Source organism: Humulus lupulus, chromosome 1 (assembly GCF_963169125.1).
Source record: "Humulus lupulus chromosome 1, drHumLupu1.1, whole genome shotgun sequence".
NCBI classification, from domain to species: domain Eukaryota; kingdom Viridiplantae; phylum Streptophyta; class Magnoliopsida; order Rosales; family Cannabaceae; genus Humulus; species Humulus lupulus.
In genome coordinates, this window is record NC_084793.1 from 13,698,486 (window position 1) to 13,770,574 (window position 72,089).

Below are 72,089 nucleotides of genomic sequence, written 5' to 3' on the forward strand. Positions count from 1 at the left end.
ATTCATGTGATCTTAATTCTCCCGTACTAATACAAGATCACATCCTCAATAATGAATATGGAATTTTTCTGATATTTACAAAATTATTCAAACAATAATTTAACAATCTAAATATGACAATAATAATAAACCATTGTATTTATTTATTCACAGAAAAAACAAATGTCTTTACATGCTTTTAGGACACACTCCTAACAGTGGCCTGTGATACTTGTCTCATACAACTTGCATCGTGGAAGTGCATGAAACCGCAGTCATTAATGCGAGTTGAAGGAGTTATGGGTGAATGGTGTCGAGACACGAGATGCATACAATAGTACCTTGTTCAATATGCGTGCAACAATCTTGTGGACCATTAACGACTACCCAGCTTATGCTATGATGTCTGGCTGGAGCACTAAAGGGTACAAGGCGTGCCCCACATATAATGAAGAAACTCCCTCTGTAGGGATTAGAATTAAAATTGCATACATTGGTCATAGAAGGTTTCATGATATGGATCATGAATGGAGGATTAAACGAGCACTATTCGTGTAATGCCTTACTACCCAGGGATCGTTACGATGTGCATTTAAACAGTGCTATACTCGCTAATTGGTCATTTGTCCATAATCGTGTAACTAATTATGATTAGCGGTTTAGGGTTAAATTTTTTGGTTAAGATACAACGTTTCACTAAAATGTTTACCATATACATTGGGATCCAAAAAATATAATTTAAAGGTTAGTTACAATAAAATATTTACAACCAGCCGACCTAAGCGACAAAATAAGGTTTGACCCTAGTTCCTCTCTAAACCTCGGCTGTGGTGGTCGAGCAGCCGCATATGTACACACCGTTACCTAAGCTCTCCAACTCAAGGATGATCTAGCTTTATTTTACCTTTACCTACACCACATAGCACCCGTGAGCCGAAGCTCAACAAGAAAACTCAATATGCTCATGAACAAGTAATAACATGTTACTGATTAGTGGTGAAAAATGCACATTTGTTGATTTTAATTGTCAAAATAAATTAAGTTTTAATTAATATTTTCATGAAATTAATATGATTTATTTTATAAATGAAAATATTTGATTATGATTTAATTTATTGTTATTTTGTAGGAATTAAAGTTGTATTTTGGCACTTAAAAATGAAAAGAGAAAGAAAGAATTAAATCTGAAACAAATAAAAGAAAATTGGCAAAACTGAAAAGAAAAGGCCCAAGAATTCGGCCCAAAGACTCAGGCCCGCTGGCTTCCTCTCTCCCCAGTGTTAGGTGGCGCGCTCCTGCCAGCCAACCCAAGGCCGCCACGTTGCCCAACCATCCAGCCTTGTCTCCTAGCCGACCCGCGTGACCCGCCTGCCGACCTGCGTGACCCGGTTCGGGTCCCCTTTTCCTTCACCCAGCCTACCCACGTGGCGCCTCCCCATTGGATGGGAATGGGTCAATGGACCAGCTGCCACCAACCACCTTTGGCCCAATTTTTTGTGCACTTTGGGCCTTGCACCTTTCCTTTTTGAGCTTTAAAGCTCATATTTTGTGGTATTTTAGAAAAAGACATATTGACCATTCACTAAAATAGCTAGATTAATATTAATAATAAGATTTGATTTTTTAAAATCATATTTTATTATTAATATTTCAGATTTATTTTGTAAACCCCATTTTGTTGTTTAATTTATTTTTAGTCATTTTCTCTCTCTATAATTAGGGACTCTTTCTTCACATTTTCTATGTAATTTTTAGATAGCAAAACTCTACCAACTTTTAGTCTCATTTCTCATATTTTCTCTCTAGAATTTTATGAGAATGTCTAGCATAATAGGCTAACCTTCTTAGGAAGGTTAGGATGATCCTATATGCACTATGACTTTGTTTGATATTTTTGATTCACCATGTGCTTAAAGTTTATATATTTGAGTGATTTATTTATTTCATCTCTATTTCTTCATCTTGTTACCTATATTTATGTTTACTAATAGTATATAGATTTTGTCAAGCACTTTCTATGTATTATCAAATTACTGAAAATAATATAGATAATATTTTTATCATTTTCTCCATCTCATTCATATATATTTACTTTTGCTAAAATCTATATAGAGTTAGTCATGCTCTTTCTATGTATTTTATAAATAGTAAAAGTAATATTTGTGTTAGGTTGTATGTCCAATCTTTTATTACATTATTGCCAATGGTATAATGTCATTTTTAGATTTCTCATAAGATTTATCTCATCTTTCCATGGTAAAGAATAATAATCACTTGAATACATTTTTATGAAACATATTTGTGCTTCAATTTTAAATCTTCCAAATGAATAGTTGGGATGTGAACTACTCATTTGTGTAATTTTTATGAATGAAAGATCCAAGTAAATAAGTATGCATATTGGTGACTCTTGATTTTTCCTACTTGTTACCTATTGTTACATCACACTTTAGTCTATCTTTATTTCTAATATTTAAATCTCAAAAACAACAAAAATATCACTTGTTTTATTTTCCTCATATTATTTATCTCTAAACTTTATTTATTGATTAACTTTAATTCCTTGCCTCTTTGTGGAATCGACCGCTCGATCTATACTACAAACATCGCTTAGTGGATGCACGTTTTGGGCGTTAAGCAAATTTTGGCGCCGTTGCCGGAGAGGTAATAGTAAAAAAAAAGTTTTTCAATAAATTTTGCAAAAGAGGTAAGTAATTCTATAATTTTCGTATTGTGTATATTTCTCCAGGATTTTTTTTAGATTTATCTTATTTACTTTAAAAAAAAAAAAAGAAGTTAAACGAAATCACTATCATTTTTTTTTTGTCATTGTTGTGCTAAGAAAAAAAAATTGTTATCCTTTCTTTTTCTTCGTTTATTTTGTTGTTATTTTTCTTAGTTTATTTTGTTGTTATTTTGTTAGTTTTCTTTTTCTCTCTTTTTATTTATTATTGTTGTAAATTTTTTTTTAAAAAAAGCTTGTTGTGTGTGTATTTAGTTTTTTTTCTTGCTAATTTATTTTGGTAGCTTTTTTTTTATTTGTAGTAAAAAAAAACTAAAAAAATAAAATAAATTGTTTGCTTATCTTTTGCTAGTTTAGTTTCATTTATTTTAATTATTTGTGTTTAGGATTTGTTACATTTTTTTTTTCTCTATCATACTTTTGTGCTATTTTTTTTATGTGTTTGTAGGTTACTCAAGTTTTTTTTTTGTTTACTAACTTTTTCCTCATCTTTGAAAAAAAATGTTACTTTCTTAGGATTTTTTTAGCCCTTTTTATTTATTTGTGTTTTTCTTTTCCTATATTTGTTTTTAGGCTTTGTGAGCATCTTATTTCTTTTGTTTTGATAATTTTTTTTCGTTGTTATTAGTTTTTTTTTTAATTTTTAGGTTTTAAATCTTAAACAAAATTCATAAAATACAAAAAAAAAAAACAATAATAAAAAAAACAAAGCTTGTTTTGTCAACATAACAATTTTTGCTAAAATGCCAATTTGAGTGAAGTTCCATCCATGCTTACTTAGTAACCTCGGGGAGTTCTAGTAAGTGTTGGTTGTAAGAGGACTATTTTTGTGAATTGTGACCCCTCCACAATTATCTAGTAACCTCGGAGAGTTCTAGATAAAGTGTGGGTCTTAAGTGGGACCGTTCTAAAATCTCCAATCGACCTGGAAACATGTAAAGCAACAAAATCAAAAACATCAAAAATCAAAAATAAAAAAATCACAAAAGCAAAATAAAAAAAATAATATGAATGAAGAAGAAAAGAAATGTTTCGAGATGCATTTTCCAATGTATTATTCTTCATTCGGAAACAACCATAATATTAGTGCTACCGAGGGTGCTAGCCATTTTAGAGGTGCATACAAACTTAGTGTCAGAGATTATCGCGAACTTGAGGTCTTAGAAACTAAGTTTGAAAGAGGAAGTTACGAGGTTCCCGAGGTAGATTATGATGAACGTTATTGTGACTTTGAAAGATTCAACCATAGGAATCATAATTCTAGTTGGACCAATCCCGTAGATTTTAGTTGGAAGCCTGAGTACAACAACCATACAACACCCTACATGAATTTTGAGCAAAATTTTCCTAACTTCCCACATGAACCTCCATATAATGTCTGCACTAATGCAAATTCCTTAGAGGATACTTTACACACATTTATAGAGGAGCAAAGAGAATTCAATAGAAAATTTGTGGAAGATTTTAGGGAAACTAGTACTCAACTTTCAGAATTGACCAATGCTATTATTTCACATAATTTAAGACAATTCCCGTCCCAACTTAAGGCCATACCACCATCCCCTACTCCCAGTTCTAAACCCGATGAGGATGATGCTATTACCATTTGTAGTGAAGCTTTTTCCCATACCGAAATTCTTCCAACCACTCCAAAGAAAAATGGAAGCTATCATATTGATGTGATAGACTTAATCGTTGAGGAAATCATAAACATATTTGCAATGAAACATTCACTCAATTTCCTCCACGATTTTGAAACCAAACATTTTCTTTATCCTGAAAATGTTACTAACGCTTTGATTTTTAAGACACAAGATAAAAGAAAATTCATTTTCGATACAGGATAGCACGCAAACATGCAGTTGGTAGACTTACCTGAGAGTGATGCTTTTGTCTGCCAAAGACTGATAAGGTTTTATCTTTCTTTTTAGTGTGCTTTATCTTACTTTGTGTCTTTATTTTATGTTGAGAAGTTTACTTTTTGGGGTTTTGTTGTTTTTTTGTTGGTTATCATATTCCTTTTTTCTCCTACAATGGGCTTAACGTTAGACATTGAGGACAATATCTCAATTAAAGTTGGGGGTGGTAGGCATATTCATATGTTGACATATACTTTGATTACCATTTTGAAATTTTGAGTTAAATGTTTGCAAAACTCATGACAACATAATTTTTGTGAGATAGTTTTTGCTATTTTTACTATTAGGAAGTAATTTTTGAGAGTAATTTTAGGTACAAACAAACATTGAAAAAAATTTCACACATTCAATTGAGAAAAATCCTTAAGTTTAAAGCTTTTAATTTTTGTGAGATGTGAGAATGAGAAAACAACTTTGAAAACTTCTATTGATCATTTGAGTTGGTAAAATTAATTTTTGGGATTTAAAACATGACATTTACTAGAGGGATACTCTTTGTTTTAAAGAGCCTTTGTTGTATTTTATTGTAATTTTTCTTTTAATTTCTTATAATTTTTTTTATTCTTATGTTGTCTCTTGTCAAAAAAAAAAAAAGAAAAAAAAGAAAAAGAAGAAATATATTTAAAAAAATGAATGAAAAAGAAGAAGAAGAAAAATAGAACAAGAGCAACATTTTTCATCAACATTTTCTGTAGTTTTGTTGAAAAAAAATTGTCAAATAAAAAAAAAATATCAACATTACTACATTTGTTTTCAATTTATGTCATAAAAAAAAGTTTGTGTATTTTATTTTTGTTTTGTTATTTTTTTTTGCTCATAATATTATGTTGTAAATTCCCGAAGGTTTTTATGTCATTTAGATTCCAATTAATTGATTAGCCTATCTTTTGATCAATATTCGTTAACATTGTTTGTCCTAAAATGATAACATTCATTTTTTTAGTGTTAATTGATAAATTTCCAACTTCAAGAGTGTCAACCATCTCCCATATAAATACTTTCAATATCTTTGTGAGGATTTGGAGTTGAGACTTTATTCTTTGGTGATTTTTCAATATTGTTTGTGTTAATTTTGGAAAGAACGATATGGTTTGGTGCACACACATAAAACTTTTGAATTACAACTTTGATAGTTTTAAATAACATTTTCTAAATTTTCACTAAACATTTTGTTAAATGATTTTGCATAATTTAGTTCACTAATTCATCTTGGTAATAATTTTTATCCGCTTGAATTGCTAGGGACTAGCAATAAGCTAGTTGGGAGTTGTGATTAGTGGTGAAAAATGCACATTTGTTGATTTTAATTGTCAAAATAAATTAAGTTTTAATTAATATTTTTATGGAATTAATATGATTTTTATTATAAATGAAAATATTTGATTATGATTTAATTTATTGTTATTTTGTAGGAATTTCCTTCAGCCAGCCTGCCCACATGGCACCTCCCCATTGGCTGGGAATGGGTCAATGGACCAGCTGCCACCAGCCACCTTTGGCCTAATTTTTTGTGCACTTTGGGCCTTGCACCTTTCCTTTTTTAGCTTTAAAGCTCATATTTTGTGGTATTTTAGAAAAAGACATATTGACCATTCACCAAAATAGTTAGATTAATATTAATAATAAGATTTGATTTTTTAAAATCATATTTTATTATTAATATTTCAGATTTATTTTGTAAACCCCATTTTGTTGTTTAATTTCTTTTTAGTCATTTTCCCCCTCTATAAATAGGGATTCTTCTTTCACATTTACAATGTAATTTTTAGTTAGCAAAACTCTACCAAACTTTAGTCTCATTTCTCATATTTTCTCTCTAGAATTTCATGAGAATGTCTAGAAGGTTAGGATGATCCTATATGCACTATGCCTTTGTTTGGTATTTTTGATTCACCATGTACTTAAAGTTTATATATTTGAGTGATTTATTTTCTTTCATCTCTACTTCTTCATCTTGTTATCTATATTTATGTTTACTAATAGTATATAGATTTTGTCAAGCACTTTTTATGTATTATCAAATTAGTGAAAATAATATAGATAATATCTTTATCATTTTCTCCATCTCATTCATAAATATTTACTTTTGCTAAAATCTATATAGAATTAGTCATGCTCTTTCTATGTATTTTATAAATAGTAAAAGTAATATTTGTGTTAAGTTTTATGTCCAATCTTTTATTGCATTATTGCCAATGGTATAATGTCATTTTTAGATTTCTCATAAGATTTATCTCATATTTTCATGGTAAAGAATAATAATCACTTGAATACATTTTTGTTAAACATATTTGTGCTTCAATGTTAAATCTTCCAAATGAATAGTTGGAATATGAACTACTCATTTGTGTAAATTTTGTGAATCAAAGATCCAAATAAATAAGTATACATATTGGTGACTCTTGATCCTTCCTACTTGTTACCTATTGTTACATCACACTTTAGTCTATCTTTATTTCTAATCTTTAAATCTAAAAAAAAAACAAAATATCACTTGTTCTATTTTCCTCATATTATTTATCTCTAAACTTTATTTATTGATTAACTTTAATTCCTTGCCTCCTTGTGGAATCGACCGTGTAACGCCCCACGTCACTATGGTTGCTTCCAAGAATGACGACTGGCCCTACAAACCAACACGAGTCTTTTCAACATGCTTTGTCCTCACTTGCACGCTTCCTGGGAAAACTTCCCAGGAGGTCACCCATCTTGAGATTACTCCAAGTCAAGCACGCTTAACTTTGGAGTTCTCAAGTGATGGGCTACCGAAAAGAAGATGCATCTTGTTTTCGGTAGCCCATCACTTGAGAACTCCAAAGTTAAGCGTGCTTGACCTGGAGTAGTCTCAAGATGGGTGACCTCCTGGGAAGTTTTCCCAAGAAGCGTGTGAGGGAGGACAAAACACGCTGGAAAGACTCGTGTTGGTTTGTAGGGCCAATCGTCATTCTAGGAAGTGGCCATAGTGATGCGGGACATTACAAATGGTATCAGAGCCTTGACCTAGCCGGAAGTGTGGCTGACGGGGACGTCAGGCTCGTAAGGGGGGGTGATTGTGACAGTCAGAATCTCGTGATCCGTAAGGGGAAAGATCGGGTAAAGCTGTGCAATCCCACACCGCCTGGGGAAGGTCAAGTGTGATGATTCTAAGACTCTGTAGGTATGGGACTACATAGTTGAAGATTTCTTAAATGGATTGATGGGTACTACCTATATCAACAAGATGCATCTTCTTTTCGGTAGCCCATCACTTGAGAACTCCAAAGTTAAGCGTGCTTGACCTGAGGTAATCTAGGGATGGGTGACCTCCTGGGAAGTTTTCCTAGGAAGCATGTGAGTGAGGACAAAGCACGCTGAAAAGACTCGTGTTGGTTTGTAGGGCCAGTCGTCATTCCAGAAAGCAGCCATAGTGACGTGGGGCGTCACAAATGGTATCAGAGCCTTGACCCAGCTGGAAGTGTGGCCGACGGGAACGTCGGGCCTGTAAAGGGGGGTAATTGTGACAGTCAGAATCCCGTGATCCGTAAGGGGAAAGACCGGGTAAGCTGTGCAATCCCACACCGCATGGGGAATGTCAAGTGTGATGATTCTAAGACTGTGTAGGTATGAGACTACACAGTTGAAGATGACTTAAATGGATTGATGGGTACTACCTATATCAACAAGATGCATCTTCTTTTCGGTAGCCCATCACTTGAGAACTCCAAAGTTAAGCGTGCTTGACCTGGGGTAATCTAGGGATGGGTGACCTCCTGGGAAGTTTTCCTAGGAAGTATGTGAGTGAGGACAAAGCATGCTGAAAAGACTCGTGTTGGTTTGTAGGGCCAGTCGTCATTCCAGAAAGCAGCCATAGTGACGTGGGGCGTCACAAAGCCCTATCTATACTACAACCACCGCTTAGTAGATGCACATTTTGAGCGTTAAACACTTACTAAGTCATAATAGGCATGCCTAGCAGTAATAACCCTACTCATGCATGAAAGTAGGTACAAATAAATGTTTGTGGAATCCTGCGCTCTGAGTAGTCACTCTCTGTATAGATGAGTAATAAGTCTATCTCTGTATGGATGACTGATAAGTCTATCTCGATTAGATGACTGATAAGTCTATCTCGGTTAGATATATGATAAGTCTATGTACTGGACCGAATTTCCTAATAAGGTTTAAGACCTTGATTAGGAGGCCGGGAGGGCCATAATTGATTTATCATGGTATTAAATGATTATATGCATGTTAATGTGGATTATATTATTATATGATGATAAATGCAAGCATATGGGGGTATTTATAATTATAAGGGTATTTTGGTAATTTGGCCTGTTGAGGGCATATGTGTAAATTGGGTGCATATTGTAATTTGTGAATGAGATTTCATTAATATGGAGATATATTCGAGCTATTCGGCATGAGACAATCTTATATTTTGAGTTAGCAGTTTTGTCATAACGGGGTCGATTATTGGGTAATAAGAATGTTTATTTGATGATAAATTGGGAGTATTTGAGGTCAGGAGGAAAATCTGGAAGTTTTGACTATAATGTCCCCAGGGGTGTTTTTGGGACCCCGAGCACTAGGTTTTATTTGAGGTTTACTTAAGCGTGAAGTAGCTTGTCAGATAAGAACGTACGTTAGAAAATCTCTCTCTCCCTTCCCGATAGCTTATTTTACTGTTCGAAGCTTTCTTGAAGGAATTTCGAGTTCTAGGAGTCGGAATCAAGCGAGGGTCGAGGCATAGCGATCCTAGGAAATATTAGGAGCTTCTTAACCGAAGGATTTGACAGAAAATAACCCAATCGAAGGTAATCGAAGTTTGAGTTTTGAGTTTTTCGAGTTTCTAAGCTTTGAATTAGATTTTGTAAATTGTTGAGTTTTTGGTTGGTTTAAACCTTGGGTTTTGAGGGTTTTGGAACTTTGGGAAGCTTGGGAACTTTGATTTGATGATTGGGGAATGTTTAGGTATGATTTTGGAGGCTTTGAAGTGTTAAAAACACGTTTGGGAATGGCCCAGAGTTGGGGGCCGCGGCCCTGTTCTTGGGGTGTTGCGGCCCTGCTTTGAAGAAGCAGGTGGGAGTGTTGTACCTGCTGGGTGCCGCGGCCCTTGATGAAGGGCGCCGCGGCCCTTGCTTCAGGAAATTCTGGGGGCTGCGGCCCAAGGTGCTAGGGCCGCAGCCCTTGCCCGGTTTTCACCACGTTTGCATGTTTTGACCCCGGGAGCATAGTTTTAGGCCTCGGGAGTGTTCCTACCACTTGGATTAGTTTGGATTGATGTCCCGGAGGCTATATATTGGTTTGGAAACCTATGTTTATCATTATTATTAATGATATCCCCTGTTTGGTTATGACTAGGTGATCGCTAAGGGCTTAAAGGTTGATCGTTCTCAAGGGTCGTTCATATATTGATTCTAGCTCGAATCTGAGGTAAGAAAACTGCACCCTGTGTATATGTGACATGCATGACTATTCTTGATGCATGTTGGTTGATTATTAAAGGTGACATGCATGGCTATTCTTGATGCATGTTGGTTGATTATTAAATGTGACATGCATGGCTATTGTCGATGCATGTTGGATTGTTAAATATAATGCATATGCTTCACGAGAAACATGTGATTAGGACATGCTTTATATACTGAGTATGACATCGTTCAGGGCTTGAGCCTCTGTGTTTATGCATGATCCTAATTGTACTAGTACTTATTAAGTAAGAATGCTGAATACCTTGTATATGGATATTGGACATGTGATATATGTTTGGTGGCATGGCTTACTTGTGTATGGCACTGGCTTATTAGTCAGAATCGGCAATGGTGTTAGATCCACCTGTGAAGCTGTGATTTATTAGTCAAGTTCACAATGAGTTGAACACTGGTCGTGTTTTACTGACCTAAGAGTCAAAAATGGCATAGCGTCATGAACGCCGAGCCAAATGAAGATTAGATCTAATTGATATCAGCGTTGAATGACTCATATGGGGTATTAATGCTGGACCGACCGGAGGGTCGATGAAAATTATAAGCGCTTGACTAGTCTAAGACTAGTTATTCAGAGCCAGGGCACACGGCCTCGGTGACTGTTTGTCACATGGCTAGGGAACGCTGTTCCATAGTTATGACTCTAGAGTCAGGAGGAATGTTATGTTGGTGACTAATCACCATACACCTATCCTGTTAATCCTAGTGAGATGCTCACTTATTTGTTAAGCCCTGGTGATCCTATCGTCACATGGCTAAAGGGTGCTGTCCCCATATTTGTGACTTTTGTGATAGTCACCTATTTGTTTGGACTGTTGGTCCTGAATAATTAATACGATCAATGTTGATATTATATCATGTTATATTGTGTTTTCTTGCTGGGCCTCGGCTCACGGGTGTTATGTGGTGCAGGCACATGGTGAGGTCTTATGGGAGATTGATGACGTGGCAATAGAAGTGACAAATGGCAGTACATGGTCCATAAAAGACACATTAAATAGTCAATAAATACATTGACTCCTCAGAGTTGTGATATAGTGACCCGGTAGACTGATGAAGAGTTTTGACTGCTTGAGAGTGTCACGTCCAAGCCAAGTACATCCGAGGAGCAGTCCAAGTGCCCGGTCGGACCTTGGTCCGATGAAAGGCCAAGGTGAGGTCGGGCCTTGGTCCGAGGAGAGCCAAAGGGACCTTGGTCCAAGGAGAACCCAAGAGAGTGGTCCGAGGAGAGCCCAAGGGACCTTGGTCCGAGGAGACCCCAAGGGACCTTGGTCCGAGGAGAACCCAAGAGACTAGTCCGAGGAGAGCCCAAGGGACCTTGGTCCGAGGAGACCCCAAGAATGTGGTCTTTATACATATGTCCAGCAAGTGCATGGTTGTCCAAATAAAGAGTGCCATGTTAGAGGAGAGATATGGCATGCTAGAGGAGAGTGCCTTGTTAGAGGAGAGGAGTGCATGTCCTACCACCATGCACTTGTCCGACCAACAAAAACATGTCCGACCAGCAAATGCTTGTCCTACCAGCACTTGCATGAGTGGTCAGTAAGAGATATGGGTCGACCAGATAGAGAGGACTAAGTCAAGATTCCGAGAAACGACTTCAACAAGAACCGGTCTTGGCACACGCGGGAATCTCTCATTCTTCCCACAAATTGGGGGGTTTTGTTACATTTTGAATGTTTTTTGTAATTTAAATATAATAAATATAATGAAATATCCCGATTCTAGGGGATATCAGATGTATGATCCTAAGCCTATAAATATAGGGCTTATGGGATCAGAAGGGGGCTTCGGCTGCTCCTTCTTTTTTGGAGAAATTTTGGGTCTGAGTTTTCTAGAGAGAGAAAGTGCTGGTATCATAAAGAATTCTTGTATTTTTGCAATCTGTATTGAAGAAACTCAGTTGGCTCAGTACATCTGATCTTGAGTACAGATCTATAATCACAACTCTAAGTGGATTAGGTTATTACCAACATATTGGGGCTGAACCACTATAAAAATCTTGTGTGTTCTTTATTTTCTTTATTAAACCGTCTGTGTCGTTTAAATTCTCTTGAAGGTTTGTCGTTTTTGACGTTCTCACGTCATTGGCCAAAAACTTGGTCAACAGGGTGTTGTCCCCATATTTGTGACTTTTGCGATAGTCACCTATTTTTTTGGACTGTTGGTCCCGAATAATTAATATGATAAATGTTGATATTATATCATGTTATATTGTGTTTTCTTGCTGGGCTTCGGCTCACGGGTGCTATGTGGTGCAGGTAAAGGCAAACGAAAGTTGGACCATCCTTGAGTTGGAGAGCTTAGGTGATGATGTGTACATATGCAATTGCTCGTCCACCACGGCCGAGGTTTGAAGGGAAAATAGGGTTAAACCCTGTTTTGCTGCTTAGATCAGCTGGTTGTAAATATTTTCTTATAGTAGACTCTGAAATTATAATTTTGGGATCCCAATATATATATATTAAACGTTCTAATGAAACGTTATATCTTATCCAAAAATTTCAATCCCCAAACCGCTAATCATACTTAGTTACACAATTTTGGTCAAATGACTCAATTAGCGAGTTTAGGACTATTTAGAAGGCACACCGTAACGGTCCCTGGAGTTTAGGACGTTACAGTCTATCTCTTAGCTAGATGACTAATAAGTCTCTCTATATAGATAACTAAAAAGTCTCTCTGTATAGATGACTAATAAGTCTCTCTGTATAGATAACTAATAAGTCTATCTTTATGTAGATGACTGATAAGTCTATCTCTGTATAGATGACTGACAAGTCTATCTCTGTATAGACAACTGATAAGTCTATCTCTGTGTAGATGACTGATAAGTCTACCCATATGTAGATGACTGATAAGTCTATCTCTGTATAGATGACTGATAAATCTATCTCTGAGGTCCCATACCCTCCTAGCCATGTGACATGTAGGTCACTGTTTAACGCCCAAATCGTGACAACTACTAAGCGGTGGTTGTAGTATAGATCGGGCGGTCGATCCACAAGGAGGTAACCTAAAACCAAAAGATTAGTAGAAAATAACACAAAAAGTTAGTAACACGAAATAAATAAAAATAAAAATAGAAATGAAAAGAGATTTGAGATTTTGGTGTTGTCTTTTTGATGAAATGATAAAATGAGATAAGTGAAATAAAAGTAAGGTGTAATCAAGAATTTGAGAAATAGAAAGGTTTTAAGAATCATCCATATGCTTGTTTGGTTACTTAGTTACTTGATTTACAAAAATACACAAGTAAATAGTTCACATCCCAACATTTACTTGGAAAATCTAACATTAAAGTCCATATTCTTTTCTAACAAAAGTTCATTTGAGTTATAAAGTTCTTTACTTTAAAAGCACAATGTTATTCTTATCAAAAATCTAAAAATGACAAAATACCCAAGGGCAATAATGCAATAGAAGATTAGACATAAAATTATGTATCAATATTACTTTTACTAATTAGAAGCACATAGAAAGAGCATGACTAATCCTATATACTATTAGTGCAAGTAAATAAAGATAACAAAATAGAGATGAGGATGAAAGAACATAAATAACTCAAATACATTATATTAAGAAAACAGTAAATCAAAGTTGCAAAATAACATCACTAGCATCTGGATCCCTAACCTTCCTAGGAAAATTAGGCCATTATGCTCATGATTCTCACAAAATTCTAAGAAGAAAATATGAGAACAAAATGAGTAGAAATTTTGCTATAGTTTCTTTACTCTAAAAATTATATCCCATAAGTGAAGGAAAGAGTACCTATTTATAGAGAAAAAAAGGACTAAAAGGAAATTAAACAACAAATGGGGGTTACACAATAAATCTAAAATATTAATAATAAAATATGATTTTAAAAAAATCAAATCTTATTATTAATATTATCCTAGCTATTTTGGTGTATGGTCATTTTTTCATTTTCTAAAATACCACAAAAACATGAGCTTTAAAGCTCAAAATAGTAATGTGCAAAGCCCAATATCCACAAAACATGGGTTGAAGGTGGCTGGTGGCACAAGAGGGTTTTGACCCATTCCCAGCCAATGGGGAGGCGCCACGTGGGCGCTGGCTGGTGGCAGAAGTGCAAGAGGAGGCTGGGTCTGCTGGGCTTGTTGGGTTGGGCATTGTCTTGGAGTGCTGGGCTGTTGGGGAGCCAGATGGGCCGTGCGTTGGGCCTGGTCTTGGAGTGTTGGGTTGCTGGGGAGCCATATGGGGCGCGGGTCGTCGGGTCGAGGATCTGGGTCATAGGCGGGTCTGCTGTGAAGGGTTGGGTTGCGTGGCACATTGTGAGCACGCCACTTGGCGCGGGGAGAGAGGAGGAGAGGGGACTGGGCCTTCGGTTTTGGGCCTTCAGGACTGGGCCAAACTTCTTCAAAAATGTCATTTTCTTTTTTCAATTTTAACTATTTCTTTCTTCTATCTTTTTATTATTGTCCAAATGTAAATTATTTCATGAAAATTAAACATAAATTAAATTAAAAATTAATATTTTCAATTTAAAAAATATTACAATAAATTCATGAAAATATTAATTAAAACTTAATTTATTTTACACTTTAAATCTAATAAATTGACATTTTTGAGCACTAATTAGTTACATTAGTTTTTTTGGCTCTGGCTCTAAATAACTAGCCTTTAGACTAGACAAGCGCTTTTAGTTTTCATCGAACTTAAGGTCGGTCAAGCATTTCATGCTTATGATGATAATGCTTATGTAGATTAGATCTAATCTTTTTGGCTTGCGTTAAACACGCTAATACCGTTCTTGACTCATAAGCCAATACCATACGACCAATGCTCAATACTATTGCCGAACTTGACTAATAAGTCATAGCTTCACAATTAAATCTGACACCATTGTAGACTCTGTCTAATAAGTCAGTACCATTCATAGATAAGCAAATTTCCAAGCATTTGATATGCATTCCAGATATATAAATAGAGCACCCAACATGCTACATCAAAAACCATGCATGTCACATACTGGGTGCAGTTTTCTTACCTCTGGTTCGAGCGAGAAATAATAAATGAACGATCCTTGAGAACGATCGATCCTTTGATCCCTTAGCGGTCACCTCAAGCTCATAATTACACCCTCTTCAATGATATAACACAACCTTAGACCCTCAAGGCTTGATTCCCTAGCTTGAATCTTCAATTGGGGCTTCAAAAATTCAAAGGAAAAAGGAGAAGGAAATGATCGGGAGAAGAAGAAGTAACGTGCTCTGTTTTTTCTTAAGCTTTCTATAGCCTTCTATGGTTGATATAATCCCTTGGTCAAATGACCATATTGCCCCTAGGTTAAGTAAAGTCCTTTAAAGTCTAGCAAGGGCAAAATCGTCCTTTCCCGTGAATCTCATTAATTATAATTAACGTCCTCCAATTCCTGTTATTCCCAATATTCTCAAATGCTAATAAATCATATCCCATTATCCATTAATTCCTGGTAATGCACTAATCATCAAATTGCCCCGAGCCCCAAAATTAACCCCGTTATGATCAAACCGCTAACTTGCATTCAAAGATTGTCTTATGCCGAGTAGCTCGAAAAAATCCACATTATATTGTGGCCTTATTCATAATTTACCAACATGCATGAAAATATACAAATATGCCCTCAATGGGCCAAATTACCAAAATTCCCTTATAATGAAAAGTGGATCCATATGCATGCATTTATCATCATATAATAATATAATTCACATAAGCATGCATATAATCATTTAGTTGCATAATAAATCAATTATGACCCTCTCGGCCTCCTAATCAATGTCATAAACCTTATTAGGAAATTTGGGTCATTACAATTCGACGGTAACATGGAACTCAGGTCACCACCGAAAGATTACTCCGGTGATGATGTGTTGAAGCAATTAGAGAATTTTCATATTAGACAACCTAGGAAACACAAAGAATTTGGTGGTGTGAAACGCAAAATGGCTCTGACTGAACTTAATTGGTCGAAGAATAGCATATTTTTCGAGCTTGATTATTGGAAGGAATTATTGCTGAGGAATAACTTGGACGTAATGCACATTGAGAAGAATGTTTGCGATACTGTCTTGGGAACTTTGTTGAACTTAGAGGAAAAATCTAAAGACACTAACAAGGCAAGACTTGATCTAGCAGACATGAAAATTAGGGAAAAACTCCACCTCCACAAAGAGGGAAACAAGTGGAAGAAACCGCACGCCAGTTACACCCTTAGTGTCCCGGAGCGACGAGTTTTTTGTGAATTTGTGAAGTCAGTTGAATTCCTTGACGGTTTTGCTGCAAACCTTTCGAAGAATGTCAATGTCAATGATGGCAAGATAATTGGGCTGAAATCACACGATTGCCACGTGTTGTTTCAGCAGTTTTTGCCCGCCGCAATTAGATTGTATTTGAGTTGTGTGGTTTTTTTCAAAAAACTTTGTTCATGGACTTTGAATGCGAAAGACTTGAGAAGATGGAGACAGACATTATCACCATTTTATGCAAGTTGGAAATGATTTTTCCTCCTGCATTTTTTGACATTATGGTGCATTTGGTTTTGCATCTTCCGAAAGAGGAAATTCTTGGCGGTCCCGTGACATTAGATTGTATTTGAGTTGTGTGGTTTTTTTCAAAAAACTTTGTTCATGGACTTTGAATGCGAAAGACTTGAGAAGATGGAGACAGACATTATCACCATTTTATGCAAGTTGGAAATGATTTTTCCTCCTGCATTTTTTGACATTATGGTGCATTTGGTTTTGCATCTTCCGAAAGAGGAAATTCTTGGCGGTCCCGGGCACTTTAGGTGGATGTATCCCATTGAATGTTCAATGGCGGTTTATAAACAGTATGTAAGAAATCGTGCACGTCCGGAAGGTTCAATTGCAGAAGCTTACTTGGTGAACGAGGCCTTAACCTTTTACTCAATGTACCTCCGGGGGGTTGAGACTCGATTCAATCAACCTGAGAGGAATGACGATCGTGTTGAATCCCAACTAAATCAGGAATATTCTATTTATAAGGCTGTTGGTCGTCCATTTGGTAAGAAATCAAGTATGCTCCTCAATCCGCAGTTAAAGCAAAAGGCTGAGTGGTATTTCTTGAACAATTGTGCCGAAATTAAGGAGTACCTTAGGTGTGTTTTCTAGTATTTTTCAATAAATCTGTTTGGTTTATATACCGAGTAAAGGCAAAAATCATAACATTGTTGTCCGTTTGTAGTGAGCATCTGGATGAATTAAGAAGACGGGGGGGTGGGGGGTGGGGGGGCTCGAATCTTGAGATTCGACAAGAAGTTGAGTTTCCTCAGTGGTTCAAAGAACGAGTATGTATATTAGTCAATTCTTTTCTGAAACCCCACTTAATCAATCCAAAACTAACTTTCAATGTTAATGTTGATAGGTGAACGGTTTGCATGAGTCAACACCTACTGAAGTTAATAATGAATTGTATGCTCTCGCAAACAAATCCAGTGGCACCGTGTTCTCTTATCCAGGGATGATAGTGAATGGTGTTAAATTTGTGATTCATGGTCGTGATATGAAGCTTAAAACACAAAATTACGGTGTAATGGATCCACTAGGTCAGAATAGGGTAGGTTGGGAAATACCATAAGTAATAAATGTTAATTTTATAACAAGAAACAATAGACATGCACCTAGTGGATTCCTTGGGGATAACCAATGTATTCATGTACTACTCCTCATTTTTTCAAGATGTTTGAGAAACATCTTGAAAAAACGTGGAGAAGTACATGACTGCTTACTATCTCCAAGAGATCCACTAGGTCGGAATAGGGTAGGTTGGGGAAGACCATAAGTAATAAAATGTTAATTTTATAACAAAAAGCAATAGACATACATAATTTGAATTAGTTAATTAATGAATATTTTAATGTAGATGGCCAAACCAAGTAATGACACCGGTGGTGGCTCCAAGAGGGGCAGGGGAACTTATTATAGTGCCAATATCGAGAAGGAGCTGGCCACCAAAAAAGTTAGCCATCTGAAAGTAGAGTTTGATGCATAAACTGGAAATGCTATTCAAATGTACGGCAAGTGGGTCAACAATTCCATTGCTCGTTATATGCGTGACACTGTACCCCCAACTACACTAGCTTGGGAACAAGTAACAGCAGCTGGTATCCAAGTTATTCGACATATGTTATCTGTAAGCATTTTTTAAATCTTTAATAACTCACCATTAAAGATATGGTCTATGTTCATAATATTTTAACAAATTTCGAATTTAATTGTGATTTTAGGACAAATTCATTTATCCACAAGACAATCCAGTAATCAACGATGCCATGATAAGACAAATGCAAAAGCATATGAGTGATTGGTGCCACACGATGAAGAAACACTTGGTAGAGGTTGGAGGAGAGGTGGATAACGAGAGAGTGAAGTCGAAACCTTTTGGGTCGATTAGATCTTCTGATTAGGCAATTCTATGCGATTTTTGGGCTTCTGATTCTCAGTAGGCATGCCTTAGTTTTTACATTAATGTTTAATTATAAAATTATAATCTAGATTAATGAGTATTATTTTCTGTTTGAAGCATATATCGAAGAGAAATAAAGAATCTCGAGCAAAAATGACCATACCAGGAGGACACAGTTCCAAATCCATCGTTGCCCATGTTTATGATCACGTAAATTATAATAACGTATATCTTTATAGTTACGAAAATATTATAAAGGTAACAATGTTTAAATATTTTGTTTTTTTAGATGGACCCGTCTACTGGCCAGCTTCCGAGCATGATCGACACATTCGAGCACCTCCACAAGAAGGATAAGTGGATTAGTGATGAAGCGGCGACAAAACATGTAAGTTGCCTAACCTTAATTAATTTATAATCATTTAACTTTAAAAAAGTTTAGTAAATAATTAATAAATATTAATTATTAATTGGTTGGTGTCAATTAGTAATTATTTATTAAATTTATAATCTATGTGCCAATATTTTTATGATTAATGATTGTGGACTAAGATAAAAAAAAAGAACGTAACTAATGTTGTCCCCGTATTAGGGAGCTTATGGGCTAAGTTAGGTTGTTCATGAAAATCCATATCTAAATCACAAACATGCAAATATTGTTGATGTATATGTTTTGAGACGTAAATTCCCCATTAATGGAATTAACTGCTCTTACTGTATATATCAACAATATCTTCATTATTGTGATTTAGATATGGATTTTCATGACCAAATTAACTTTAGCCCATTTGCTCCCTGATACAGGAACAAAATTAATTACATTCTTTTTGAATCACTGGTCTGCAGTCATTAATGATAGGATGTTAGCAGATAGATAATAAAGTTATACTTTATATGTAGTTATATTAAAAATTTCTAAGTTAGGTTTTCAAATAATGTTATATTGGAAGGTGATATATGTGCTTTTTATTGTGCAGACTGAGATAACGGAGCGTCGATCATCATAGAGTACGACCCCTGTATCATTTGCTGCTTCTTTTGTCGATGACCTGATATGGATATTGTCACAGATGTCCTTGGGCCCCGCTCGCGTTATAAGAAAGGGTTTGGGGGGTTGCCTAGGTTGAGGGCAATTGGCGGAAAGAGGGCAACATCTTCATCAACTTCTCAAATGTCTCGACAATTTCCACCTGAAGTGGACACCATTTTGCAGCAAACTCAGGACATTATGCAGGAAAATCAGAACCTAAAGAAGTATACGACTAAACTTGAGAGTCGTCAACGGCGTCAAGATGTATTGCTCAGTGCTTTGTTGAAGCCGGTTGGTGTATTGACTCCTGGTTTTACTGTCGACTTACCAGAAGAAGATCCGGACGAGGACGATGATGCTCACGGGGGCGGGGATGATGAGGATGGCACTACACATTTGTAGAACTATTTTATTTATTTAAAGTTTAATTGATTAGAGATTTAATTTATTAAACTACTTTTATATTTTCATGTTTGGTAGAGACAATAAACATTAATAGTTATAAATATTATTTATTTATTTATAAAATCTTAATTTTTATTTTATTCCTAATTAAATAATATTATTAAAAAATTATTAATATATTAAAATCAAAATTTATTAATTAATATTAATATATTGAAAATAAAATTAGTAATATTATAAAAAAAAATTATTTAAAAAATACTTTTACCGACGCAAAATTACGTTGGTAAAAGTCTCAACCTTTACTGGCGCAAAAACGCGCTACTACAGATATCCACCTTTGCCGGTGCAATATTGCGCTACTAAAAGCGACATTTTTTGCCGACACAAATTTGCGCCCCTAAAAGTATTTTCCACAATCTCGCGACAAATTTTTTAGTCAACACATCCTTATATTTCCTGGTGCATTTTTGCGTCGCTAAAAGATACTTTTGCCGGCGCAGTACGTTTTGTGTTGGAAAAAGTCTCATTATCGACGGATGTACGTCGTCACATTTTGTTGACGCAAAAGCACGTTGGGAAAGCCCATAAGGCTTTTGCCGGCGCGTTTTTGCGCCAGCAAAAGTCACGTTTTTTGTAGTGATATTACTCTTCAATTCACCCAAAATGAACAACAAGTCACCACTCAATCGATGACCCTACTAAAACATTACTTACATAATTAATTATCAAACCACTAAATAAAAAAAACAAATCAAACTAGTTATAGAAACTAATGAACAACACTTTGATCATCTTCAAGCTATTTATTTTTTCAAACATTTAAAAAGCAAATTCACCTTGTCACAATTTCTAAAATTTACTAATATGCTGTAATGACCCAACTATTTCTAAGACCTTGGACCATTAAAATTACTAGACATAGCTATTATTTTGGGAAACATACATAAGAAATAACATAACTTTATTTAAAACCCCAAAATAAATATTGTGCAAAATACAAAGTAAAATATGAAATATAAAATATGGTATGGGTACCCATTGTTTAATACATAAAAACAAACTTAAATTAATTAAATACTAATTGCGGAAATTCATCAAAACATAATTCAAAAGACTTAAAAATAACGTCATCCTCGATCGTTCATGCAGTCCATTCAATCCATTCATCCTCAATACACAAGCCAAGCTGCCATGAATCTTTCCGCCTTCCATATTCATTTTCCTGCATCATTAACTCATTAACATGGTATGTGATAAAACCATCTAGGTCTTCTGTCTACTAATCGAGGCAGGTTAGATCACAAGGTAGTATATGATAACCCATCTACGTCCTCTATCTACTAGTCGAGGCAGGGTAAATCATAACTCTAAACCATGAAAATGATAAAAATTCTTGGGGCTTGCTATCTAAGCAAGTCCTATGCCCAAGCGACTGCAAAACATATTCTTGGGGCTTGTTATCTAAACAAGTCATATGCCCAAGGACTATAAAACATATTTATACATATACATATTATAGCATAAAACATATCATAACATAAACATATAAGCACATATAATCTATCCTATTTTCCTTACCAAAATCCGGGATAGTTGAGAACAAGAACGAGATTGGAACACTCCTAAAAACCAACAGCAAAACCATGAGTATTTCTAAAGAATAAAGATGAAAAGACCTTAAATTTCAAGAAACTTAAGCACCTAACCAAGAATCATAAACAAGAGTTAGGATCTGAAAGAAAATAAAAGAAAACTAAAGAACCATGAAGATCTGAACTTAAGGATAAAAATACCTTGAATGATCTTATGAATTGATATAAACCTCAATACCGAAATCTCACTATATCTCACTTCCCAAGTGTTTAGAAAATCTTAGATTGATAAAGCTTTTAACCCAAAACCCAAGTGTTTCTCTCTATAGTAACCTTAGCAACTTGGAGGCTCTGAAGACTGCTTGAAGAATGAAGAAAATTACTGAGTACTAGGTCCTATTTGTAGAGTTCAAGGAGTGAAACTAAGCCCTTTTAATTTAAATAAATAAATGAATATAAAATGAAAAAGATTTGAATTTTCGTTCAACAGACGCCCAGAACTTGGTCAAAATCGTTCAAAGGCAGGTCCAAGTGGTTGAGGCTGTTTTTAAATTTAAAAATTCTCAAGATTAAAAATGATGCACCAGGGGCGATATATCGCCTAGACCATTTTCCCGAGCCCTATTCGTTTGTTCGTGCGAAGTCGACGTGTTTTCCGTATCTCCCGTAGGTGATATATCGACCCCTATAGCTGTGATATATTGGCATACGTTGATATATGAAACACGTATTTGCTCCTTTTCAGCATATTTTGAATTGATAAAACAACTTTGACTAAGTCTGAACGTGATCCTAACATTTTCTAGAAGGTTCTAGAGCTTCTAGATCTTTCTTTTAATTAAACTATTCATCAAAAATACTTAAATCCTTAAAAACATGATTATGACAAGTGTCATGCTCTTATTAATTCTATCTAAACCTTATGTTATGATAAATAATATTTCTAGGACCAACAATATTAATCAAACCTTATGCTATAATTAATATTAATAAACTATAGGTTAAACTTATAAAATCCATTACTATTGCTATGAGTTTCTAACTAAGTCCCGACTTGAACCAAAATCCACGGTAACTAACATACTACAAACTATAACTAACTACTACTACTATCTAGCTAAGTAAAATCCGGGACACTACATATACATATATATATTTATAATCAAATAAATTTTTATCACATTATATAAAATAACAAAATAAACAAATAATTAGAAAAATTCACAAAATATTACTAAATCTAATTATAAAATTCGGAATAATATAAAAAATAAAATAAAAAAAATAACTCAAACAAAGTTTGTAGGATCAAACCTATTCATTGGTGATTGAAATAGCTTCTATCACAATTTTGAAACTCAAACACCTATACACATTCAACACAAAATATGAGAAAAAAATTGAAAAAAACATAGAAAAATAAAACATTATCATCAAAACAATGATTTAGTAATCCATACCTGTTTTGAAGCTCAAAAATACCTTACAATGACAAAAATTCGGTCAAAATCTGGCAAGAAACACCAAGAACCCATGAGAAATAATACCCACGACCAAATGTATTTTTTTCCTTTAAAAAACCAAAATAGAAGGATTTTTAGGCTATATTTCTGTTTATAATGAAGAAAAATTGTAAGAAATGATGAAAAAAAAGGTTTGATTCAAGAAAATGGTTGTGTCGTACGGTTGGCGTCAATGGAGCTATTGGTTTGCACAGAGGGAAGATAAGAGATTATGGGCCATGAGGGTGGAAGAAAGGGTTTTAAAACCCTTATACTGCAGTTTTTAGATAAGAACCGAAGTAGAAAGTAGGCTTTCTACTTCGGTTCTTATCTAAAAACCGTAGTAGTAAGGATTTAAGAGTAGTGAGGTACGCGTGGCTGGGCACTTTCTACTGCGGTTTTATGTAAAAACTGAAGTGGAAAGCTACTTTCCACTTCAGTTTTTACATAAAAACCACAGTAGAAAGTGCTCAAAAACTAATAAGGGGCGCGTTTCACTTGACCCTATTTTTACATCATTATTCTCTCTAAACCGAAATCATGGGCCTGTGCAACAAAACGTGGCCTTCTTTTTATTGAATTTTTAACTTCGTTTTTTAAGAAAGTGAAGTAGTATCCAATTTTTTTTAGCACCAAATCCAAAAGCGAAGTAAAAGAGTTTAAAAAGGTTTTTACTTTAGTTTTTTCATATGTTGAGTATAAAAACTGAAGTAAAAACATATATTTCTAGTAGTGAATATTAATATAAATTCAAATGTTATAAAATATCATTATTATAATAATATTTAATACTAGACTAGATATTTATTAATTATATTAATATAAATTCAAATGTTATAAAATACCATTGTTATAATAATATATAATACAATAATGGATATTTAATAATTATATCAATATAAATTTAAATGTTATAAAATATTTTTATAAAATTTTGCTATAAGAAATATTTAGTAATTATATTAATATAAATTCAAATATTATAAAATATTATTATAATAATATTTAATATAAAACTACATAGTTAATAATTATATTAATATTAATTCACATGTTATAAAATATTATTATTACAATAATATATAATACATAATAAATACATTATATATAAGTATCATGTGTGTACAAATAGTATGACTATATAACTAAGTAAGAAATTAGAATAACATTTATCTTCTATCAAGAATAAATAAATTTATTCTCCAATCATTGATGTGTGATTTAAATAATATCATGAATATTTTGTATCTTAAATATGGTAGTTTGTGATCTTAAATGTTATAATATTATTTTAAAAAAAAACCATAAACAATATTTTGGTTAAAATTTTCTTTTAATATGTTTATGTCATTCTTTTATATATAATATTGTTTATTTATTTATTTAAGATTTTATGAAAATCATAAAAGCTTAACAAAAATAATTAATAAATTTTCTAAATAAAACTAAGTAAATGTGTATTGCACTTTTTTTGTACATAGCATATATATATATAAGGTAAATATATCATGATTTTCATAACTTATTAATTAATAAAGTATGATATGTTTAAACTATATATTTTGACATATATATACTAGATACAGGCAATATGCAATACACGTTTGCTTAATTTTATTTATAAATTTATTATTAAGTTTGTGTCATTGTCATATAAATTTCAAATAAATAAACAATATTATATATAAAAGAATGACATAAACATATTAAATGAATAATTAAACCAAAATATTATTTATAATTTTTAAATATATATATATATATAAATGATAATTTTTTTGATAAAAATAAAAATTATATATTGTATATTATTATAATGATATTTTATAATATTTAAATTTATATTAATATAAGTATTAAATAACATTTTAGATATTATTATAATAATAATTGTTTACCTAAAAAAAGATTCACGTGATGATGTGGCAAAATAAATATGCACGTGACTATTCAAGTGGGTACGTTCTGTTCGACCATCCACCAGAAGATGATTCACTCAGCAGAAGGCATATTTTATAGGCGACTAGGCTAGTCGCAGTATTTCAGATATCTTTTATAGATTTGTAATCTCGCATTTATGTAATAATTGTAATTTTCATTATTATTTGAGATACGCTTGTATTAAATGTAATCAAGGCCCACCAGCCCCTAAGGAACTCTTTGGGCCTATAAATAAGACTTAAATGGGCTCAAGAGGGGGACTTTTTGAATCTTGAGAGAGAGAATTATAGTGTTTTTATCCGCCAAATTTGTATTCATCTCCAAACTTGTGAAACTCGTGAACCCTAGTTCATTGATCACAAGTTTTGGAGTTCTACATTAATAAGAATACTAAGTGGACATAGGTCATTACCATCTCTGGGGCCGAACCACTATAAATCTTTGTGTCATTTATCTTTTTGGCTTGATTTCATCTCATTTCTGTCATTTTACTTGACTCCGTGTCGTTGACCAAATCCAGGGTCAACATTTTGGTGCTTTCATTGAGAGTTGAACCTAGGACTTCCAAGAAGATCAAATGGCGAAAACAACTAGGAAAACGGGGCAAACCTCAGGGAATGCGCCAACCCAACCTCCTCCACAAAATGTGGCTGAGGATGAGCCGCAAGTATAATTTGAAGAGGAGGAAATGGATTATGAAACTTTGAGGATGATTCTGATTGTATTGCAAGAAGAATTAGCCAATCTGATGGCTAATAAAAAAAAATGTGGCTGAAACAATGGCGCCGCAGCAGAGGGAGATTGACAGGCAACGCCAAGAGTTGAATGAGCGGCAGGCTGACATGGGCCGCTAGCAGAAGGATGCCACCGCCGCCCTGGAGGCAACCGTTCAGTTAACTTGAGGACAGCCTACACCTGCCTCCCAACCGGATCAGCCACCTAGTACGCACCCACAACAAGGTCCACAATCATATCATCCCCAACATCACCACACTCTGTCTCAACCGGCAAACCCTTAGAGGCCAGAACAACCCCCGGCTGCTCAACAGGAGAGGCCTTTCCAGGTTCCTGGGCAGCAGCCACCCTCTTGTGCCGGTCAAGACAATCCCCAGTAGCAAAGGAATAATAGGGCCGGGCAGCGTCCTAGAAGCCCCAGACGCCAGATGACTGAGGAGAAAAATCCTCTGAGCAGAGGACAGCGTCCTTCTGCGAGTAGAAGGCAAGTGGAATTAGGCTCTGCGGTCAGGGGTTCCCCATGACATAATAATGCCCGGGGACCTAATGACCAATGCAAGCCTCCACCCACCTATCGGGACATTCCAACGGGGAGAGAGGGAAATAGTGCGAATATCAGATCGCACCGTCATCAGTCACAATTTAGAGATGACCATGATTATAACGAGGCAGATTCTGGCAGGAGGAATGCTGGAAGGCGGCAAGAAGAGAGGGGTGAAGAGCAGAACCATCCACCAAGGGAGAGCCGACCAATGAGCCAAAATGCTGGGGGGCAACCTAAATAGCCAAACGTCTTTGATCGACTGGGCGCGAGCGAGCAAAGACGTAGAGAGGAAGACTTGAGGGGTGTCCTCAATGATAGAAGGGAAATACACGACGAGTGTTTCCCCTAGTGCTGGTTGCTCCAGCAGTACCAGATGTCGTGCAGGCCCAACTCGATGCTTTAAATCAGGCCGTCCAGCAATTAGTTGGGAACCGGACTTCCCATATTGAGTTTGGTCGGAGAAAGGGCACACTATTTGTGCAAAGAATCGCGATGGCTGAGACTCCGAGCAAATTCAAAATGCCGGTCTTGCCCAACTTCACTAGATTAGAAGATCCTGTGTCTCACGTTAACAAATTCGAAATACAGATGGACATCCAAAATGTGTTAGACGATGCTCGGTGCAGTATTTTTCCCGCCACTCTATCTGAGACTACCCAAGAGTGGTTTTTCAAGTTCCCTCTGGCCAGTATAGTCTCTTGGGAAATGTTCGTAAATGAGTTTTACGGGAAATTCTATGCTGGTCGGGTACATCCAACCGAGGTCAATCAGCTGGTTGAGATACGCTAGAAAGAAGGCGAGACCCTTAAAGGATATGTTCAGTGGTTCATGCGAGTAGCTGCTGGCGCCAAAACGATTGAAGATGAAGGTAAGATGATGGTTCTTACTGCTGGGGTAAGGCGCCACTCATCCATCTAGAATAGTTTGCAAAAGAATGGGGTAAAGAGTACCCAGGAATTTCTGGACCGAGCAGACAGGTACATCAAGCTTGAGGAGACCATTGCCAACAAAGGGAAGTCTCCCACGGACGACCAGGGCCCAAAAGGATCTCCCACCAAAGCCTCCAATGAGTCTGGAAAGGCCAATGGCAACACTGAAAATAATGGGAAGAATGGGGGAAAAATGGCAAACTACGAGCCGACAACGTCTGAGAACAAGCGCCCAAAAAGTAATAGATACGAGTCGAGGTTCACTAATTACATAACCCTAGTCGATAGCCGAGCGGAGGTATATCATGCCAATCACACTACTGTTCCCTTCAGGCGACCAGCCCCAATCAGGAAAGATATCTCTAAACAACATACTACTAAGTTTTGTCCTTTTCATAACGACTATGGCCATGACACCAACGAATGCAACCAGCTTAAGGATGAGATTGAGTTCCTTATTAGACAAGGAAACCTGAGGAGGTATGTGTGAGCAGCTGGAGGTTCTCAGCGAGAGGCTCAAGGAGGCAGCGATTAGGCACCTATATGCCAACACTCGCCTCTTTTCCAGCCAGCTCCAGTTGCTGGTACATTGCTGACCATCTGCGGAGGACCACACATAGCAGGTGATAGTGGGAAGGCGAGGGATAGATACGCCCGAACCTTACGTCACAACTAGGACATTGAAATGCTGAACGTAGAAGAGCGAACTCCCAAAAAAGCTCGAACAGAGAAAGAATTGATAACTTTCTCTGAACTTGATGCATAACATGTTTAGTTTCCTCATTCGGATCCTCTGGTCGTGGACGTCCAGATTGCCAATATGATGGTTAAGCGGGTGTTGGTAGATACAGGCAGCTCAGTCAACATTTTGTATAAATCTTTACTAGAGAGGATGAAATTGTCAGCGCAAGATTTGGAACCATGCAACCAAACCATTTATGGTTTTTCCGGCGAAGGGCTCACCCCAACTGGTCGATCTGGCTTTCGATCATAGTAGGAACGGCAGCTGCGAATAGGACATTACTCACTACTTTTATAGTAGTTGGTTGTCCTTTTGCATATAATGCTGTGATTGGAAGGCCTATTCTAGTCGACCTGCGAGCCGTAATCTCAGTCTGACACTTGGCCATGAAGTTTCCAACCGAAGCAGGGATAGGGTGCGTGTTGGGAAACCAATGAGAAGCACGTGAATGTTATAATTCCTTGATCACCAAGGCAAAAAGGGGCGGATCGGGGGAAAAAGCTGAGAAAAGGTTGCTGTTAGTAAATGAAGCACAAGCCCAATCAGGTGAACAAGTCACCAAATAGGGTGTTGCCCAAAGTAAGGATAGAGACTTAGATCCTCGCTTTAGGGATTTTGAAGAAAATGTTGGACTAGTGGAGGACCTCGAGGAGGTCTAACTAGAAGAAGAAGATCCGACCAGGGTTGTGAAAGTCGGTAAAAACTTAGAGACAACAACAAAAAACAAATTGATGGAATTTTTGAAGGAGAACCGAGAGGTGTTTGCCTGATCGCATGAAGATATGGTTGGGATAGACCCAGCGGTAATCAGCCATGTCTTAAATATAGACAAAAAATTTCCACCAGTACATCAAAAAGAAGGCTCATTGACAAAGACAGATCAAAGGCCCTAAGAGAGGAAGTCGAGAAGCTGAAGGAAAACGAATTCAACAGGGTAGTGTTTTATCCATCTTGGGTCTCTAATCTCGTACTGGTTCCCAATCCAAATGGCAAGTGGAGGACGTACGTGGATGTAGAGTCCCAGAATTTTACTTAGCTAGTTAGATAGTAGTAGTAGTAGCAATATCTAGTAGTGGTTATAGTATGATAGTTACCGTGGATTTTGGTTCAAACCGGGACTTAGTTGGAAACACATAGCAACAGTTATGAATTTTATAAGTTTAACCTATAGTTTAAGAATATTAATTATAACATAAGGTTTGATTAATATTGTTGGTCCTAGATGTATTATTTATTATAACCTAAGGTTTAGATGAAGCCAATAAGAATATGACATTTGTCATAAGCATGGTTATTAAGGAATTATTATTTTAATGATAGAATAAGGAAATATAAGACTTAGTCTACACCAGAAATTGTTAGGGTCGTAGTTTGACTCAGTCAAAGTAGTTATCCAACCTTAATTATGCTGAAAAAGTGCAATTACATGTTTAAAATAATCACGTATGCCGATATATCGCAGCAGTGGAGCCGATATATCGCTTGACGAAAGATACGGAAAACACGTTGACGTTGCACGAACGAGCAAACGAGCCTTGGGATTACTGGGGGAGGCGATATATCGCCTAGGGCGGGTGATATATCGGCTCCATGTAGGTTGTTTTGGAAGTTTGAATTTTTGTTATTTTAAAAATACCCTTAACCACTTAGACCTGCTTCTGAACATTTTTGACCGAGTCTTCAACCTCTGATTGGCGAAAATTCAATTCTTTTTCAATTATTTTCATTATTTTTATTCAAATCAAAATGGGGTTAGTTTCACTCCTTAACTCTATAAATAAGACCTAGTAGCCAGCCCTTCCTCTCATTCTTCAAGCTGTGATCAGAGACTCCAAGGTGCTAGTGCTACCATAGAGTGATAAACACTTGGGTTGGGAAAAAGCTTTTCCATTATTAAGCTTTATAAAACACTTTGGGAAGTGAGATTAATGCATTTTGGTATTGGGGTTAGACCAATCCTGTAACGCCCCAACTCTAGGGATCGTTACGGTGCACATTGCAAATAGTGCTAAACTTGCTAATCGAGTCATTTGGCCATAAACGTGTAACTAAGTATGATTAGTAGTTTAGGGATTAAAAATTTCGGTTAAGGTTCAACGTTTCACTAGAACGTTTAATATATACATTGGGATCCCAAAAATATAATTTAAAGGTTTATTACAACAAAATATTTACAACCAGCCAGTCTAAACGGCAAAACAGGGTTTAACCCTAGTTCCTTTCCTTCAAACCTCAGCCGTGGCGGTCGAGCAGCTGCATATGTACACATCATCACCTAAGCTCTCCAACTCAAGGATGGTCCAGCTTTCTTTTGCCTTTACCTGCACCACATAGCACCCGTGAGCCGAAGCCCAGCAAGAAAACTCAATATGCTCATGAATAGTCATATCATGATATCAAATCATATCTGGCATGCCTAGCAAACATAACTTTATTCAAGCATGCAAATGAATTCTGACAATGCTGGGGTATCCAGGATAAGAAATCCTGCCCTTCTGATTGGATGACTATCAAGTCAATCCTAATCAGATGAGTGTTTTGACACTTGAGGTTCTGGTAAACCATGCTGAGTGACCAACAAGCAAGTCACTATGGGGCTCAGCACCCAAAGCCAAGCATATGATGATCAAAATGATCATACAGAGCTTATAGCTCTGAACAGATGAGTGAATATCACTTTGAGGTTCTGTTAAACCATAATGAGTGACTGTCAAACAAGTCACTATGGGGCTCGGTGCCCATAGCCGTGTAATGAAACCGTTACTTGGGCTTTCCTGCAATGGCTCTAACCAGATGAGTGACTGATGGGTAGTCACTAGCTTAAATAGATGAGAGACTGATGGGTAAGTCTCACGGGCTCAACACCCACAACCATGTGACTAAATAGTCATCGTGGCTCTAAATGACTAGCCTTTGGCTAGACAAGCGCTTATAGTATTCATCGAACTTGGTTGGTCCGGCATTAATGCTCTTTGAGTCATTCAATGCAGATATCGATTAGATCTAATCTTTATTGGCTTGCGTTGAACACGCTAAGGCCGTCCTGACTTATGAGTCAGCACCATGTGACCAGTGCCCAGTACCACTGCCGAACCTGACTAATGAGTCACAGCTTCACAGTTGATACTGACACCTTTGCCAATTCTGACTAATGAGTCAGTGCCACACACAAGTAAGCAATGCTACCAAACATATGTCATATGTCGAATATTCAAACGTAGGGCATACAGCATGCTTACTTAACAGTTGCTAGCACAATTATGATCATGCACAAACACAGAGACTCAAGCTCTGATCAATCCCACAGTCAATATTCATGGCATGCCCTAATCACATGTTTCTCGTGCATCACATGCATCACACTTAATCATCTAGCATGCCTCAATAATAATTGATTAGTAGTGAAAAATACACATTTATTGATTTTAATAGTCAAAATAAATTAAGTTTTAATTAATATTTTCATGGAATTAATATGATTTATTTTATAAATGAAAATATTTGATTATGATTTAATTTATTATTATTTTGTAGGAATTAAAAGTGTATTTTGGCATTTGGAAGTAAGAAGCAAAGAGAGAATAATTATAACTAAAAATATAGGGGAATTGTGGCATTTTTGAAGAAAATAGGCCCAAAAGCTCAAGCCCAGCCTCCTCATCCCTCTCTCCCAGCGCCAGGTGTCACCGCTCCCTCGCGCCACGCGTCCCAGGCAACCCGCGCTCCGCCTGGTGGCCCGACCCGTGACTCGCGTGCGACCCGGTTCAGCATCTCTCCAAAGCCTTCACGCCCAGCCTCACTTCAGCATCCAACCTCCAACGCTGCTTTACCCTAATGAAGAACGAAAGACCCCAGCGGCCCAGCAGGCCCAACGTGGCCAAACGAAGACCCATTTTTCTCAGCCTTCTCCAGCTCCTCTTCCAGCGGCCCAAACGCATACGAAAGCCCAACTCGGCCCAGCTTCAGCTGCCTATGTGGCCTCCTCTGATTGGTTGGGAGTGGGTCAAAACCCTCATCTTCCACAGCCACTTTCAACCCATATTTTATGGGTATTGGGCCTTGCAACATTGCCATTTTGAGCTTTAAAGCTCATCTTTTATGGTGTTTTTGAAAAAGAGCATTTGACCATACACCAAAATAACTAGGTTAATATTTATAATAAGATTTGATTTTTCCAAATCATATTTTATTATTAATATTTCAGATTTATTTTGTAAACCCCAAATTGTTGTTTAATTTCTTTTTAGTCCTTTTCTCCATCTATAAATAGGGACACTTTCTTCACATTTTCAATGTAATTTTTAGGTAGCAAAATTCTACCAAATTTTAGTCTCATTTCTCATATTTTCTCTCTAGAATTTCATGAGAATGTCTAGCATAATAGGCTAACATTCTTAGGAAGGTTAGGATGATCCTATATGCACTATGACTTTGTTTGGTATTTTTGATTCACCATGTGCTTAAAGTTTATATATTTTAGTGATTTATTTTCTTTCATCTCTACTTCTTCATCTTATTATCTATATTTATGTTTACTAATAGTATATAGATTTTGTCATGCACTTTCTATGTATTATCAAATTAATGAAAATAATATAGATAATGTCTTTATCATTTTCTCCATCTCACTCATATATATGTACTTTTGCTAAAATCTATATAGAATTAGTCATGCTCTTTCTATGTATTTTATAAATAGTAAAAGTAATATTTGTGTTAGGTTTTATGTCCAATATTCTATTGCATTATTGCCAATGGTATAATGTCATTTTTAGATTTCTCATAAGATTTATCTCATCTTTCCATGGTAAAGAATAATAATCACTTAAATATATTTGTGCTTCAATGTCAAATCTTCCAAATGAATAGTTGGGATGTGAACTATCCATTTGTGTAAATTTTGTGAATCAAAGATCCAAATAAATAAGTATGCATATTGGTGATTCTTGATCCTTCTTACTTGTTACCTATTGTTACATCACACTTTAATCTATCTTTATTTCTAATATTTAAATCTTAAAAACAACAAAAATATCATTTGTTCTATTTTCCTCACATTATTTACTCTCTAACTGTATTTATTGATTAACTTTATTTCTTTGCCTCCTTGTGGAATCGATCGCCCGATCTATACTACAACCACCGCTAAGTGGAAGTCATATTTGGGCGTTAAACAACAATCATATGCAAATGAGCAAGATTGCTAAGCATTCAATATGCTATCAATGTTTACATTTAAACATCCAACATGCATCAAGAATAACCATGCATGTCACTTATGGGGTGCAGTTTCCTTACCTCGGGTTCGAGCAAGAATTAGTAAAAGAACGACTCTTGAGAACGATCAATCCTTTGATCCTTTAGCGGTCACCTAGTCATAACCAAATATGGAATCCCATTAATAAAATAAATCATAAAAAGGTTTATAATCTAAAACCTCACTCCTGGGATCCATCCCACACTCTCGGGACTCTCAATCTACCCTAACGGGGTAAAGGAACCAACCCCCGAGCCTTAAAAGTTCTCCCGAGCCCTAAAAATAGGTTGCTGGAAAATGCACTAGCGTTGGGGCGCTGCCCCAAAGTCAGAGAGGCTCAGAATCTGCCCTGCCTGGCGCTGGGGCGCCATTAGCAGACCAGAAACTTTTCTGGTCTTCTCCCCTGTGATTTCCCCCTGAAACCAAGCCTCAAAACCAATCCCAAACATCATCAAAACATCAAATTCAACCTCCAAACCTCGTCTACATCACACCCTCATCAAAACCCAAGCAACCAACCTCAAGAACTTCCATTAATCCCCACCATTAACACCTCAAATTCTCAACTGAAAAACCATAAGGAAAAACAGAGCATAGCCTATACTCAAGGATGAATTCTTACCTCAAGTTGGATTTAGATATCCTTCAATGATTGAACCAAGGTCCTAAGCCCTCAAGCCTTGCTTTCCTAGCTTGGATCCTCAAATTGGCTCTCAAAAATTGAAAGGAAGAAGGAGGAGAAATGGTGTACGGGTGAGCGAGAGAGATGAGGATGATGATGCCCTGTTTTGGTTCAATCTTCCACAGCCATCTAATGGCTAAATACAATCTTAGGGTGAAAAGACCATATTGCCCCTAAGTCTAATTAAAACCCTTAACAACCACCAAGGGCAAAACCGTCATTTCCTGCCTATCTTGTTAATTATAATTAACACCCTCCAATTCCCGCTATTCTCAATATTCTCAAATACCAATAATTCTTATCCCGTTACCCTTTAATTCCCGGCAACATTCTAATCACCAAATTACCCCAAGACTCACTCCGAGCCCCGAACTTAATCCCGTTATGACTAGACCGAAAACTTGCATTCCATGATCGTCTCATGCCGAATGGCTCGAACCAATCCACACATAATGTGGTATTAATTATAATCCACCCACATGCATGAAAATACACAATCATGCCCTCAGTGGGCCAAATTACCAAAATGCCCTTATAATTAAATGTGGACCCATATGCATGCATTTATCATCATATAATAATATAATTCACATAAACATGCATATAATCATTAAATATCATAATAATTCAATTATGGCCCTCCCGGACTCCTAATCAAGGTCCTAAACCTTATTAGGGAATTTGGGGCATTACAACTATCCCCTCCTTACAGAAATCTCGTCCTCGAAATTTATTTGACTTGCCCGGAATAAGAATTCCGCCCCACCGATTCCACTTATTCAGGTCGCTTCCTCGACCTCACTGTTTCCGCAACATACCATAACTCAAGGTACACTTTGTTCCTCAGAACCTTATTCTTTCTGTCTCATATCTGGACTGGTTATTTCTTACAGGACAACTTAGCAACAATCTCCAGATTCACATAGCTCAACTCATGAGTTTCCTTTGATCCATGTCCTCATCATGGAAATACATATCACACTGTATACAACTGACAGTGCCAAAGATAAGGCTAATCCAAAGTCAACCTGACAAGTCCTATCCAGAATTCAAACTGTTATACTATTCTAGGGCTTAACTTGCCCTCAATTCCTCATTCTTTTCCATGACGATACTTTTAAGGAAGATATGATCTCCTACTTGGAACTTCATGTTCCTACTTTTCAATTCAGTAACACTTTTCCATTTACTCTGAGGAGTGAGCATCCAAGCTCTAACCTCTAATAATCTCAATGGTCCCCTGAACCATCACATGATCCAGAATCAACACCTCACCCATATCATTCCAATGAATGGGTAAAAAGCATGCTCAATCATACTGCTACAAAGTGATGCCCTTCTGTTTGAAAAATTATGGTGTGACTTACTAGCGACTGGTCAAGCATATGTTCAAAGAACTGATCGGCGTTAGCATGGAGGTATATGTCGATTACATGCTGGTTAATTCAAAGAAATCTGAGGAACACATCGAGGACCTTCAAAGATGCTTCAACTTCTTGAACAAATATCAAATGAAGCTAAACCCCCTTAAGTGTTCGTTGGGTGTTGGATCAGGGAAATTTTTGGGATTCATAGTGAATTTGCAAGGAATTGAGGCTAATCCCGAAAAAATTCAGGCCTTAATCGAGATGAAGTCTCCTGCCAAGATTAAAGATGTTCAAATCCTAACTGGGAGGATTGCCACTCTGAGTAGATTCATATCCAAGTCAACGAACAAGTGTGTCCCATTTTTCAATCTACTCAGGGGGAACAAGAAATTTGAATGGATAGAAGAGTACGAACAGGCTTTTCAGGCGCTAAAGACCCACATGTCGCAACCCCCAATCTTGTCCAAGCCGGTTGAAAAGGAAACTCTGTTCATCTATTTGGTAGTCACAGAATATGCTGCTAGTGCTGTTTTAATCAGAGAAGAAGACAACGTTTAGAAAGCAGTGTATTATGTGAGCAAGAGGTTAGTGGGAGCGGAGTTGAGGTATCCAGCCATTGAAAAGTTAGCCTATTGCTTGATTTTGGCCTCAAGGAAGCTGTGACCTTACTTTCAGGCTCACCTCATCGTGGTGCTCACTGGCCAACCATTACAAGTCTTGCAGAAACCAGAAGTCGCTGGTCAGTTATTAAAATGGGCAGTCGAAATAGGGTAGTTCGACATTTCTTATTCTCTATGGGAAGCTGTGAAAGGACAGGCTCTAGCAGACTTTGTTCAGAATTCGCCGAGATCCCAATTAGCGAACCGATGGAAAAAACTGAAAGTCAAATTCAAGTTCCTTCCTGGAAATTGTTCGCAGATGGCTCTTCCAACGAGCATAATGCAGGAGCAGGTTTGATATTAGTTACACTAGAAGGACATCAGTTCCACTGTGCAATACGAAGCTCTGCTCGCAGGATTAAGGCTTGCCAAGGACATGGATATAAAATCACTAGAAATTTATAGTGATTCCCAGCTAGTGGTTAATCAGATTATGGGAGAATATCAGGCTAGGGGTTTCAAAATGGTTGCTTATTTGAACAAAGCAAATGACTTATTGGCACAGTTTGAAAGGTATACTCTCCAACAAGTCCCCCACGATCAGAATTCGAATGCTGATGCCTTAGCCAAGTTAGCAAGCGCAAAGGATGCTGACACCTTGAACATAGTACCAGTTGAACATTTGTCGGTACCAAACATTCAAGCAGAAGAGTCTTCACTAGTGATTCAAGTAACAGACACATGGATGAAGCCCATCATTAGATTCCTTGAGCAGGGATTGCTGCCAGCGGAAAGAACCAAAGCAAGGACTCTCCAGAGGCAATCGACTTAATTCATTATGGTTGACAGAATTTTAAATAGAAGATGGTACTCAATGCCTTTGTTACTGTGTGTCTCTAAGAAGAAAGCTAAGGAACTAATGCAAGAAGTCCATGAAGGTTTCTGTGGAGATCACGCTGAGGGGCAGAGTTTGTCAAAAAAGATCTTAAGGCAAGGGTATTTCTAGCCTACCATGAATGAGGTCTCTAGGGATTTCGTTCATAAATGTGACAAGTGCCAAAGATTCTCCAAAATACCACGAGCAGCCCCAAATGAGCTCAAATAGATGCAAAGTTTAACACCCTGTTAATTAGGGTCCGTTACCAAGTGTGTTTAAAACCAGTGCTAGACTTGCTAAACAAGTCATTTGGACTAAATAAGTGATTAAGCCACTAAAGGTTTAGGTATTTAAAATTTTGGCCAAGTCATAAACATTTCATTAAACCCAAAAACATTTTCTTTACACAGGATCCCAAAGACACAAGTTTAAAAGTTGGTTACAATATCAAAGTTACATAATAAGCCGACCTAGGCGGAAAAAGTTAGGTTCAACCCTAGTTTCCTCGAGTGTCTCGGCCGTACTGGTTGAGCGGACTGCATATGTACATGTCACTGCTATCGCCCTCCGACTCATGGTTGGTTGAGCTTCTCTTTACCTTTACCTGCACCACAAAGCACCCGTGAGCCAAAAGACTCAGCAAGAAAACATATTAAGCAATTCACAGAGTAATATATCAATCAAACAGTAATAACTTAATTTGGCCTACACGTTATACAAATTGGCAACCATAGAGTTGCACAAGTGCGTGTCGTACTTCCTTTTAATTCATTTGGCATCTGAACCAGCCAAGTGCGTGTCGCACTTTCTTTCCATTTGTTTGGCATCCGAGCCAGTAAAGTACGTGTTGCACTCCCAGGGTGGCCCAGCCATGGTGGCCCGTACTCCACGTGCATAATGCCAATCTCAACTTATAAGTCGAGTCCTACTGATCCTCGACTCATAAGTCGAGCCTCACAAGCCCCCGACTTATAAGTCTAAGCTTTAAGACCCTCGGCTTATAAGACGAGTCTCTCAAAATCCAATGTGCCCTTGACTAATAAGTCAATCTCCAACTAACATCATAATAATCCCCTGGTTTATAAACCGAGCTCTCTAGTCACAACAGACAATCACATATTTCATTTATCATACATACATACAGATACAATGTATTATAATACACTCAAACAATATACATAGGAATAATCATAATCATGTGCATTTCAGTGTGCTTAACTAGAAACTCACAAACATAATTATAATCATGCTCATCAACAAAGCCAAAGCCATAATCATGTCTATATTTAACCATCGGGCCAAGCCTTATCACACATTCACATATTGGGTGCAGTTTTCTTACATTCGGTCCAAATGCAAGTTACTAACGACGACCCTTGAATACGATCCTTGATCTGAGACCTTGGCGTTGACCTAGTCACAACCATAATAAGGAATTCCATAAAAAAAAAAAGAGTGAATAAAGGCTTCTGGACAAAGTCCTAGCCTCCAGGATGTCGAATTCCAGTCAACACGGAAGTAGAATCGATCCCGAGCGCAAAAGGTTGAGTTCCCGCACTCAAAACCATCTCAGAACCAAAAATCCCCTTAAGATTCGCGGCCCCATGCTCCCATGCCGCGACCCACCTCTAATCAGAGGCTTAGCCTCACCAGCCATCAGACACATGTCGTGACCCACCCTTGCCATAGAGCCCAACCTGGCTCCTTTTTACTCTAGAGGGCCGTGACACACCAAGAATAGAGCCGCAGCCAGCCCTTCGAACCCAGAATTTCTAGGTTTTTCCTTAGCCGAACCCAACTAGAAACAATCCAATTATACCCCAATCTTTCTATTAAATCCCCAAAATCAATATAACTTCTTATAATGAGTTTGTAATCCTCTACTTCTATTTTTATTTACATATTCATTGGTATCTTTTGTTTTAGGGTTTGAGTTCTTATAATTCTCTTCCTTCTCTTATTTCTATTTACTTGTATTTTGAGCAATTGAGTTGTAATATTTATTTAATCAATTACCTTGTCTATTATATATTTTGCATAGAGTTGTATTTTGGTTTTTTCCACTTTTCCATTGAGTATAAAAATATATTCTCTAACAATTATTGCCTCCCGGCCCCCTAATCCAGGCACTAAACCATATTAGGGAATTTGGGATGTTACAACTATCCCCTCCTTACAGGAATTTTGTCCTCAAAATTTTACCTGAACAGCTCGGGATACTGGTCCCGAATGGTTGATTCCAACTCCTAGGTCGCCTCCTCGACCTTGCTATTCCTCCATAATACCTTCACTAAAGGTATAACTTTATTCCTCAAGACCTTGTCCTTCTTGTCTAATATCTGGACTGGCTACTCCTCAAAGGACAAATCTGTCTACAGCTCCAGATCTTCATAACTCAGTACGCGAGTCTCATCAGATACATACCTCCGCAACATCGAAATATGAAACACGTTGTGCATGACCGACAACGCTGGAGGTAATGTCAATCTATAGGCCACCTGATCGATCCTTTCCAGGATCTCAAATGGTCCTACGAACCTAGGGCTCAACTTGCCCTTCTTGCCAAATCTCCTCACCCCCATAGTCTCCCACCTGGAACTCCACGTTCCTATGCTTCAGATTGGCATAACTTCTCTGTGTACTCTGTGATGCAAGCATCCAAGCTCTGATCTTTTCAATAGCTTCATTGGTCCTTTGAATTGCATCATGACCCAAGTATCTGCGCTCACCCAACTCATCCAAGTGGATAGGTGACCTGCGCTTCTTACCATACAACATCTCATAAGGAGCCACTCCTATGGTCGCCTGATAGCTGTTGTTGTAGGAAAACTCTATTAGTGGTATATATTTACTCCAAGACCCCTCAAAATCCAGTACACATGCTCTCATCATGTCCTCCAATATCTGGATAGTCCTCTCAGACTGACCGCTAGTCCGAGGATGATAAGCTGTACTAAACTTCAGCTGCGTGCCCATTGCCTTCTGCAAACTTCCCCAGAACTTGGAAGTAAATGTGGGATCTCGATGTGACATGATCGACCTCGGAGCTCCATGAAGACGTACTATCTCTTTTACATAGAGATCTACATACTGGTCAACGATATAAGTCGTCTTCACTAGTAGAAAGTGAGCCGATTTGGTATATCTGTCTACAATCTCCCATACCGAATCATGCTGACCCACTATCTTAGGCAATCCCACCACAAAGTCTATTGCGATGTCTTCCCATTTCCACTCTAGAATGTCTAAGGGTTGCAATAGTCCTGCTCATCTCTGATGTTCATCTTTAATCTGCTGACACGTCAGACACTTGGCTACATATTCTGTTACATCACCCTTCATCCCCGCCCACCAATACAAAGTTCTCAGGTCCTGGTACATCTTCGTGGTGCCGGGATGCAAGGAATACAGAGTGGTATGAGTTCATCCAGAATCTAACGTTTAATAACAACATCCATCGGAACACAAATTCGACCTTTATATCTTAGCAGACCCATATCTGATACAAAATAGTTCCTAGCTGCTCCAGGTAGAACATCCTCTCTAATCTTCACCAACTGTGGCTCTTGTAACTGACTATCTTTTATCCTTTCTAGGAGAGTAGGCTGCATGGTAATGTTGGCTAACTGGCCCACTAATAACTCAATCCCTGCTCTGGTCATATCCTCTGCTAACTTCTTGGATATTTGCCTCTCACTATACAACTGCCCTGAACCTCTCCGACTTAGGGCATCAGCCACCACATTGGCCTTCCGTGGATGATAAAGGTTATCAGAGTCATAATATTTCACCAGTTCCAACCAACGCCTCTGTCTCATAATCAAATCATTCAGTGTAAAGAAGTATTTGAGGCTCTTGTGGTCTGTATATATCTCACACTTCTCTCCATAAAGGTAATGCCTCCATACCTTTAATGCAAAGACCATTGTTGCCAATTCCAGATCATGGGTTGGGTATCTCTGCTCATAATCCTTCAACTGTCGTGATGCATAAGTAATCACATTCTTTGCCTGCATAAGGACATAACCTAACCCCTGCCTCGAAGCATCACAATAAACCATAAATGTAATGCCCGGAAATCCCTAATGCGATTTAATGGCTGGATTAGTAGGCCGGGAGGGCCATAATTGTTTAATTATGCCATTAACTGATAATATGCATGTTTATGTGAATTATATTATAATATGATGTTATATGCATGCATGTGGGTCCACTTTTGAATATTAGGGTGTTTTGGTAATTTGGCCCGTTAAGGACATATTTGTGTATTTTGGTGCATAATGTGAGTTATGGATGAGATCCCATTATTATGGAGATATATTCTAGCTATTTGGCATGAGACAATCTTATATTATGAATTAGCGGTTTTGTTATAACGGGGTCATTTATTGGGATATTGAGTAATGAGAATGTTTATTTGATGATAAATTGGGAGTTATTGAGAACAGGAGGAAATTCTTGGAGTTTTGACTATAATGTCCCCGGGGGTGTTTTTGGGACCCCGAGCACTAGGTTTTATTTGAGGTTACTTAAGCTTAAAGTAGCTTGTCAGATAGAACTGTACGTTAGAAAAACACTTTCTCTCTTCCCGTTAGTTCATTTTACTGTTCGAGGCAATTTCGAAGAAATCTTGAGTTCTAGGAGTCGGAATCAAGCGAGGATCGAGGCATAGTGATCCTAGAAAAGATTAGAAGCTTCTTGACCAAAGTATTTGATGAGAAACAACTCAAAAGGTAATCTAAGTTTTAATTTTTGAGTTTTTAGAGTTTCTAAGCTTCGAATTGGATTCTGTGAATCGTTGAGTTTTTGGTTCGTTTGAGCCACGTGATTTGATGGTTTTGGATCATTGGGAAGTTTGGGAACTTTGATTTTTGGATTTGGAAGTGTTTAGGTGTGTTTTTGGAAGGTTTGTGATGAAGGAAATCGAGTTCTTGGTTAGTTCTGGGTGGGGGGCCGCGACCCTAGCTCGAAGAAGCAGCTGGTGGAGTTTGACCTGTGCTGGGAGCCACGGCCCTTGCTCCTAATGTGGCTGGGGGCCGTGCCTCAAGCTTATAGGGCCGCGACTCTTGGGTGGTTTTGAGGTCGTTTGAGTGTTTTGACCTTGGGAACTTGGTTTTAGGCCTCAGGATTATTCCTACTACCCGGATTAGTGAGGATTGATGTCCCGGAGGCTAGATCTTGGTTCGGGAACCTTTGTTATTCATTTGATGGTGTCCCATATTTGGTTATGACTAGGTGACCGCTAAAGGGCTAAAAGTCAGATCGTTCTCAAGGGTCATTCTTTTATTCATTCTCGCTCGAATCAGAGGTAAGAAAACTGCACCCTGTGTATATGACATGCATGATTGTTGTTGAGGCATGTTGGTTGATAAATGTGGACATTGATTGCATATTAAATGCTTAGTAGAGCTTGCTTACTTGTGTATGGCACTGATTAGTCAGGGATGACACTGGTTGCATATTACTGACCTGAGAGTCAGAAACGGCATAAGCGTCCTGAACGCAGGGCCGATAAAAGATTAGATCTAATCGATATCAATGTTGAATGACTCTAGGAGCATTAATGCTGAACCGACCCTAAGGTCGATGAAATTTATAAGCGCTTGTCTAGTCTATGACTAGTTACTCAGAGTCAGAGCCAAGGGCCTAGGTGACAGCTTATCATGTGGCTAGGCAGCGGAATCCCATGGTTGTGACTCTATGGTCACGAGGTGGGTTATGTTGGTGACTAGTCATCAAGCACCTATCCTGGTTAAGCTAGTGAAAGGATCACTTATTTGTAAATCCTCGGTGACCCTATTGTCACATGGCTAGAGGGAACGAAACCCGCCTTAGTGACTTTTCAACTGTCACTCATTTGTTATGGACTGAAAGTCCTGAATGATTATTATGATCATTGTTGATATTATATTCATGCTATATTATGTTTTCTTGCTGGGCTTTGGCTCATGGGTGCTATGTGGTGCAGGTAAAGGGAAAGAAAAGCTCATCCAGCCTTGAGTGGAGAGCTTAGGTGATGTTGTGTAAATATGCGGCCGCTTGACCACCACGGCCAAGGATTTCTCAGAGGAACTAGGGGGTTTACCGTATTTTTGCCGCTTCGGTCGGCAGGTTGTAAATTTGATACAGTAATGACCATTTTGAGTTGTAAATAACTTGTAAATGTTTTTTATGGGCCCATGAACAATTTTATGTTTTAAATGAAATAAATCCTTTCCTTTTGATTGGTTTTCCACCTTAGCCTGTTAATAATACCTAGAAGCACGTTTTTTAACCAAAGAACTCGGGTAGCGAGTTAAATTTTCGGTTCACTGTTCACCATAACTGTTCTGGGGTAACCCGGGTGTTATAATAAACTTCTCCTGATCTGTTGGAAGACTCAGGACCAGGGCGGTAATCAAACGCCGCTTTAACTCCTTGAAGCTATTCTCACATCTATCCGACCATGTAAACTTCTGATTTTTTCGTGTCAGTTCTATCAGTGGGGTCGAAATTCTTGAGAATCCTTCCACAAACTTCCTGTAATAGCCTATCAATCCAAGGAAGCTTCTAATCTCGAAGGCATTCCTTGGCCTTGGCCAATTCCAAACAGCCTCAATCTTAGCTGGGTCTACATTGATCCCATCTCTACTAATGTTATGACCCAACAGTGTCACCAGCGGTAACCAAAACTTGCACTTCTTGAACTTCGCAAACAACTTGTGCTCTCTTAATCTCTGCAAGACCAACCTGAGGTGCTGCTCATGTTCCTCCTCGGACTATGAATAAACCAAAATATCGTCGATGAAGACGATCATGAACCAGTCCAGATAGTCCTTGAACACTGTGTTCATTAAGTCCATGAAAGCTGCCGGGGCGTTAGTCAAACCAAACGACATAATAAGAAACTCATAGTGCCCATATCTGGTCCGGAAAACTATCTTTGGTACATCTTCCTCCTTAATCCTCAACTAGTGATAACCAGATCAAAGATCTATCTTCGATAATACCATTTTACCTTGCAATTGGTCAAATAAGTCATCTATCATTCGTAGAGGATACATGTTCTTAATAGTCAACTTATCCAGTTCTCTATAATCTATGCACATCCTTAGAGAACCGTTCTTCTCTTCTTCACAAATAACACTGGCGCACCCCATGGCGAGAAACTGGGTCTGATAAAACCCAGATCCAACAACTCTTGTAACTGTACTTTGAGTTCTCTTAACTCAGCTAGGGCCATTCTGTAAGGTGCCCTAGACACTATCTCTGTCCCTGGTGCCAGCTCAATAACAAACTCAATCTCTCTGTGTGGCTGCAACCCCAGCAAATCCTCTGGAAACACGTCCAGGAGCTCACAGGCCAACCTAGTCTCTTTCGGTCCCACTGGCATGACCTGTGTGGTATCCACCACACTGGATATGAATCCTTTGCAACCTCCTTGCAGTAGATCTCTAGCCTTCAATGCTGAAATCATAGGTACTCGGGGTCCATGCATAGTGCCAACGAATACGAAAGGTTCTCCACCCTCAGGTTCAAAGGTTACCATTTTCTTCTTACAATCAATGGTTGCTCCATATCTGGTTAACCAGTCCATTCCCAATATCATATCAAAGTCAGTCATAGCTAACTCTATCAAATCAACCGACAACTCTTTGCCATCCACCATCACTGGCAAAGACCTAACCCATCTCCTGGAAACCTCTAATTCCCCAGTGGGTAGTAACGTCCCAAATCCCATAGCATAAAACTCACAGGGCTTACACAGTCCATCAATAATCCTACTAGAAACATAAGATTGTGTAGCACCAGAATCAATCAGCACAGAATAAGATATGTCAGCACTAGAAAGCTGATGTTGACCACTAAGGGACTAGCCTCAGCCTCAGCATGTGTCAATGCAAATACTCGAGCTGGAGTCGAGCTGTCTGTCCTCTTAGGTTCTTCTTTCTTCTCTCTTTGGCAGTCTTGCTTGAGATGCCCCATAATTCCACATACAAAGCAAGCCTTCGCTCGACACTCGCCCTGATGACGTCTCCTACATCTGGAACATTATGGATATGTCTTCTAGTTCTCCTTGCCGCTCAGGCGGCCAATCTGTACACCCTGTGGCCTCCTATCAGGGCTAGGAGCCGAACTAGTATCTGGGGTCTTTCTTTTCTGGTCGCTAGGGCCTCCGCCCCTACCTGATCCTGAGAAGGGAGGTCCCGTCCTCCTCATATCCCTCCTGGCCACATTCTCGCGCCATATCTTATTCTCTCTCCACTACCTGAGCATATGTCGTCACTCTAGGTACAGTGGTAATTCTGACATCCCAGGCTATCATAGGTTGTAGCCCTTGAAGGAATCTTTCCTTCCTTGTCCCATCAGTGGGCACCAAGTCTGCAGCGAACTTGGCTAATATGTCGAATTTCAGGGCATATTCGATCACCAAAATATTCCCTTGTAAAAGTTTACTGAATTCCTCGGCCTTTGTAGCTCTAATGGCCTCATTATAATATTTCTCATTAAAGAGGATTCTGAACTCTTCCCAATTCATTGTGGTTATATCCCTAGTCTGGGACACCACCTCCCACCAAATTCGGGCGTCCTCCCGAAACATGTACATGGCACAGGCCACTCTCTCATTACCCCCCACACTCATAAAATCCAGGATGGATGTAATCATAGCCATCCACTGCTCTACCTTAAGTGGATTTGCGCTGCCCTCGAAAACCAGAGGGTGTTGCTTCCTGAACCCCTCATATACTAACTCCCAACGGTTCTCTAATTCTGTCTGTGTTGTACGACTGGTACTGGAACAACAGATGGGACCCCTGATGCAGCGTTCCCAGCCAGAACCTGCTGTTGCCTTAATTGGCGAATCTCTTCATCCTGTCTCTATAGTCTAGCTTGCATATCTGCAAGCATCTGCTGCCAGTTCTCAGGGACTGGCGGATCATTACTTTCAACCTAATTTCCAGCGTCGGCTGGCTCATTAGATTGCCCTGGAAGCATACTTCCAAATCTATCTGCAAGTAATGACTCGACTTATCAGGTGGTAAAAAAAAAGTATCTCACATCAACACACGGTTCAGAACTGATCGAATAAGCATCCATATACATTGACAATGCTAATAAGTATCCCAATAATTCACACTTAACAATCATGCTAATAAGCAGAGGAATTCATGATAATACTTGAACAAGATGCTAATAAGCACATTCTTGGCATGCATACACATAACATAATGCTATTAAACATTTCAATACTTCAAGAGCAAACAGAATGTTAATAAGCATTTTCCAGCACGCATAACCATTTAACGATGCTAATAAGCATTTTCCTTTAACATATAACAGTGCTGATAAACATCCTCTATCCAATGCATACATACCGCAGCGCTAATAAGCGTTTCTGAGATTCAACAATAATAATGACTCTAATAAGCAATCCTACAGCATTTACAAATGTCTATCATGCTAATAAGCAGATTCTCAACCTACATACAGCAGTCAAGGGTCAGGCCCTATCAGAATAACTCATGTTTCTTATTTAAGCTCACAGGTAAAACATATATATAATTCATTTAAGCAAATATACACATAACTATTGTAATAGTTACCCAACCCTGAGTCGAGCTTTTCTTTAGTAGTGAATACATGCCCAGTCCAACATCATGAACCCTTAAACATTGGCAGCTCTGATACCAAGTTGTAATGCCCTGCTAATTAGGGTTCGTTACCAAGTGTGTTTAAAACCAGTGCTAGACTTGCTAAGCAAGTCATTTGGACTACATATGTGATTAAGGCACTAAAGGTTTAGGTATTAAAATTTTTGGCCAAGTCATTAACATTTCATTAAACCTAAAAACATTTTCTTTACACGGGATCCCAAAGACACAAGTTTAAAATTTGGTTACAATATCAAAGTTACATAATAAGTTGACCTAGGCAGCAAAAGTTGGGTTCAACCTTAGTTTCCTCAAGTGTCTCGGTCGTGGTGGTCGAGTGGACTGCATATGTACATGTCACTGCTATCGCCCTCCGACTCATGGCTGGTTGAGCTTCTCTTTACCTTTACCTGCACCACAAAGTACCCGTGAGCCAAAAGACTCAGCAAGAAAACATATTAAGCAATTCACAGAGTAATATATCAATCAAACATTAATAACTTAATTTTGCCTACACGTTATACAAATTGGCAACCATAGAGTTGCACAAGTGCGTGTCGCACTTCTTTTTAATTCATTTGGAATTCGAGCCAGCCAAGTGTGTGTCGCACTTTCTTTCAATTTATTTGGCATCTGAGCCACTCAAGTGCGTGTTGCACTCCCAGTGTGGCCCAGCCATGGTGGCCCGCTGTAATGCCCCAGAATCCCTAATGCAGTTTAATGGCTGGATTAGTAGGCCGGGAGGGCCATAACTGTTTAATTATGCCATTAACTGATAATATGCATGTTTATATGAATTATATTATAATATGATGTTAAATGCATGCATGTGGGTCCACATTTGATAATAGGGGTGTTTTGGTAATTTGGCCCGTTGAGGGCGTAATTGTATATTTGTATGCATGTCGGTGAACTATTGTTGAGACCACATTATAATGTGGATTTGTTCGAGCTATTCGACATGAGACGATCTTGGAATATTAATTAGCGGTTTAGTCATAACAGGTTTAAGTTCTACGCTTGGGATGAGTCTCGGGGTGATATTAATGATTAGAGCGTTACCGGGAATTAAAGGGTAACGAGATATGAAGTATTGATGTTTGAGATTTATGAGAATAGCAGGAATTGGAGAGCGTTAATTATGATTAACGAGATAGGTGGGAAATACAAATTTTGCCCTTGGGAGCCTTTAGAAACCCTTATTAGACCTAGGGGTATTTTGGTCTTTTTACCCCTAGGATAGACTTAAGCCATTTAAGGCTGTAGAAAGGTAGGGAAAACAGAGCATTTTCTGAAGCTTCTCCCGTACCTTTTCTCCTTATGTTTCCTTTGTGATTTTTGAGCCATTCTTGAGGATTCAAGCTTGGGAAGTAAGTCTTGGGAGTTTAGGAGTGTGTTCCACCATTGAAGAGCATCATAATATGAGCTTGAGGTAAGTTTCTAGCCATTAAAATCCCTGCTTTGCTCTGTTTTAGTTCTGGTTTTTAGTTGGGATTTCTAGGTTGAATGATTGGTTTTGTTGAGAGTTTTGGCTAGGGTTTTCGTGGTTGTGATGCTTGGGGTATGTGAGGATGGTTTTTGGGTTCATTTGGCACCAAAAATGGGATTTGGAAGCATTGGAATCGAGTTGGAATCGCAGGAGTTGAAGAATGAGGTTTCAGGGGAGAACTGTTCTGGGGGTAGCGCTACAGCGCCCATCAGAGGGCGCTATAGCACTACACAGGATGTTTTCTGGGCGGTTAGGGGTTCTGAGTATTGCACTGGGGCGCTAGGGAGCAGCGCTGTAGCGCTACTCTGTTCCTCCAGAATCCCATTTTGAGTGTTTTTAAAGGTTTTTGGCTCGGGGTTTCAATCCTTAAGGCCCGGGATTGAATCTACTCACTGTGTGGGCATGTTTCGAGGTCCTGAGAGTGGGGTTTAGGTTAAGAACCTTTCATTGTTGAATTTAATTAGTGGAGGTTATGATTGGTGTTGATTAAGTAACCGCAAAGGAACCAAAAGGTTGATCATTCTCAGGAGTCGTTCTTATTATATTTCTCGCTCGAACCGGAGGTAAGAAAACTGCACCCTGTGTATATGACATGCATGATTGTTATTGAGGCATGTTGATTGATAAATGTGGACATTGATTGCATATTAAATGCTAGCAAATGTTGTTTACTTGTGTATGGCACTGATTAGTCAGGGATGACACTGGTCGCGTATCACTGAACTAAGAGGTAGAAACGGCATAAGCGTCCTGAACGCAGAGCCGAATGAAGATTATATCTAATCGATATCAGTGTTGAATGACTCTAAGGCATTAATGCTGGACCGACCCTAAGGTCGACGAAACTTATAAGCGCTTGGCTAGTCTAGGACTAGTTAATCAGAGTCAGGGCCAAAGGCCTAGGTGACTGCTTGTCACATGGCTAGGGAACGATGTTCCATGGTTATGACTCTATGGCCATGAGGAAGGTTATGTTGGTGACTAGTCCTCATGCACCTATCCTATTTAAGCTAGTGAAAGGTTCACTTATCTGTTAAGCCCTGGTGACCCTATCGTCACATGACTAAAGGGAGTTGTACCCACCTTAGTGACTTTTCAATTGTCACTCTTCTAAAGGGTTAGTTCTTAAGTTATTTAATATATTTTTATTGTAAATATCTATAATTTTTTGTTGTTTAAACTATTGTTTTGATTTTAGAGATATTTTATTTTGGTTGTTGGTATTTGAGTTTATATGTGATATGATTTTCTTTTATTTAATTTTTTGGTTGTTCTCACGTTTTGCATATTTTTTTTCTTTCTAAATACAAAGACTTATTGCTCCATGGTAATCATGGCATAAAAATAAATTTTGGCACCATAGGAGTAGTGGTGCCATAAGTCTCTTTTTGTGTCTAGGCCTTTTGCTCCGCAAGTATACATGTTTTAATAATCTATTTTATGCTACGATTTTCGTGACACTAAAAACCTTTTCTTTTTTGTAGTAATGGATACCTACTAAATAACTAGAAGAGAAAAAACTTGATGGAAGAGAAAAAATGGATGTGAGACCCACTAAAATCTATCACTACTACAATTTGGACATCAGCCATCCAGTACTACAAAAAGGCCATTTCACGTTAGTCAAACGTGTCAGTCAGCAGAGTTGACTGACGCTGTTGACCATATCTAGGCATTTGAGTCAGTTGGGAACAGACACAAAAAATTGATCAATAGCGTCACAAATCAGACTCGCACTATTTATTCCTCTCATTTGCGTCAGTGTGTAACTGACACAAACTTGATAAAATTTGCGTCAGTGCATAACTTACGCAAATTTTCAAATTAGCGTCAGTTACAAACTGACACAAACTAATTTAATTATTTAATTTTATTAAAAAATTTAATTAATAAAATTTACTTAAGTCAGTTAGGAAATGACGCTAAAGAAATTTTAAAAAAAAAACCAATTCTTTTCAATATGGACTGAAGCCCTTTAATCTATTAACCCGAAAAAGTAAAAATCCTATCTTATTTCTATCTAACTCTCTTTCTCCTCTTCATCTTCTCAGTCGCTCACCTCTCCCTCTCTCTCTCTCTCTGAACATTCGGGGTTGGGGAAAAATGGGTAGGCCTCGGGACAGGGACGAGGGTTTGGAGCTGGGGACGAAGGGGGTGTGGACCTGGGGACGATGGGCTCGGGGATGAGGGTTTGGGGATAAAGGCGAATGGTGCTGGGATGAGGGTTAGGGGATGAGGACGGAGGGCGTGGGGATGAAGGATTGGGGCTAGGGACAAAGGGCGCGGGGACTTGGGGCTAGGGACGATGGGCTCGGGGACGAAGGTTTAGGGCTGGGGATGAAGGGCGTGGGGATGAGTGGCTAGGGATGATGGGCTTGGGGATGAGGGGCGGCGGGTTGAGGAGGAGGGGATTGGGGACGAAGGGTTGGGGTTGGTAAGTTTTTTTGCAGGTGGTTCTTTGGCTGAGATTATGTGCTAATTTTTTTTTTGTCAATATATAATGATTGAGATATTGTGTGGTGATTTGTTCTCTCAATCTTGCTTTATTGCTGAAGTTTTGGATATATGGTATATAAATATATTGTTTTGTTTATAAATATGTATATTGTTATTATATATGGGTGCTTGGTAATTCATACTTATTTGTTGCAGGTTGCAATGGAGGGGATGTTCTTGGTGGCTATGGTGTCTCAGTGGAGATATGCCTTGGTGTTGAATAAGTTTGCAAATATTTGTGTGTGTGTGTGTGTGTTTTTTTTTTAATTTTTGTATAAAAACACAATAATTTTTTTGTATCAAAGTTTGTAAATAATGTGATTAAATGGATATGCATCTTTGTTAAAATATGAATATCTGAATATGTAGTTTTGTACCAATTTGGGTTTTATTTTTTATTTGCAAAAAAAATATAAATTGGGTAATAAATCAGCTTGCTAACATTTTTTAAAAATATATATACATTATTAGTGTCAGTTCCCAATTGTCACAAACATGACCTTTGTAGTAGTTAGGCACTAATGCAAATGCCAAGCGTTTGTGTCAGTGGAAAACTGCCACAAATGCCACGTTTGTGACAGTTCACTACAACAAAATAGGCATTTAATGGCTATATGGGGGAGACATTGTAGACATTTGATGTCTCCCCTAGGGGGAGACGTTGTTTTAGGGGCCATCTAAAGTGGCCCTATGACGTCTCCCATGGGGAGACTTTGTATACATCCAACGTCTCCCCCTGGGAGACGTCATAGGGTGTACGTGTACAACCTATGACGTCTCCCAGGGGGAGACGTTGGATGTCTACAAAGTCTCCCCATGGGAGATGTCATAGGTACCTACAACGTCTCCCATGGGGAGACTTTGTAGACATCCAACGTCTCCCCCTGGGAGACGTCATAGGTTGTACACGTACACCCTATGACGTCTCCCAGGGGGAGACGTTGGATGTCTACAAAGTCTCCCCATGGGAGACGTCATAGGTTTTTGTATTTTAAAAAAAAAAAAATTAAATAATTATTTTCAGTATATCAATTAATAGAATTAAATATATTAATTTTTTTTTGAAATAGAATTAAATATATTAATTAAAAAATCTAAATTATATACAAATTTAAATTTTGAATTTTCATTAATAAAACCGAAATGTGTATATCTAATATGTTTTTGTTAGCTAAATATACAAAATTGTAATATTTGTTGTTAAACGTACAAAATTAACAAATATTACACTAGCTAGCTAAACATATAGTAAGAAAGAAAAAGTAAAAGTAAATGAAAAAAACCTAATATGTGGGACGATGACTTTGAATTATCGGTAGCATATGGTTCGCCCAGTGTTGTCACATTTCATTAATCTGTGCTTGTGTATATGGCGTAGTGTTTAGCTACAAAAAATACAAAGTAAAATATATTTGTTAATCAATTATTTGATTATATATACTTTAATAATAAATAAATTGTTAACTTTGTATAAATTTATATACATACCTCTTTCTTCAAGTAACATCCAGGTCGTGAATGTTCAATGTCTATGAAAAATTAAACAATAAAAACAACATAAGCATATGGCCGAGCGTATGAAAAATTGGGCAGCATTTCTTCTATATTAGTAACCTAGCCATCAGTCAATCTTATCAAATCCAATCAAATAAGCACAACACAATTCAAATATAAAAATAGAATACATAATTCTAGACAAAATCGGACAGCATTTCCCCTATAATATTGATCTAACCATCTGTTAACAACAAGTCAAACAATTCAAACAACACACAATAAGTTTCTTCCTTATAGCTCCACAGCACACAAACAAATTTTCCAGAACCTACTTCACTAAAACACACAGTTCTCAACCTTCTGTTATTACCGCAACACACAATTTTAATCTCAGAACCTACTTCACTATGGATGAATATTTAAGATATTCAAACTCCTCTAACAAAAATTTAATAATACTAAAACGAGAGATAAGATAATGTACGCACCTCTTGCAATTAATAGTCCTAGCTAGAAAATTTACTTCACTTTGCAATGCACTTTGCTATTAAATTCACAACCAACAAAATTGAATTAATTAATAAATAAGAAATTACTAAATAAATAAATAAAACATAATATATATAATCAACCTACTTCAATGTTAATAAAATAATTAAAATATAAATACAAATATATAATTTTTGAATAATATAATAATATAAATAAAAAAAATCATAAACATATATACTTGAATTACTTATTTCTATACATGCAATTTAGTATGTAAATTAAAATTAAATTATTTTCCTTATTTTAGACACATATATATACTTAATCAACCTAAAAATTTAATTAAAAAAAAATCTACAATTTTCGAATTAAATAGTAAAAAAAAATAAAAAATAGTAAATAACATGGTATAACTATTAAATCCCAATTGTGTATATCTCAAATCTTCATTAAAATCATTTTTCAAACTTTAAAAAAATATTTATAATAAACTCACAAATCATAAAAAAAATGCACAAAAATAATTATTTCTATCATTCTAACTATAATGCATTGTTTTAATAATGAAATCATATCTCAAATCTTCTTCAAATCAAGCAAATATTACCCAAAACCGCAACCCACAATACCCTAAAATCTCAATATTAACCCTTTATAATTAAAGAAAATAAATAAAAATTTATTATCATAACTATTATACATTAATTAAAATGAACAAACATACCTAAAATTAGTTTTTAGAGGATAAAATCGGCCAAAATCGGTATCAATTTCACCCAAAATCACCCACAATACCCAAAATCGCAACCCACAAAATACCCTAAAATCCCAATATTAACCTATTATAGTTAGAGAAAATAAATAATAGTACATTATCCTAACTATTAAACATGAATTAAACTTAAAAACTTACCTCAAATCAATTTTCGGAGGAGGAAAACGGAAGAAAAATCGCCCAAAATCGCCAAAGAAATGCCCAGAAATCGCCTCTGGTTTCGTCTGGTTGGTGAATGGCTTGGGGAAGGAGATATATAGGGGAGGCTTCCAACGTCTTCCCTGGGAAGACGTGTACACATCCAACGTCTCCCCTGGGAAGACGTGTACACTTCCAACGTCTCCCCTGGGAAGACGTCCGATGTGTACACGTCTTCCCAGGGGAGACGTTGGATGTGTACACGTCTACCCAAGGGAGACGTTAGAGGGCTCCCATTGTCAGATTTAATTATTTTTTTTTTGACTTTTTAATTTATAACAAATAACGTCTCCCACCACTTTTAATGACTTACCTTGGTAGTCATCAACAAGAACTTTTAATGACTTACACCATTAGACTTTAAATATCCCTGAATACTTTTAATGACTTACACCATTGGTGTAAGTCATTATAGAGTGTCATTAAAAGTGAAAATTGTTGTAGTGGTTGGGCACTGACACAAATGTCAAGCAGGTTTGCGTCTTGGGATTTCGCGTAACTTTTGAAATTGACTATTTTTGAAGTAGTGATCGACCATGAGAGGTTGGTTCCGCTTAAACCGACTTAACACATGTTCATAAGTCGATTTATACATAACCGACTTATCATGTATGTCAAAGGTAAGCATGGGAGGCCGGTTGCGCGGGAACCGACCTACCATGTGGACATGGCGTAACGCCCTGGTTACCCCAGAACAGTTATGGTGAACAGTGAACTGGAAATTTGACTCATTGCCTGAGTCCTTTGGTTAGAAACGTGTTCTAAGTGTTATTAACAGGTTAAGGTGAAAACCAGTAAAAAGGAAAGGATATATTTTATTTGATACATAAAACTGTTCATGGGCCCACAAGATCATTTACAAGTTATTTACAACTCAAAAAGGTCATTATTGTTCCAAAAGTTCAAACCCCGCCGACCTAAGCGACAAAAATAGGGTAAACCCCCTAGTTCCTCTGAGAACTCCTTGGCCGTGGTGGTCAAGCGGCCGCATATGTACACATCACCACCTAAGCTCTCCACTCAAGGCTAGGTGAGCTTTTCTTTTCCTTTACCTGCACCACATAGCACCCATGAGCCAAAGCCCAGCAAGAAAGCACAGTATTACATGTAAACATCATCAAATGATTATCATTATAATCACACAGAGCTCATAGCTTTCAACAGATGAGTGAATTTCACTTGAGGTTCTGGTCAACCATACTGAGTGACTGACAAGCAGATCACTTATTCAAATGGAAGAGTGGCTGCTGGGTAAGCCACTAGCCTTCAAGCGCTTATAATATTCATCGAACTTAAGGTCGGTTCGGCATTAATGCTCTTTGAGTCATTCAATGCAGAAGGTTGATTAGATCTAATCTTTATTGGCTTGCGTTGAACACGCTAAGGCCGTCCTGACTAATGAGTCAGCGCAATGTGACCAGTGCCCAGTACCACTGCCGAACCTGACTAATGAGTCACAGCTTCACAGTTGACACCAGCACCTTTGCCAAATCTGACTAATGAGTCAGTACCATGCACAAGTGAGCAACATTTGCTAAGTATTCCACAATCAATTCATGTCCACATTTATACAACCAACATGCCTCATGAATAACCATGCATGTCACATCTGAGGTGCAGTTTTCTTACCTCTGATTCGAGCTAGAATGAACAAAAGAACGACCCTTGAGAATGGTTTAGCTTTTAGTCCTTTGGCGGTTACCTAATCATAACACATCATAGGATACCATCAATAACATGATATTCAAAGGTTCTCAAACCAAGATTTAGCCACCGAGACATCAATCCTCACTAATCCGGGTAGTAGGAGTGATCCCGAGGTCTAAAACCATGATTCCGGGGTCAAAACATGCAAATGGGCTCAAACCTGCACATGACCCGCGACCCTGGCACCTTGTGCCGCGGCCCCCAGAAAATTCAGAGGCAAGCGCCGCAGCGCCCAACACCAAGGGCCGCGGCACCCAGCGCAAACAGAACCCCCTCCTTCAACCTCAAGCTAGGGCCGCGGCCCCCAACCCTGGGCCATTCCCAAACGCGTTTTCAACTTCTCAAATCCTCAAAAATCATACCTAAACATTCCCCAATCATCAAAACAAGGTTCCCAAGCTTCCCAATGCATCAAAACCCTCAAAACCCAAGGTTCAAACGAATCGAAAACTCAACAATTCACAAAGTCCAATTCAAAGCTTAGAAACTCTAAAAACTCAAAACTTTAAACTTAGATTACCTTTGATTAGGTTGTTTCCTGTCAAATCCTTCGGTCAAGAAGCTTCTAATCTTTCCTAGGATCGCTATGCCTCGATCCTCACTTGATTCCGACTCCTAAAACTCAAGATTTCTTCAAATATGCTTCGGGTGGCAAAAATGAACTAACGAAGGAAAACGAGAGGTTTTCTGATCATACGTTCTATCTGACAGCTACTTCAAGCTTAAGTAACCTCAAATAAAACCTAATGCTCGAGGTCCCGAAAACACCCCCGGGGACATTATAGTTAAAACCTCCAGAATTTCACCCTGATCTCAAATATTCCCAATTTATCATCAAATAAACATTCTTATTACCCCAAAATTAACCCCGTTATGACAAAACCGCTAATGCACTAAAAATGATCGTCTCATGCCGAATAGCTCGAATATATCTCCATAATAATGGAATCTCATTCACAAATCACATCATGCACCCAAATACACAAATTACCCTCAATGGGCCAAATTATCAAAACATCATAATATATCAAATGTGGACCTACATACATGCATATATCATTATATCATAATATAATTCACATAAACATGCATATATTCATTTAATGGCATAATTAAACAATTACAGCCCTCCCGGCCAACTAAACCGCCACTATACCACATCGGAGAATTCAGGGCATTACACATGGTAGGTCGGTTATGAGTGAACTGACCTCCCATGCTTGTAGAAGACATAATAGGTCGGTTCCTGTAGAAGTGGCCTACCATACTGTCATGGTAGGTCCGTTCTATGTGGACAGACCTACCATGTCCTACTTTGCTGACATGGTAGGTCGGTACTATGTGAACCGACTTATCACGTCACATTATTATTTATTTTACATAATATGAATTTTAAAATATATTAACTTATTTAGTGTATGAAATAAATGTAAGAGATTTATATTTATGAATATTACATTAAAATGTTTTGAAGCATAAATAAATGAATTAAATTAAATTAATATATTTTAAAATTCTAATAATGTAAAATTTATATATGTTAATATTACATTATAATTATATTTTATAAATAAAAAATATTTTAATTTAATGATATTTAAAATTTAAAATAAATAAATAAAAAATTGATAAAAAAGTGGTATCTTAAGTAAATTTGAAATGATATGTTAGTTTGGTTCCGTGTCATTATACAAATATTATATTAAAGAAACTCTAATTTATTTTTACATTATTGAAATTTTAAAATATATTAATTTATTTAAACAATACATATATATAATTATTTCAGTATGAAATAAGTTAAAAAATCTTATACTTATTAATGTTACATATATTATAATTTTTGAAATATAAATAAATTAATAAATTATTTGTAATTAAAAAAATTAATTTAATTTTTGTAAACAAGAAAATATTTTAATTTAATAGTATTTATAATTTAAAATAAAAAACTTTATAAAATAATTTAGAGTATCTCTTTAATAATTGTTTAGATGACATGGTCAGTTGGTAGTGTGAGAAATGACTTCTCATGTGACATGACAAGTCGGTTGTGTGGGAATAGACATATCATGTGACATGGTAGGTCGGTTGTGTAGAACCGACCTATCATGTCATTATAAAAATACAATATTAAAGATACTTTAATTTGTTTTATATTATTGAAATTTTAAAATATATTAATTTATTTAAACAATACATATATATATAATTTATTTGGGTATGAAATAAGTATACAAAAATATATATACTTATCAATATTACATATATTATAATTTTTATATATAAATAAATAAATTATTTGTAACTAAAAAATTTAATTTAATTTTTATAAACAAGAAAATATTTTAATTTAATAGTATTTATAATTTAAAATAAAAAACTTTATAAAATAATTTAGAGTATCTCTTTAATAATTTTTTAGATGACATAGTAGGTCAGTTGTGTGGAAATGAACCTATCATGTGACATGGTAGGTCGGTTGTGTGGAACTAACCTATCATGTCCTTATAGAAATACATTATTAAAGATGCTCTGTTGCGTCGCAAAGTGTATGAATTAGCTAAAAATATTTAGCTTTAAAAAAATTTGGGGTCATTTTTTACGAGAGTATTTGTGTCGCCAAATGATGCTGAATTAGTGGGAAAAATTCCCTCCAAAGTTTAAAGAAATGTTACATATTTAATATTATTAGTTTAGTATGTGTTAAATAATATTTTCTTATTTATGATTTTTAAGAATTATTATTTATTATATATGTATTTAAAATATTATTAATAACAAAAAAGTATTATAAGGTGGCAGGTATTGTTTTGTCTCCCCGCCTCATTTTTATTTTATTGCCCACCCAATATAATAAAATACTCAGAAAAATAATATTAACCCTCCTCCATTGTTTCTCTGAACCCTCCATCGTTTCTCTCGACTTCCCTTTCTCAATCGATTCTCTTCAACAAATTTCCTTCTCTCACTCGGTTCTAGTCATCCATCAATAGCTCCTTTGGCAACTCTACTCTCATTCATTTTTCATTAGTAGCTTGACCCATTTCCCCTTCTCTCGACAATGTGCGAGGACTCTCTTCATCTTCGGTGACAGCGTTTCACTCTATTCCATCGACTACTTTTTATCTCGACAACCCTTCACTCTCTTCCAGCCCTCCATCGAAAACTTTCTTCTCAACCCCTCTTTCTAACTCGAGGACATGGGACACAATATTCCCATGTCAGAGAGTTGAGGCAAGCTGGGACAAGTAGATCAAGTCAAAGGTTTACAGATTTTTCTAATAGCAAACTCTAATAATCCTGGTATGACAAGTTATAGTTGCCTTTTTTAAGAGAATATATATGTATAATATATATAATTACTAATCTCTCTTTCTATATTTTTATGAAAAAATTTAACTTGTAGATAGGCATCAATGTTGTTAATATGTACTTAAACTAATGGACAACATTTTGATTATATTTGTTTACTGTAACATAAAAAGTAGACGATCTATTTACTGTTGAATAATAAAAAATTAATCACTTGCTCAAATTATAGAATCTTTTAGGAATGGATGAGTCTATGGTGGACTTGTCATTTATCTCTGAATTGTATCATTTTGGACAATTCAAGATATGTTCTTATATGTTGTAAATATGCTTGTGTCAGTTCTACAACATGAAAATTGACAAACGTTGGATGACTGTGAGGAATTGACTCTCGTGACTATAGAGTTGGTGTCCGCTTGTTTCTCTAGCGAGTTGCTCAATATGCCAATGAAAATAGGGAGATTAGAGGTCCGTGAACAATGTACATTATATTCCATCAACAATGACCGTGTAAAATAGGGACTTATATTTTTTATGTAGGATTTTATAATTCTAGTGAAAAGAGAGATTAGTTACTTTTTTCGTTTTGTAGAATCAATTTGGTTATCAAATGTTGGCTCCACTAAAGAAGAACGAGTTGAATGGGTATCAAAGCGTATGATTGATTCAAATGTGGTTGTTTCCATATCATAAGGGGTACGTTTTTTACTTTTCGTATTTTGTTAGTGATTATATATAATATTAATAATGATTTTTTTGTGTGTGTTTCTGATAGGAACCATTGGATGCTTATAATAATTGATTTTGATCACCAATTGTGCTATTTCTTGGATTCTCTTGACAATTTTTCACCAGATGAAATTAAATCTCTCATTTGTCAGTAATAATCTAACCACTTAACTATATACTCTTAAATTCATTTAAAAATTATCAACCTCTAAATGTTTATGCTTTTATTGCATAGTGCATTTCAATATTTGTGCACAAATAATACAAAAACTAAGGAAGTCGCGTGGATAACTATTAAGTGTCCTCGTCAACCATTAAATAAGTACAATGTGGATTCTATGTTATGAGAATAATGAAAGACTTTATGACAAATGATTTTTCAATGCGATGGCTAACTAGTAACGTAAATGAAAATATTTATTATTAAAGTTCTAGCTTTACCTCAAGATTAAGTATATTAATTCAACTCATGTAAGGAATTTTGTTCTAGTGTGGCGGGAAGAACTCTTACACAAATGATGAGATCAATGAAGTACGTGAAGAATGGACACAATGCGTCATGGATTTGATGAGTACTACATAAGTCCACTCACTTTTGTTAACTTAGACTTTTAAGGAGATATACTTACAATATTAACTTAGACTTTCTTTGGAGATACACACACTTTTGTGGTCTAACTATAGTTTACAATCCTTATATGAGTCATTTTGAAATTAACTTAAGACTCATTATTTTTGGATACTTAGTTCAAATTCTAGTATTTTATATTACTGGGATATCTGTTTTGTTTTGTTCAGTTTGTATAAAAATCAGGATTTGTTTTGGGCATAATATGAAAAAAAAACACCATAAGTCAGTTATACTAAAACTAACAATAGATGTCAACACCATAAGTTGGTTGGGAACCGACTTACCATGTTTTACACAAAAGTTGATGTGGCACACCGTTCTACCATGATTTACACCAGAGGTCGGTTTGTAATTGACCTACCTTGTTTTACACAAGAGGTCCGTTTGCAACCGACCTACCCTGTTTTACACAAGAGGTCGGTTCTACCTTGTATTACACCAAAGGTTAGTGTGCAACCGACCTACTATGTTTTACACCAGATGTCAGTTTGACGCCAACTGAACTACCATATTTTTACATCATAAGTCACTGCATGGAAAGTCGGTTCCCAACCGACTTATCATGAAATTTTTGTGTAGTGTATTTTTCCAAAAGTTGAGAGAAAATAAAGAGACAAAAAATATCATGGTAAATTACTAAATTACCCATACTAATAATTAGTACAATTAAAATTATTTAAATAAAATAGCAATTTTTATATAACAAATTTTTATTTATTTATTTATTTTTTGCAGTAATGAATATTTCATTAAAAATAGTAATAAGAATGTAAAGTCCTGTAGGTATACATAACCAATCTATTTCATCCACCCTAAGAGCATGCATAACCAATCTATGTATAAAACAAGGAACTCTTAGAGAATGCAAGGGTTAAAGTCAAGTCGTCATATTCAACATGAAAATGAAGACTAATTCAAAGCCAACTTAAGAGCCCTCTTGCTTGGATAACTGAGAAACAACATACAAAAACAACAAAAATAAATTTTTTGTGGGTAAACTTTTAAGAATGAAATAACAATAATATAAACATATTTTTTATATAGAAAAAGTACTAATTGGAAAAATGAAGATCTCATGCTAAAATAACAAAAATAATTAAAAATTTATTAACGAAATTCAACAATCCTCCAAACGATCTTCTGGCATCTCTAAATTTCCAATAACTTACATAAGTAAAATATAACATAAAACAACACAACATAACAATAATATTGAAAAACACAGAAACTGAATATCATTTTCAATAACATTAAAAAAAATTAAAAAATAAATAATATATATATAAACATATATATAGTGATATCTTTTAAGGTAGAAAAAGAAGTACGTTAGTATATAAATTTAAAAAGATATTATCCAATAATAAAAGATATATATATATATCTTTTCAAATAAAATTTAACAAACAACAATAGTTTACATTCCAAACAATCTATTCTTTCCTTTATATTTCTGTTTTCTCTATTTTTTTCCATCTCTCTTGGTTTCCTTCGTCTTTACCAAACATAGTGTTATAATCTTTCTCTTTAGTTGTTTATGGTGCTCCCTTGGATTAATCATCCCCCAACCTCCAATTAAACAACATGTGAGACTCCATAGTTTCTAATAATATGTTGATCTAGAAATGACTGTGAACAACAAACAAAACAACCATATTGTTTTTGTGGAGTGTAATCCATATGAAAATCAGAAATAGAACTACTTTTACTCTGTTTTGAAAGTTAGTTAAAAAGGTTGTTATAAGTTAGTTGTTAGTTGGTGTCATAAGTCGGTTGACTCAGTTTTGTAAAGCTAACTAACCAGCTATGTATATAAGCTGTATTATTAAGACATGTATAGATATAGACAGCGAATGAGAGAGAGAAAAAGATCTGAGACTTGAGATTGATAAAAAGACAGAGAAAGAAGCAGACCAAGATTCAAGGAGAAAGGTGCTGCTTAACCATGACATTCATGGTGGATCGACAAGCTTGAAGAAAGTCAGATTGGTGGTGTTCTGTCTTATGATTGATGAGTAACATTGCATAGCTTGAATTGGTGTTTGTAATCAACCTTTTGATAGTGGAGAAACTCCTTGAGGGAGAGCTGGAATAGGACTCACATTGAGATCCGAACCAGAATAATTTCTTGTGTTCTTTTGCTCTATTTTTCATTGCTGTTTTCATTTACTTAGCATCAACATTAGCAATATTAAGTTTACATTGATTCTTTGATTAGTTGTGTTTGTTGTTTTTCTTTGAGTCTGTGTTGTAGGAATTTACAACAGTGGTACCAGAGCCAGGTTTAGAAGGATCCGAGACTCAAGTTGCAACACAACCAAGAATCAAGAAAGAGTTGATCAATGGCCTCATCATCAACCAGATTCGATTTAGAGAGGTTTGATGGATCGGGGGATTTCAATCTTTGGAGAGAAAAGATGATGGCAATCCTAATCTACCAAAAGTTAGATTGTGCATTAGAGGAAAAGAATGAAAAGACAGAAAAGGAACTTGATGCAACAAAGAAAAGTGAAACAGAAACAATCATGAAGCAAGCAAGATCGGCCATAATAATGAATCTTGCAGATAATGTATTCAGGCAAGTCATTGGAGAGAAAACAGCTTTGGGGATATGGAACAAGTTGCAGAAATTGTACATGGCTAAGTCGACAGCCACCAAAATATTCCTGAAAGGAAAATTCTACGGCTTCAAGATGAATGCCACCATCTCATTAGAGCAGAATTTGGATGACCTCAACAAGATTGTTTTGTCGCTAACCAACATGGGAGAAACAATCAAAGAAGAAGACCAAGCAGTAATCATATTGAATGCCTTACCAGATCAGTTCAAAGAAATGAGAACTGTAATAATGTACAGTAGAGACACCCTCACCCTTGAAGATATAATGAGCACACTGAGATCGAGGGATGCCGAATTAAATTGGCAAAAGGCAGCAAGACAGGAAGCTAGAACTGAGGAGGCATTGATTATTCGAGGAAGACAACCAAGAAGAGGAAATTCAAGATTCAGAGAGAACTCTAAACCAAGATACAACTCAAGAACAAGAGGGTACAACAGATTGAAGTCTAGACCAAGAGAAACTAGGAAATGCCATCACTGTGGCAAAACAGGTCATCTAATAAGGCACTGCTGGGAACTCAGAGATAAGAAAAAGCAGAATAGGGATGAGGAAGAAAAAGGAAACGACTCTAATGCAGCTGTTGATGACAACTACAGTTCAGATGGAGATGTTTTTGTGGCTATTAATGATCTGGAGGAGTATGCAAATTTGGGGAAAGCTTGCACCAGTTCAAATTGTAAAGATACTGATGAGTGGATTTTGGACAGTGGTTGTACTTACCACATGAGTCCAAACAAAGAATGGTTCAGTGAGTATACAAAGATTGATGGTGGAAATGTCATGATGGGAAATGATCACAAGTGTCAAGTTGTTGGTATCGGTTCAATTGCTTTAAGAAGCTATGATGGCACTATTAGAATACTCAGCAATGTTAGACATATTCCTGAGTTGAAAAGGAACTTGATCTCACTTGGTACCTTAGATGATGAAGGTTTAGAATACAGAACTGGTAAAGGTACAATGAGAATCACAAAAGGAGCACTTCTGGTCATGAGAGGCATCAAAAGAAATGGTCTATATTTTCTGGATGGAAAAACAATAACTCCAGCACAAGCTGCAGCAGTCACTAAGTGTAAAACAGATTCAAAAGTTTGGCATGCTAGATTGGGACACATAAGTGAACAAGGCCTGGTTGAACTATCAAAACAAGGTTTGCTTTTGAATTACACTCATGCAAATTTACCTTTTTGTGAGATCTGTGTGCAGGGAAAACAACACAAGATAAAATTTTCGAGAAGCAACTATAGAGCTAAACAAATTCTGGAATATCTACATGCTGATCTCTGGGGTGCAAGCAGAGTAAAAACTCCAGGTGGAAATCAATACTTCTTATCAATCATAGATGACTATAGCAGGAAGGTATGGGTTTTCCTATTAAAATACAAAAATGATTGTCTTGGTAAGTTTAAAACTGGAAAAATTTTGTTGAAAACCAAACTGATAAGAAAGTTAAAACATTGAGGACTGACAATGGACTTGAGTTTGTTAATGATGAATTCGATAAGCTATGTATAGAAACAGGTGTCAGAAGGCACAAGACAGTTGCTAAAAATCCACAACAGAATGGTATTGCACAAAGAATGAATCGGACACTACTCAACAAGGTCAGATGTATTTTGTTAAATTCTGGTTTGCCTAAGAAATATTGGGGTGAAGCATTATATACTTCATGTTACTTAATAAACAGAAGCCCAAGTAGAGTAATAGACCTTAAAACACCAGAAGAATTATGGAACAATAAACCACCATCATTAATGCATCTTAGAACCTTTGGTTGTGCTGCTTATGCACATACTGTAGGAGATAAACTTGGACCAAGATCTGTTAAATGTGTCTTGTTAGGATATCAAATTGGTGTCAAGGGTTATAGATTATTATCAACTGAAACTAATAAAGTCCTAGTTAGCAGAGATGTAGTCTTTAATGAAAATGATCTCCCTTTTAAAAGAAATGAGAAAGGTATCGTGTCTGATGTTTCAGGTACAAATTCTCAAAGTGGAGTTCAGATTGAGGTGGAACCACTGCAGCATGCAAATTTAGATTCAAATGATCACACTGATGTAGATCAAGAAATTGAAGAAGAAGGTCAATCTGAGGACTTAGAAGGCTACCAGCTAGCAAGAGACAGAACAAGAAGGGAAATAAGACCTCCTGCCAGATATGGTGAAGCTGACATTATTGCTTATGCTTTTGCTATAGCAAAGGAATCAAAAGAAGCTGTGCCAAACAACTATCAGGAAGCTTTAAAATGCAGAAACTCAATGAAGTGGAAATCAGCTATGAATGAAGAAATTGCCTCATTAAAGAAGAATGAAACATGGTCATTAGTCTTGAAACCAGAAAGGCAAAAGATTATTGGATGCAGATGGCTTTTCAGAGTTAAAGATGGTATAACAGAAGCTGAACCAAAAATTTACAAGGCCAGATTAGTTGCAAAGGGATTCAACCAAGTTGAAGGGGTGGACTACCATGAAATATTCTCACCGGTTGTTAAAATGAAGACCATCAGAATGATGATTGCACTAGCTGTTCAACTCGACTGGGATATACAACAAATGGATGTAAAAACAACATTTCTAAATGGGAAACTTGAAGAAACAGTGTACATGGATCAACCTGAAGGATTCAAGGTGGAATCAAAGGAAGGGGAACTTGTTTGCCTATTAAAGAGATCACTATATGGTCTTAAACAATCTCCAAGGCAATGGTACAAGAAAATCGATTCTGTGATCACCAAGTTTGGATATATTAGATCAGATTTTGACACATGTTTATACTTCACAAATTTGAAGTCTCAAGCTGCTACTTTTCTGTTAATCTATGTTGATGATCTACTAATCATGGGGAAAGATCAAAATCAGATAAGGAAGCTCAAGTATGTTCTAAATAGTGAGTTCGAAATGAAGGATATGGGGGCAGCAAGGAAAATACTTGGCATTGAAATTCTGAGAAACAGGAAAGAAAAGAAACTGATGCTTACACAGAAAGCATACATCGAGAAAGTCATAAAGAAATTTAATATGGAAGGTGGAAAGGAGACCAAGATTCCTCTAGCTGGCCATTTTATTTTATCCTCTGAACAATCTCCGAAAGATGACATGTCAAAGAGAAAAATGGAAGAGATCCCTTATGCTAAAGCAATTGGCAGTGTGATGTATGCAATGATAAGCACAAGGCCAGACATTGCATATGCTGTTAGCACATTGAGCAGGTTTATGTCAAACCCTGGTGAAGATCATTGGAAAGGTTTGAAGTGGCTATTGAGATATCTGAAAACTACTTCAGATTATGGTTTGAAATTCGAAAAAGGAGGAGATGACTTGAAGTTAGAAGGATATGTAGATGCTGACTATGCCTCCAATAGAGATACCAGAAAATCAATGACCAGTTACTGCTTTATGCTGAATACATGCCGTATCAACTGGAAATCCCAACAACAACATGTTGTTGCATTATCCACCACTGAAGCAGAGTTCATGGCTGTTACAGAAGCCTTCAAAGAAGCAACATGGATCAAGGGTATTTTACAAGAAATCAGTATGCTAAAAGGTAGAGTTTATGTATTCTCGGACAGTCAATCAGCAATTCACTTGAGCAAGAATCCAGTTTACCATGAAAGATCCAAACACATTGACATAAGGATGTTTTGGATCAGAGGCAAGATAGAAGCTGGTGAAATCAATTTGGAAAAGGTGCCTACTAAAGAGAACCCTGCTGATGCAGGAACCAAAGTGCTGCCTTTGAGCAAGTTCAATCACTGTTTGGACTTGCTCAACCTTGGACCTGTTTAAGCAATCAGGTTCACTCCCTCAAGAGCGAAGATACTTCTAATTTTCTATGGATTAAGGTGGAATTTGTGGAGTGTAATCCATATGAAAATCAGAAATAGAACTACTTTTACTCTGTTTTGAAAGTTAGTTAAAAAGGTTGTTATAAGTTAGTTGTTAGTTGGTGTCATAAGTCGGTTGACTCAGTTTTGTAAAGCTAACTAACCAGCTATGTATATAAGCTGTATTATTAAGACATGTATAGATATAGACAGTGAATGAGAGAGAGAAAAAGATCTGAGACTTGAGATTGATAGAAAGACAGAGAAAGAAGCAGACCAAGATTCAAGGAGAAAGGTGCTGCTTAACCATGACATTCATGGTGGATCGACAAGCTTGAAGAAAGTCAGATTGGTGGTGTTCTGTCTTATGATTGATGAGTAACATTGCATAGCTTGAATTGGTGTTTGTAATCAACCTTTTGATAGTGGAGAAACTCCTTGAGGGAGAGCTGGAATAGGACTCACATTGAGATCCGAACCAGGATAATTTCTTGTGTTCTTTTGCTCTATTTTTCATTGCTGTTTACATTTACTTAGCATCAGCATTAGCAATATTAAGTTTACATTGATTCTTTGATTAGTTGTGTTTGTTGTTTTTCTTTGAGTCTGTGTTGTAGGAATTTACAACAGTTTTTAAAACATCATACTTGTTTTCTTGAAGACGATTTGTCGTGAGCCCCATCATATCCCAGTGCCAAGTCAGCCCTTCATGTGTGCGAAAGATCTAGCTCTTGCTCTCTGTGCATTGTCCGTCTCTGTCGCATGAGGAAGGTATTGCACAACCTGATTGTCCGTCTCTGTCGCATGAGGAAGGTATTGCACAACCTGTGCTGAGCTAGTCCATGGGCTGAGGGTTAGAATGTGATGTGAGGGACAAAAGAGAGAGAAGTCTTAATAAGGCTTTTTGGTACCATATTCTAATGAGGGCTTTTTCTATAGCATAATCTTTAGTAGTTTTGTTCGGCAAAATACACATGTATTTTGTTTTAGGTGTTTATTTCATACATGACATTCTAACTCTATATTTTTTTTTATTTTTTTTAATAAATTGGATAGAATATATTAATAGATGAGTTCTAAAATCTGGTGCCAACTTAGTATAGTAAGAAGAGAGAGATCACACATAGAATTAAGTTTTATTAAGTGAGATAATGATCATCACAGTGACAATGTAGATATCTTATTGGGATTTCTGAATGAGAATAGAAAGAAAGAAAAATCATAGTACACATAATGCAAATCAATGCAATCTCACGTACACATGCAATAATTAAGGAACACTTGTTATATATATATATATAACATCTAGCTCCATGAGTTGGAATGTGGCACCTAGCGGGTAGTTGCATGGCAAGATTGCGATCGATGCCGAGAAGTCTCATTAGGAAAGAGTTGTTCAAGTAACTGCAAAAGCACACCAAGTTGGCACCCCTTAGAGCATCGCAGCATCGTTTGGTGAGGGGAGCAGGGTGTTGTCTCCTCACCGCCGGGCGGCATGCGTTGAGACCATCATCACTCATGTTGCATACCCCCAAAGCCCCTTCGAACATGCACCCACCAACTATTGCCATCATCACTACTATCGCACCACCCAACTTCCTTCCTTTCATCATTTTTTGATAATAATCAATTAGTTTATGTTAACAATATCCAAAAACCAATTAGCTAGTTATTATTCGTGACTAGTAGTGCTCAATGTTTTCGGATATCCAAATCCTTCTCTGTAGTCTTATGTTTATATACTAGTCACATCCAAAACTAAAATTCTCTAAAACAAACATACAGTTTGGACATATAACCTCTCTTATATATTTATAGCAAACTCGATCATTCCCATCTTGTTTATATTAGTAATTTGCGGTTTTTTTAACTTATTTTTTTGTTTATTATATTTTTGGTCATAGGTCTCATTAGTTACCACCATCATCATTTGGATTCTATAAGTATCCGATTGGCTTAATTATGATGAACTTGATTTCGTCAACAATTGGTTAGGTTGTTTAATTCAATTTTTGAGTTCGATTAATTCTTTTTGGTTGTTATATATACTTATATATTTATCATGTTAATTGATGGCAACACTATTTATAGATTAGGAAATTTTTATAAATATGAATTTTTGTAATAATCTATTTTAATAAATATGGCTTTTCCATATTAATAACACTTTGTGGCATAAGTTTTCATAATTCATGTTAACTTTCATATTTTCCCATAATACAACTTAATTAAACCATGACATAATTTTCTTAAAGTTACATTTATATGTAAAAAAAAGCCCCATATGTTTGAAAAAAAGAAAAGAAAAGGCCATACAGACAGAAACAAAAATAGAAATCCCATATTTTTCAAAAGATGGCTTGTAATTGCACTTATGTTGTGTTTGGTATATGAGTTTGAGAGGATGAGAATGGCCTTGAAATTTGAAAACAGGCTCAACTTTAATGTAATATATAAAACTCAACCATTCAAAGATATTGATATTGCCCCAAAAAAGTGTCATGTGGAGCCCACAAAAAGCTATAAACCCCATCTAAAAACTCAACCAAACGTGAGAAGTACTTTACATTTCCATTCCATAACTAATAAAAACCCATACCAAACACACCAGTGTTTTTGTGATAAGTTTTGTAATTGATTTTGTGGGCTTATATACTTTTTCACAATGTGTTCCTTGATGAGAGTTTATTGAGTGTTTTTTTAATAGAGAATTGAGAATCGCTCTTAGATTAGGTAGTAAAATGTTATGGAGCTTACGAGAGAAAGCTAATTAAAGAAAACTACTTTAGTTTTAATAGGGATACCAGCTGTGTAAAAAGAAGTTTGAGTGATGCTCAGGACTACTATGAATTATTTCATCACAACAAGTTCCTTTTACAACGACAAAAAAAAAGATCGATGCTCCAGTCATCCCAAATTAATTATTCATCAATTAATTATCATCGTGTTTGAGCATATATAGCAATGCCATTGTTTCAATATGTAATCGTCGCTATATGTTATAATTTTTTTGCCGTAAAAGGTATTAAATTTAAAAAATATATCATGTTTATTTGTTTAAGATAGGCTATATAGGCAGCAAATGTTTCCACAATTGATATATTTTTTTAAATATGAAATAAAAAAAATTGTATTTGCAATATTTTTTTATAACGTTAAAATCATAAAATTTTAAAATTAACTAATAATATTTATAAATTAAAATATTTAAATTCACCAATTGTTTAAATATTTAAAAGTAATTTTATCATGGAGAAGAAAGAAAAACCTAGCCTAAGTTGGTAGAATCCTCATTATCGTCCTTGTTCATATCTTCATCCACAATACGTAGTGGCTGATGCTGAGGTAGTGGTGTGGTTGATCAACTGCATATATAAGCTCTTAAAAATTGATATTCAATTAAAAATATTTATGGAATTATTATTTACTATCTACATTTATTTAAAATTTTAGTCGACTCAGACTTTTGTCAAACACTCAATTAATTATGAAAAGAAAGAGTGCATAAGCTTAGGAGAATATTTAATGTGGCAATAAATAAGAGAGAGGAAATTTATGTGGTTTGGCCACCAGTTATCTACGGCCACTTTAGTCTGATTATTAACTCTGAACTACCAATTGATTACAAATGAGTAAATACTCTTGAATACAATATAGTCTCTAACCTATTTGTAATTTACATTACAAAATTATATGCATGATTATATAAATTATGTGAGTTATATTATGATATAATGTAACATATTTAGGTGTATTAAGTATGCATGTGAGTCCGTTTCTTATTAGAAGAATATTTTTGTAATTTAGACCTGTTGAGAGTGTATTTGTAAATATATGTATTTTGTGATTTAGAACACATTATTATATGAATTATTTGAGTTATTCGGCACGAGACGACCCTAGTGAGCAAATTAGCAATTTAGTCACAACAGAGATTTATACCCAACTCGGGTCGAGCCAAGGGATATTTTTGTAATCCGGTGAGTTACCGGGACTCTTTGGAGTATGAGTTGTATTTTGTGGGAAAATAGTGATATTTCGGATTTAGCGGAATTATCTGGAAGTTTTGAGTATAGAGCGGGATTAGAGAGTCAAAATGACATTTTTTCCCTTTAGGGCTTTGAGAGAGATTTATGTGAGTGGGGGTATTTTGGTCATTGGGACCATGGATTTATCTTGACTATCTGAGTTTATCAACTGAGATTTTATAACGCTCTACTGCCTTAGAACCGTTACTAAGTAAGTTTAAAACGTGCAATTAACTCGCTAATCGAGATTTTAAGACAAAAGTGTAATTAAACCATCAACAGAATCATATACTTTGAAAATAATTTCATTCATTGAAAATTATAAAGTTTTTAACATTCGGGATCCCAAAATATAGTTTATAAACATTTACAATACAAAAATATGATTTAAGTCAACTAAACGACAAAATATAATTTAGTACAACACATCTCCCAAAAATACCCCTGGCCGTGGCAGCCAGGCAGGCCAAACATGTATGCGTCGCTTCACGCTCTCCGTACTCATGGTTGGTCGACCTTTCCCTTACCCTTACCTGCACCATAGAGCACCCATGAGTCGAAGCCCATCAAGAAAACTCACATAATAGATAACATATGCATTTCTATCATTCAGCATACAAATAAACCGCCAATGGGCTAAACACATTTCGCCATGCCGTCCCAAGCACTTTACCAGGCCCTGGGTTCGCGGTATACACCGTGAGGATATCCCAGGTATCCTTTAGGGTCTCACCCTGGCAACTCGCACTCCGCGTGCTAGACGATGCTCCCGGCCCCTTGCCGTTCTCGACCTTCACCGTTCTCGGCTCTTGCCGTTCATTCACATATATGCACCCAAAGCATAATTAAACAAATACTTAAACATATATTAACATAATCAATGGGGCTATGCCCTCCACACAATCGCATAGGGTCGTGCCCTGCAACAAAACTATGGGGCCTTGTCCTGCTCTACGGGTACAACAGTTTTCTTACCTGTGTCCCGAGCTTCTTGAGCACCAAAATCCCGAGCACAGTCCCCTAACTTGAGCCTCGTTGAAAACCTAGTCACAACACATAAATAGCACTCTCATTACTAACCAATTCATAAACATCTCCCGAAACCAATCCCGTGCTCTCGGGACCTCCCGATTCCCCACACAAGGTAGTGAAAGCAACCCTCAAGCCCCCTGAGCCAAAACCCTAAAATCACATTTTCCCCTTCTCAAAAATTGGCCTAGTGCCGCGGCACAACCCTATAAGGGTTGCGGCGCCCAGAGTGGTGCCCTCCTCCTGATTCAACCTAGCGTCGCGACGCTCATACGCGAATCCAGAAAACTGGATTTTTTCTAGCATTTTTCCCGAGCCAAAACTCTTCCAAACCGATACCCAAGTCCTAAATTCAACCTAAAACTTTATATAAATGTTATCCAATAAATTAGCATTTGTGACGTGGCAGATAATTCTCTTGACACGTGGCTGATACCTAGAAGGAGTCTGCTAGAGTATCGACTAGTATGCACAGCAGAAGCAGAACCAGCCTATCTTACCCACGACCAGTCTGGTCGGTGGTTCCGCAGCCAAGGCAACAATTATGGAAGATCTTTGTGAATCCCAAATTTATCTCATGCAATCTTCTGGATATCCGATTATTCAGGGAGTAATATCTGTAACAATATTTGGTAACCCTCCATGAGCCTATAAATAGCAAGATATAGCTCAAGGGGAGGGACTTTTGGCTTCTGAATCATAGGAATTATAGAATTTCTCTTAGCAAACTTGTATTGTTTGTCAGAAGTGTTGAAACTCATTGAACCCAAGTTCTCTAATCATACTTTTGATTATATATCAATATCATTTTAAGTGGACGTAGGTCATTACCAGATCTTGGGGCCGAACCACTATAAATCACTGTGTTTTCTTTACT